This window comes from Blennius ocellaris (genome assembly GCF_963422515.1).
Source record: "Blennius ocellaris genome assembly, chromosome: 15".
In the NCBI taxonomy this organism is placed as follows: Eukaryota; Metazoa; Chordata; class Actinopteri; order Blenniiformes; family Blenniidae; genus Blennius; species Blennius ocellaris.
The window spans coordinates 4,670,624-4,741,164 of NC_137664.1; the positions used below are offsets into that span (position 1 = coordinate 4,670,624).

The window sequence follows — 70,541 nt, forward strand, 5'->3', positions numbered from 1 at the left end:
AAGAAGGGGAAGGTAATTCCTACTCAGCCAGTGAAGATAACATGTGTTCCTATGTCCTTTTTTTTAAGTGTTTTGTGTTTTGTCATTCAGAAAACTTGGACTGTCTCACCCCACATATAAACAACAATTCTCGAGCTCAAAAGTGCCATTGTGATGTTTATGGAAGAGAAAGTGAATCCTTTGAAATGGAGCAGGAAAGCAGCTGTTGCTGAAAGTTGCTCTTGTTATATGAACGTGTTAGCCTCAATATTCTATGATTGTCCTCCGCCTGACATTTACATTGTAAAAAAACATATTAAATATTGTAATTTCATTCAAATTTGATCGTAAGTAGCTTTGTGCAGCACGTTCCGAGATAACACAGTACAATGTTATTGCTGTGGGATGACAACAAGACTGAAGTGTTCGGATATCAGATCTATAAAGAAGCTCTTCGAACATAAAAGAGCACTTTAAAAGACTAAAGTGTGCTCCAAGATGTGTAAAACTGGCCGTAAATATACAGTTTTGGCTGCAGTTCACAAACCGGGTCCTGTGTTTTGCTTGACAACTGTGGAGTGAGGTCAAATGGCCGACCCTGATGTTTGAGAGCGTCATGGGCTTCAGACCTGGAGAGAAAGTCTCCCTTTGAAAAATGTCACATAGAAAGAAAGAAAAAAGAATAAAGGTTAACAAGTGGAAAATGCGCGTGGATTTAACAACCTCACAAAGACCTGCAGCCATGGCCTTGTCAGACTCCTACATCTGACCTGTTCAGAGGGGAAGGTTTTATTATATGAAGGTCGACAGAGTCAGGGTTATTATTATAATTTTTTTTTCTAGTATATTTCAAACAAAAATTAAACAACTCAATACCATACAGAGCAAAACTTTTCAAATACGTGAATGGAGAGGAGCAGAAAGAACATTAACTGAAATCATCGGCTTCTTTATCTCATATAATAATTTTCAATTGAAAGTTATAAGCAAACAGCAAATAACTAACAAACAAAATGACTATGCAGTCCAAGAGCCGACATTGCCAGTTTCACTTATATCAGAGTTCTATTTAAGAAAATAAACGACAACTAAAATGCTTTTGTAATTCAATAATAACCTGGTTTTAATCACTTCTTTAAATCCGATGTGGGTCATTTTTAATTGAAAAGGCATCAACTCTCCATAAATAAAACTAAAGGATTGTGACAAAGGATATTTTAGATTGATGATGGAGGAAAGTTTTACGACTCAACAAACTCAGATTTGCTGATATATTTTGATGCTTAAGTGTTCAATCAGAAGATACATGTGGTCTGATCTGACCTGTTCTGCCAACCGAGACAAAGAAGAATCGTCTCTTCTGGATTAATTGACTTTTCACCGGACGTGACACTCCAGTCTGTTCCGTCGGTAGCTGATATGTAACAGCTGGTGGAGCAGGTGGCTGTAAAACTAGCCTTGTGTTTGTTTGTCTCCCACCCCACCCCAAAAAAAAATCCTTCCGTCGCTTCCTCTGCTCATTTTATTTTGCCTTTTACTCATTTCATCCTTCAGCAGGTTGTTCCCAAGACCCCCACCACCGCCACCTCACAGCGGGGGGTCCACAGATGGTAGACGCTTAGTTCACAGGTCTCACTACTGTTTTAAATCCACGAGAAGATCGTCTTCTGCGGCGGCCATTCTGTGACAAACTCATCAACAGTCTACCTGAGATGAGCAAAGTTTAAGAATGTGGTTTTGTGGCTGGTGGGTTTTTTTCTCCAATGTATTTAAGAAAGAAATTTAGATTCAGCTCGAGGACACCTGTTCCAAGACTTTTTGTGACCCCCCAATTCAGTGTGTTTGTTTGGCTTTCAGACCAGGGACACACACACCTCCACCAAACAGGGGTGAAAAAAGAGGCCTGTTACCTTAAAGGTCACCATAGGTGTGTTTGTCTGCTTCTGTCCTTTTCACTGATGCAGTTCCTTAAAAACTGTTTTTTTGTTGTTGTTTTTTTACATTTCTCAGCTGTCACCTTAAATACTCTGCAGTCGCTGTTTGGTTTGTAAACTTTGGTCTCACAGTCTGTGGGCCTTAGAAGAAATCAAACAAATTCATAATCTGTTATATTTCCCTGCCCTGAAGCCATAAATGTAGCTATCAATCATGTTGTATTTGTCTTTTTCTGCACTGCTGTGGTTACAGCTGAAGGATTTTTTTAAGTCTAATTTCTCATGCATTCAGACATTTGGAAAATAATAAATAATACCAAAGTTAAGCTTCAGTGGTTCTGCAAACGTTGCCGGAGCGATTACCTCACACAAATCCAAGGCTTGTTTTGGAGTCGGGCCAAGCAGCGACAAGAAGACCAATTAATTTTCCTCCACAAACGCTACAGCAAATCTCAAAGATGTAAGACTGTCAAAGGGTATTTTTATAGGAGTTGCAACATATATAAAGTTAGAGAGTTTCGGTTGGTCAGTCATTTCTTCCAATGAAGCCATGAAAGATTTAACAGTTCGAAAGTAAATGATCAGAGTACACTTTTTTATATTATGCTTTTCCTAGCTTCTCTCTATCTCTTTTGCAGCTATAATTATTATAATAAATATATCTGTGTTTCAGCATTTTCAAGTAAGTTGGCTAAAGGGGCATTTTCTGTGTTTTAAGTCAGTCACCACACTGAAAATTATGTTTAAAAACATACTCAGCTTTCCTATGTGGTGCCGATCTAAAACTAACTAAGGTAAAAAGTCTAAATTAACACGATAAGATGTATAATGAAATAATAATTGCTCTCTATTAGAGCACACACTCCAGTTACAAGCATTAATTTGCACTCAAAAATTGTAGAAATCATTGTATACAGGACAAATATGTCTTGCATTGATTTTATTAGATAAAACTGAATGCACGACATGCATAAACAAACTATTATACAAGGAGAAATATAATAAATTCTTGTAGATTGAAATACATGGTCTAAAAATGAAACTTTACTATTAAGTACCTGATCACACTGCCGTGTAGATTATTGTTGTTAAGAAGTTTTTAAAGAATCGACCTTGTGAGAAAGAAGAAGAAATGTGGTGGCGCGGTCGACGGCGGGCCTCCGTCACCTCCTTCCTTGGTCTGGGGAGGTCGGCCGCCAGGAACGCCGACCACCTGAGAGAGGAAGACTGAGGCGGATGCCGGCGATGAAATCACTTCCCGCTCGAGGTCTGAATATAGTCGCGATTCGGTGCAGAGGGGATGTTTACACATCGGGCCGTTGGCCTGACACAATAGGGCACAGCGCAGAGCGTGTTTGTAGGATGACGGCAAGCATTGTACTGGAGCGACGTATTCTCTCTCTCCTTTGTTTCTCTGCATTGTCCTGTTGCATGCTGGAACATTTGTGTTCCTTATAAAAAAAAAATTTCCAAAAGTGCTCAGAGGGTTGCTTTAGCACAGCAGCAACACGGACAATGAATTGCTGTCTCTTGTAGCTTAAGTTCACCTCGAAGTAGCAAAATGGACTCACGCATGTGGTGTGAAAGTACTGACCCGAGAGCAGATGTTCCAGGTTATCTGTGTTAAAATGGCCTCTGCTCTTCTAAAGCTGAGAATAGACCCAAACACACGCACGCACACACACTCGGATACAGTTGGTTTGAATTGGAGTGTTTTCTGGTGCTTTGTCCCACATTCACAAAGGTTAACCGGCTCCCTCCTATGCATTGGTAAGCAAAACAAAACCTCACTATTACCTCAATCCATCACAGGCCCCAGACAAGAAACGCTTAATAACACATTTTCAGGAATGGTTTCTGATAATTTATGCGACTCTCTGCTTTGTTCTTGCTTTATGTTCCCCGGGGGGGAAATGTGTGGCTGTTTAGCTGCTCGGTGGTGCACAATGTGTGGTGCTGGAAAAAAACCAACAAAAAAAATCCTAATAATAATAATAAAATATGAGGGTTTATCTGGTTTTGTGAGAAAACAAAAATCTGAAGCTGTAAGCATCGCAGCAGTGAGGTGAAAGTAATAATGGAATTTGGAGTTATGACTTGTGACACCAAAACAAAGAAGTTAAAGACAACAAAAAAAAAAAAAGTATGTTCACTGATTTCTTGGAAAATATGTCATCACAAGCAGTTCCTTCAAAAGTAAGGTTCAATTTTTCACAGATATAACAACTTATTTTCAGGCTTTCCATTGTGAATATAAAGACATGTATTACTTATTAATTGTTTTAAAACGTGTATTCAGTAGGTAGGCCCTGGAAAGTTAACCAGTCCAGTTTTAGAATCAAAAATTGACCTCAAAGGCATGTTTTTGTACTGTGGGAATGAACTGGAGTAGCTGGAGTTAAAAAAGGCACACACTGAGGAAGAACATACAAACTCAACAGAGAAATATAGAATTACATGTATTCCCACTATGAGGGTAACAATTATTCCGGTTTTCTATACTAAAACTTTATTTATTTATTTATTTATTTATTTATTTATTTATTTATTTATTTATTTATTTATTTATTTATTTATCGGGAAAAAAGGGGTTGTCAAAATTGGGATAATTGGACACAGGAGAAATGTGACTTTGAAATTGTGAGTTAGCGTTGAACCACGAGTTGTGACTGCAGCTCAAAGCCCTGGTCACTGACCTGTAGAGGGCGCTGTAACCCACAAGTGGGCTCTTGGAATAACTCTCCCATCACCAGCAGGTTTGACAGCTTGCTCCTTTTCCTACAGCGCCATCGTGCGGAGGAACTCTCAACCTACATAGACTTCGTCTGCACTTCAACACTATTGTGACTGGGCTGTGAACTTGGGTGGGGGGAAAGGACTTTCCACATCCAAGTAAAATTAAGGAGTACAAGGCACGGGTTTTAATTTCACGAAAAACAGTGATTCGGGTTCTGTTTGACCAGGCTGTGCAATTTATAATTTGCTTCTGTTTCTTTTCATGGTTCAGTTACGGGCCTATATTGAAAGAAAATTGGCCAAATGTGAATGTAAATCCTGTACTCCATATTGCTTCAGAAATTAACATTTTATGTTTCTGTTGTTTGAAATTAAACCTAAAAAAAATAAAACAGATTGCTGTAAGAAATAAAGTGAAATTTATTAATTGGCTGCTTCATTTTTCTACAAAAGAACTGCAAAATTGAGACTATTTGATGAAAAATTATATTTTTCTTTTTTGAAAATGTGTTTTTTGTGTAGTTTAAAATTAGAATTGATATATTGAATCTTTACATGGACTGGTTAATGAAACAACTGGCCACCAGCACACGACCTTCCAAAAATAGTATCAGCTAAAATCTAAAGTATTAATAAAAAACATGTGTGTATATATATATATTTATTTATTTTTTTTTGGGGGGGGGGGGGGGGATTTTAAGTTTTTGCATGTTTAAAACTTTTTTACGCATGAGTGATAAAAATGTGTGTGTGTGTGTGTGTGTGTAAAAAGAAATTAGACTTTAGGATCACGCACAGTGACCTTTGACCTGACGTCATATCCATGACAACCACAGCGCCCCCTCCGTCAGGCGTTGGCTGTTTGTTTTGGCCAGGACTTTATCAACTTCATCACAGTTTGTCCTCCTCTTTTATCTGAAAATCGTCCCCGCGGTCGGTGTCGCAGGCGAGTCCCTGGGGAATGAAGCTGAGGAAGCGACACGCTTTCCCGCTATTCCTCCTGCTGCTCTGCTTCGGAGGCACCACCACCACGGAGGCTATCGAGCCCATTAGCACCACCATAGCAGTTGGTATGGCTGCAGCTCTCACCGGCTTTTTAGCCACCTACCAGAACATTTTCTACTCTTTCCACGAGTGCTGTCGGCCAGAGTGGATATCGTTCAACAAAACGGGTAAGACGCGTCTTGTTTTATTTGTTTTTAATTATAGGGGTTTTTTTTTTTTGTACAAAACAAATGAAGACGTACTCAATTTTTAGCTGAGACGCTGCAGTCGCAACGCGATAAACGAGACATGCAACTTAAATAGCTTGAATCTGTGGCTACAACTGTATATATTTTTTTTTTTTCATTTTGAGAATTTTAGAACGCATCTGAAACAAATCTCTAGTTTGCTGGTGCATGCTGTGTTTGTCACGTGACCGTGACGTTTGCGGAAGTTTCCCGTTGTAATAAAGAAGCTGGTGGGAAGGTGGCCGTTTACAGTTAGCGCCTTTTTCGTTTTGTTTTACCACCGTAGTATGACCGTTTTATTTCACCAAACTCGGTTTGCGTTGGCAATTGAGCCCTTGCGAAGATGAAAGTTGCACATGTGATTTTGCTGGTGCTCGCCTTTTCAACAAGCGGCGTGGTGGTTCACGCGTTTGATCCGATCACAACAACAGTGGTTGTCGGGATCGGTGCGACTCTCGGGCGGACAATCTACAATTATTTTCGGGAGAGTTGCGATCCAAAATGGATATCCTTCAACTCCACGGGTGAGCAAAGTGCACCGAGCAATATGAATGCGGATCGCATGTGTTGGTGTATTTTTAACGCAGGCAGGAAATTCTGCCAAGTGTTGACTGTTTTGAAAAATAAATAAATAAATCTACAAAATCACTCAAGTGTAAATGTTGGTAACCTTATCCAATCCTCCCCCGTACAGTAAAATATAATTTTTGGCTCCTAGCTGTCCTTATATCGTTTCATCTCCAGTTATGGATCATTAAACGTGACGTAATGTGGAGGTTAAACAATCAATTATGGAAACAAATCCACTCTTATTTGTCCATAGATTAACTATGTATGTACTTGAAGTGTTTTTCACAACCAATCTGTTTTGATAAGGTACTTCCTGTCCATTGGGAGCAAATTCACTTATTCACATCTCAACATGAACTGACAGAGATTAGACTGAAGAGCGATCCACAGATTAGAAAGATAACTACTATAACACCGCTGTCCATAAATGTATTTTGTCAAAGTGTCTGTGCCCAGGATGGATTGAGAAACAGATTTACTTAAAGTGTAGTTACATATTCACCTAGATTTATGTTCACAGCAAATTTAGATTCACAGTTATCTTGCAATCTATGCAAGGTATAAACCACTTGGATGAACCATTTTTTTTTAATGATTCAGCCAAACATACTCGCAAAGACTTACAAAAAAATGAAAAAAATGCGGTTGACTGGGAGTATAATTGAAGTTCTTCAGTGAGTGAATGAAGGAAGGTTTGTGCAAAGCATTTTGAGTCACATGTCTGCAGCGGCTAATCCAGCTGGCGTTCTTGCTGTGGCCTCCGCAGGTCTCCAGACCGACCTGGAGAATAAACTGTTTGGCCAGCACATTGCGTCCCGCATCATCTTCAAGGCTCTGAATGGATTCATGAACAACGAGAACCCAAAGAAGCCCCTGGTGCTCTCTCTGCACGGATGGACCGGCACCGGGAAGAACTTTGTCAGCCAGCTGATCGCCGAAAACGTTTACAGGGAGGGAATGGACAGCAACTTTGTGCACGTTTTCACATCCACGCTTCACTTCCCACATCTGAGCCACGTCGTAAACTACAAGGTACTTAGTTTTTTTATCTTCGAGTGAAACGCGCCGACTCGGCTCCGGGCCGGCCCCGTTGATCAGTGGAAGTTTCTGCCGTTTCTCGTCAGACTCAGCTGCAGCAGTGGATCAAAGGCAACGTGTCCAACTGTGAACGCTCCATGTTCATCTTCGACGAGATGGACAAGATGCAGCCCGGCTTGATTGACAGCATCAAGCCTTACCTGGACTACTACGACAAGCTGGACGGAGTTTCTTACAGGAAATCAATCTTCATCTTTCTCAGGTTAACAGTTTGATACATTTCTGAAAGGTTCTGAAACATTTTGTAACATTGAGACACTGGAATATTTTTTTTTGTCACCATCATGTTATGGCGAAAACACAATTAAAACTACTACGCCAATGTTAAAGAGGAAATGTCTGCACTCAAAAGATTGACATTTTCAATTGGTGTTAATTTCCACAAAACAAATTCAACAATGGATTGATCTCTTCAGTTGCTCGCTGAACGAACGTCGTAGTTTGTTGTCAGCTGCGTGTCCTAATACTGAGGTGGGGTATAATGGAGCGTAAATGCTGGCAAGTTGTGGTTTTTCCTTTATAAAGGCAGCAGCTGAATAGACGCCAAATTATGAAAAATCTCTTGAAATTGGACGTATAAAAAAAAAACCGTCACATTTTTCCCCCGAATTGATATACATCAAATTATAATACATGGAATTGCTGCATTATCTCAAAAATAAGGTTAATCTTGCATTAGTTTACATAAATACCAATGCAGGGCTGTTTCAGACTAAAACAAAAAAAGTCTTAGTTTAGAGCAACACTGCTGCAAAATAATTAAAAACTTTCGGGGATCCTGTGTTGTCCTGTGTTAGATCTATATCTTAACATTGTGAGTGAAGAGATTTTAAACAGAACCATAGTCTCATTCACATAGTCATAGGTGATGACGTTTCAATTGTAAATATTCTATAACTACAGTGAAAAATCAAAGATGAATTAAAGTGTTGATGAAATTAGTCGTAAAATTTCTATTTCCATGCTAATTTCTGTTTCTAACGCGTGAACCCTTCCTCTAATAGCAACGCCGGAGGGGAGAGCATCATTCAGACCACTTTAGATTTCTGGAAAGCCGGACGACGCCGCGAAGACATCGAGCTTAAAGATCTGGAAACGGCGCTCTCGCTGTCCGTGTTCAACAACGACCAAAGTGAGTGTCCCATCACACGCGTGCCGGCGGCGGCGGGGTCGTTTTTATATGATGAATTGTTCCTTCACCTCCTCCTCCTCCTCCTCCAGGTGGCTTTTTCCGCACCAGCTTGATCGACAAGAACCTGGTGGACTTCTTCGTGCCGTTCCTGCCCCTGGAGTACAAACACGTGATACAGTGCGTGACGGCTGGCATGGTCGACCGAGGCATGGACCCAGACCTGGACGTGGCGGATCAGGTGGCGCGGGATCTCATCTACTTCCCCAAGTCGGAGCGGGTGTTCTCCGTCAAAGGCTGCAAGACCATCGACAGCAAGTTGGACTACTACACATAATGTCCGCCTTCCGGAAACTTTCAGTCACTATGTGCACTTTTTTTTTTTTAATAATAAAGAAAAAAAAAACAAAAAAACACTCTCAGCCAAATGACTGAAGAGAGGAAGTGGAGCTGGCTGCCGAGGTTTCTCCGTCGGACATTTTAGCCGTGGGAATGATGTCGGGAAGCCTTGTCACTTTGTGACTGAAGGAGAGATTTAACAAAAACAAAAATCAAAAAGAAGGCAATCTGATTGCAGTGCTGCTCTTTGTAACTGCTCGAGGATCTTTTACTCTGAAGGCGTCTCAGAGATGGGTTTGTTTCCCCGAGGGGGAGACTGTGTATCAACATTGTGTTTATCCTTTACATCCTGGAAACACCAGCCTTAACAGTTTGTTTTACGTTTACTGTTTTTAAAAAAAACAACAAAAACCCCAATATTTTTGGGTGAGATGGGTGATCATAGCAAGGTCCGTACAATAAACTCCACACTTTTCCCAAATCTTTCTTACGGGTTTTTTTTTTTTTTTTGAATTTAAGTGAAGTGATTTATTAAATCTATTCTGTCATTTATGAGGAATATAAATGTGATTTTTATCTGACTGGACACTGGAGAGCATGAAGTCAAAACGTCTGTTTATTTTATTAAAATGTCAAGAAGCTTAAAATGTAGTCATTGCCCAATTGGTAGATTTTTAAAAAAGGAAAGGAAAGGAGATATGACTTCTTTATCACGGACAGTGATGTACCTGTTGGTGGCTTTGATAAAAGGCTGACAAGCTTATTGGCTGTAAATGACACCAGAAAAGAAAATTAAAAAAAATTCATGGTTGTCACCGACTGATTTCTAGTCCACATTTGTTTTTTTGTTTTTTTCAACGATTAGGCTACCATCACAAACATGTTCTTAGATTTTCTTATTCCTTCTGCTATTCCTGTGTCATGTTTCAAACTGGGTGAATACTTTTTTTTTTTTTTTTTGTATACAGAGAGGGGGAACTATCCGTTTTTGTAAAACCCCAGGTCTGTGTAAACGTGGCCTCGGTCTGTCCGGCGGGATGAGATGTGCCATTAACGAATCACCTAATGGAAAAGCCGAGACTGCAACAGAAGTTGCGCAATGATCAAATCGCTTGTTAAACACGACTGTGCGAAGTCCAAGGGCAAATAAAAAAAAAAAAAGTGTGAAACGGCTGTTAAATACCCACAGCTGTGCAAATGTTTTAAATGGAGTAAAACATAAAGAAAAAAAGGGTTTTGGACTGCTTTTAAAATTTGGCACAATCGCAGATGTTATGACATTTTTGACAAACAAAAATCATATCAAATGAATGTTTAGTAGTTCTGCTATTAACATGCAGTGGAGCTGCAATCGTAGCAGCCACGTTCCCCACAAGTCTTACACACTTGAGAGGGAATCGTGTCCCATTCTTCTTAAATTACCTGTTTTATTTCTTCTAAATTCTGTGAAGCAGATCATGTTCCGGTATTAAGCTGACCACTGGATACTGCAGCCAAGTTCTACTGGATGTGTGACAAGAGGCCATTATCTAGTTCAGAGGTCTGCAACCTGCAAACCTCTGGAGCCACATGTGGTCCACTATATCAGCTCCCAGAAGCTGTCAGAAAATATATGTTTAAAAAGTTATCGTCATTTGTTTGTACGCTGAACTTTTTTTCTTTTTTTTTAAGCCCTTTTATCTTTTGGCTTAAAATTGCTGAAAAAAAGGTAGAGCAGCCAAACTGGCTAAAATTACATTAAAAAATGTTCTAAAGTGCCTCTAATTCGTATCAAAAACTGGAAAACAGGCCATTTTTTGATTAAAATTTTTGTGAGTGAAAATGACAACTTAAAAAAGAAAGGACAAAAACAACAAAATGTGAAACATCTAAGATGTTAAATTACAAAATGAAAACAGTGAAAATAGCTTCAATTAAAATGGCTTTAAAAAGAAGAAAAGCTTTTGAAGAAGTTTTTTTTAAGTTAAACATTGCGGCACCAGACAGAACCTATTTGGCGGAAAGTTGCAGAAATGGCACTTTTTGGTCATGAAGGTTATGGACCCCTGATCTAGTTGAAAATTCCCGTAACGGCGCACGTGCAGACGGCAGCGTGTGGGTTTGGAGAACGCCACAATGCTGGGCAGAGGTCAATGATCCGTCACAGACGGTGAGATGAGCGACATCCCAGCAGGCGCTCGTGCATCGACCGTGAGGTGATGTCAGTTATCCCTGCATCTGGTTCCAAGCCGCCGCATTCCTGTCTGAGAAGCTGCATTTTTAGGCATTTCCTGAACTTTCAAATGGGCTTTCTTTATAGACACGAAGCACAGCAACGAGCATAGTGTCTTTTAATAAAAATGATCACCTTCATTAGTGGATCAATGGTACAAAAATGACTCATTACTATAAATGCCTTATGTGTTTTTGTTAAACCAATCAGTTATACATCTTTAATGGCTTTTTTTTTCAGAATTTGTTTAGTATTTTGACTGCGACTGTACTAAAATTAAATTGCAATTGAAGACAGAGGAGGGATTCTTGATGTAATTTTTCTCAAATGCATTAGGGTGTTTGAACTTTTTCCACCTCTTTATTTCAAAATTATCAAATATATAGATATATATATATACGTGTGTGTGTAAGTGATAATCACATAATTATCTGTGATTAATCAAATTTTTTCTACATAAGAATGAAGCTTGTTTTAGATAATTATAGAAAATCATGGAATTAATGTAGACTCACTCAACACACACTTATATATATATATATATATATATATGATCCAAAGAAATATTGCAGTCCAAAAACCCACGTAATATTTGTATATAGATGTAGAATGTTGCTTTTTCACATGAACCAAGGCTTCTTTAACATGTGGATTCGGCGATTCAGTGCAACAGAAGCCACTGGAGTCCTGCCAGCTGAATTATGGATTTGCTTGACATTTGTACAAATGTTTGTGTGCTCGTCTGTCTCAGCGTTCACCCCATGACGGACTTGTGTCCCAGAATAACTCTGTTCAGAAACTCGGTGACACTCCTGAGACCTTTCACCTGGAACGTGTAGTCTTGTGTAAAAGTACTTTTAAGATAAAGGCCTTTAACTCACAATCTGGAAAATGTTCAACAGGTTTGAATTAGTCGATCACCTATAGTATACTGGGTATATGGAAGCTTTTTCCCCAAATGTGTTATTTTACTCATACTCAATTAGAATTCACATGTAATCTATTAAAATACTCTACAGGAGGAAGTAACGGCATGTATAGTGGATCAAGTGAGACATTAACTTTACAATAGAGTGCAACTTCATTAATCATAGTTTTAATGTTCATGTATTTTTTTTCTGATTCCACAGGGTTTCAGTTATGGTAAAAAAAAACCCACAACAAATCACAATAATTGATGCCATTAAATTAATTTTCTGTTGAAAAGGTTAATGTAGAGAAACACTATTTTAATGAAGCAGCTTCATTTTGGGTACTTCATTCCAATGTTGCTATAATTGCAACACAACACTCAACAGTTAAGTAATAATCTGAATAGTTTGAGAAATACTTTGTTCGTACTTTGTTCTTTACTTTGGCACCTTGTGGTTGTTTCAAAATACTTTACAAATAAAGATGGATTGGTTTTATCTAATCATAACTGGGGGAAAGAAACTCACAATTTAAGTACTGTTACCATACTTGAATATAAACTTAACTTTTGTTTTTTAAACTTAAAATAGAATCCATTTACAAAACAGGAGCCATGCAGAGAAGTATAATACACAGAGTCCCATGAAAACTACCTTGCATTGATCTAACTTACTGGGTTATTTATTTCATCCAGTTTACCAGAAACAAACTGCATTTGAAAAGAGAAGTTTAATAACTTTATTCATCACAATTATCACCCCGTTTCCTTTCCACCGAGTTTCTTCTTTGTTACACAGAAATGTGGCGTCTGATCTTCCTGAAGGCCACGCTCGTCTCATCTTGGATAGAATATACACTCTTAAAAAAAAAAAATTAAGAGTCACTGGCGCCGTTATCCGACAGGTTTGAGTCTTATACAAGCAGGACTGCGTTGATGCAGCCGTCGTTCTCCGGGTTATTTGTCACCTGGGCGTATTTACCTGAGAAGCAGAAGATTTATTGGGTTACGGACTGAAGACGAGCGCGACAACGAAGGATTGGTGGAGAATCTGCGCTCACCCCAGATAACTTTTCCTCCCTGTGTGACCAGGCCCAGCTCGCTGACGTTGACTTCTACGACGGTTCCTTTCGTGATGACTCCCAGGGACGTGTAGAGGGGCGACGACGGGTTCTTCTTCACGCCGAGGATGGGGAGGCAGAATGTGGCTTTCAGCTCTGGATGCGTGACGTGGGCCTTTTTAAACCGCAAACCCTGAAAGGTAGAAGAGAGATTAGGAGATGCACGAGTTTTGGGGTTCAGATAAGTCTGCGGATGAGGAATAACACAGCTGCCTTACCATTGGTCTGATGAAACGTTCGTATTTTGGGGGTTTACGAGTGAAGCCGTCGCCGACAAAGCAAACTTTAGTGACCATTCTTTTCCAGGCTTTCTTCTGTCTCTTTCCAGTTCGAATGACTTTCAGCACTTCTGTCTCTCCTTGGGCGCGGACCTTTGGCAGCGGCACCTCCCATTTACCCTAAATAAAACACACGACGTTTAAATCTTCGACACTTTCCAGAGTTAAAATCAGCAAACGACAAGAACGTTTTGTCTGAACTTACAGCTTTCTCTTTCCTCTTCTGTTTGATCATATTAGAGAGGACCTTAGCGCGGGACTGCCCCTCCCTGTCGAGCAGGTAAGCTGGCACGGCTCCCTCGGGCGTCTTGTCGTCATTCTTCTGCTTGGTCTTCCTCTGTTCGTGCATTTTGATGCTGCAAAGACGCGGGTCGGAATTACAAAGCGTGCGCGGTTTATGTCGGCGCGTTTCAAAACCGGCCGGGATGAGTTACTCACGTCTTCTTCATCTGGATCTTCTCCGCATGTCTCTGCTTGTGGTACAGTTTGGCCTTCAAACCGATCAACTTCTTGGCCTTGTGGGAGCGCGCGTGGACCTCGCGGCTCTCCTTCTTCCTCTTCTTTTCATGGTGGTCCAAGCGGTAGCCGTGACGCTTACGGTGTAACTCGATGTGCTCGTTCTGGGGCTACAAACGAAGAAGAAAAAAAAAGCATAACATTTACTGAAACTTCACAATAAAGTACAAAAGGTTGAAGCAATGTAAAGATAGCTGAACATGTTGGGAGAAACACATTTAAGAGTTGCTGTAATCAAAAATTGATTTAAAAAAGCACTGTGATTCCGTAGTTTAAAAACATAATTGAAGAAAATTACAATGTTTACATTGATGCAGTAAAATGTCTTTCCAATAGGAACTATAGCTTAGTTTCAAATAGTGTATAATTATTTTATACGTTTTATAAATATGATATATAATTTGGAAACTACCCCAAGGGATAATAAAATATGATTATTATTATTGGACGACTAAACAACTAACTTTCAACTGATTATTCGTGATAGACATACTTTATATGAGGCCTGCAGAACTTCACAAGGTACTTTTTTGTTTAGTTTATAAATCTAAGTAGATTTACATCTGGCTCAAATCGTGTCACTGGTTTCCTAACTTCAAACAGCGTTCCAAGAAGTCAACAACCATTAAACCTGATCCAAATGCACTCCAGGTCACATTTGAGGACGAGTTCAATGTTAAAATGTGAACTTTTCCAAAGATTCAAGGACACTGAGATGACGACTAAATAATTACGTGTCCGTAGCAAGATGGCTAATTACTCATTCATGACATGAATGAAATGTATTGCCACAACAGCAAGAAATGTGATGATGTGAAGAGGCGTGAAAGCAAGATGTCGTGATTATAGACATATAAAGAAGTAAACAAAACTTGAAAAACAGTCGAGCAGCCACATGTGAACCAGCTAATGCTACATGCTAACGCGTTAAACTGACAGATTGAGCTCAAAATCGCCATTTGGATGACCGATGTCTCACCATTTCTGTTGTTTGGACGTTTACGGTTGTGGTGAATCTTTCTCAATTGGTTATCGTTGGTGAATTAAGTGAAATTTCTTTGTTTTTAGCTTCAGGCTCGGGATTTTCCGGTGTTGTTTTCCCCGTGGCCGATACTTAGAGGAAGTCCGTCACTTAAAGAGTCCGACTTTGGTTTAAGACAAATATTAACGTCACAGAGCTATATGTCAAATTAGAAAAGGGGATCTATAAAAAAAAATTTGATATATTTTTTGTGGATTGATAGTTCTTAAAAGTATATGAAAACAATACTTAGTAACCAGTTTTGATTGCATTAAACCAGTTCATTCAATACAGCGGAACTATGAGTAACGATGCTTGAAGTTTCCCTGGGATTTATTTTGACGATGTACTGTACAGCGTGACTTCAGACTGATATATGTGCTGTATTTCCATTTGTCCATTGATTCAGTTCAGGAGAAAACTCTAAATTGACCGCCTGGTTATAAATACTTGGACGTGTCTGTTGTTGTACATCGATATGTGTCTCCTCAGTATGAAGTCTTTGTCCACCAGGACGTGACTGACATTGCTCCTGACTCCTAACATGACACTGATGAAGGAGAGATGATACATAACAACATGATCTGGGTAAGTTAACCATCCGGTTCGTAATGAATGGAGGTATTTTTGCGGAGTTATTAACGCCTTTGTTGTTGACAGGGGAGGATTTTGTTGTCAGCTGGGCTGCAGAGCTGCAGGTGTGGAGTGAGATGTCCTGTAAAGAGACATTACAGCTTTCTTCCAGGTAGGTTGTCTTTGTTGCTCAGTTTAAAAAAAAAAGTATCTTCTAATGGAGTAACTGTGTTGTGAAACTTCAACAGGACATCCAATAAACAAGTATTTATTGTACCTTTTGTGAGTGTTTCATATGGCATGACATTTTGCCATCTGAATTATTACTTTGAATTATTTCTGTGATATGCTGGACAAGCAGCAATACCCATGCTCAATATGGCTTTATCCTGTGCCAATCTCTGGATCTCTGGAGCCAATCCCAGCTGAACCCACATCACCAGCCCATCACCGAGCAAACACAGAGACAACAGCACACACTCACATTTGCACCAATTTAGGGCGACTGATTAACATCACATGCATTCTTTTGGACCGGGAGGAAACTTACGCACACATGGGGAGAACATGCAGTACACAGAAAGGAGCAGCCGGTATTTGAACCCATGACAATCTCGTTGTGAGACAAGATCCCCAACCACTGCTCCTGAACAAGGAACTGATCTCTGGATTGTGATTCAGGATTCTGGAATCAGATTGAAAGTCTGATGCACATATGTAGGCCCCTGGCCAGCTCTGACAGGAAACAAAAAATGTAGATCCTTTTCTTGTTTAAAAATCATCTCATTTCTTTTCTTTCTTTACATGTTTGAAATAGAGATGTATCTGTCAATCTTTCACAATCACTGTCAATCATTTTACATATTATCATTATGTAGCTTGTATTATAAAGGATGCAAAGGAAAAAGATGATAAATTCTAGATAAAGTCCCAGCAAAATATTAAAAACACAGATACAATATATCTGTAATTACCAGCAATATTAACATTATGTTGCACCTCTCAAGAACCTAAAGAAAGAACTCTTAAGAAATACAGAAAAGGTTTACAAAGACATAGGAAATATATTGATGAAAAAAATACATTTTAAGGGAATACGTTTGATTAAATCATCATAATTGTTTTCCATCTTTACTGTCACAGATGATGTCAAATCTCTGCGGGCTGTTGTCAACCCAGATGTTTCCAAGTAAGTTACTAGATGATTTTTTTGTGTGTGTGTGTGTGTGTGTTTCAGATCTGTTTTGGGATCTGTGTTAAGTTGTGATCTCTATCTGCAGGATCCGAAACATCGGGATTATGGCCCACATTGATGCCGGGAAGACGACAACCACAGAGCGGATGCTTTACTACTCTGGCTACACGCGAGCACTGGGAGGTGGGCAGGAAAACAAGACGGATGCGTGATCAAATCTTCACAACTACAACCTGTTGGATGATTTTTTTTTTTTTTTAATCTTTTATCTTTTCTATCTTTCTCTGTTGGTTTCAGATGTGGACGACGGGGACACAGTCACAGATTTTATGGCTCAAGAGAGAGAGCGCGGCATCACCATCCAGTCGGCCGCAGTCACATTTGACTGGAAAAACCATAGAATAAATCTCATCGACACTCCAGGTCACATATTTCGCCGAGGTATCCCCGGGAAACATGAATCACGACAAGCAGCCAGTGAATTGGGAATTTGTGATTACAGGACACGTCGACTTCACTCTGGAGGTGGAGAGGGCGCTCCGCGTCCTCGACGGGGCCGTCGCAGTGTTTGATGCTTCCGCTGGCGTGGAGGTCAGTCCCAGTGCCTTTTAAACTGCTTCGTTCTTCACTGGAAAAAAATGACTTCAGAATTATAACGATTCGCCTCCGTTGCCTTCAAAATGCCGACAGGCTCAGACTCTGACCGTGTGGAGACAAGCAGAGAAGCATCACATCCCGTGTGTTTGTTTCCTGAATAAGATGGACAAGCCTACGGCGAAGTGAGTGACTCCACACCTGCTCACGCTCAACACGTTTTTACTTTTCTTCTACCAGACTCATCAGGAAAATGTTTTTATTTCCACAGTCTGGGTTTCTCCATTGACAGCATAAAACAGAAATTAAAAGCCAATCCAGTCCTCCTGCAGGTAGGCCTTTACTTACACTACCCAAAAGAAGGAAAATGTTTTCAACGACTATACTACATGTGACTACAGACTTGATAGTGATTGTGCTAAAGGTATTGTTTTTCAATTTATAGATTTTCAAAAGAAAAATAATACTTTTGAACCTTCATTTCATGTAGTGTTTAATATATTTCCGCTGCATTTGCATATCACACATTCCCTGTATGGTCAAAATGACTGAAACTGCAGGTTTGTAATGTGCAGATGCAGACGTGAGATTTAAAATTTTTTCAAATGAAATGATATTTTCCAGTAGAAAAAGTTGAACATTGGTGGAAAACATTTTTGTGGGTATTTAAACAGCTCAGTTTTACTCACAGCATAAGCAAAGGACCAGAAGTATTTTCTAATTAAAAAAAAGAACAAACTACATAGATCTACATGCGCACAATGTGAGCGTCACCATGTACTTTAAATGTCTCACAGATTCCTGTCGGCAGCGGGAAAACCTTCACAGGCGTGGTCGACTTGCTGACCAATCAGAAGCTGATCTGGAAGCCGAAATCTCTGCACGACGACGGACGAGGGTTTGAGGTCAAAGCTCTCGACCAGGCGGACGATCCGGAGCTGCTGCAGGTGGTCAGTGAGGCCAGAATGGCTCTAATTGAGCAGGTAAAACTCCCACCACAATTAATTCTAATGTTTTGTTTTTTTGCTTCAGTTTAAAAAAAAAAAAAAAAAAAAAGTATCTTGTTTATATTGGTGTATAAATGCACAGGTTGCTGATCTGGACGACGCCTTTGCGGAGCTCCTCCTCACCGATTTCAGCGAGAACTTCGATGCCGTTCCCTCCGTCAAAGTAGGTCTTCCACCACCTCACAATCAAAGCCTCGGTCACACAGACACAACCTGCACTGCTCATGCCCCCCCCCCCCCCCCCCCCCCAGCTGCGGGAGGCTGTGCGGCGCGTGACGTTGGCCCGTAAGGGCGTCCCGGTGCTCTGCGGGAGCTCCTTGAGGAACAAAGGCGTCCAGCCCCTTTTGGACGCCATCACTGCCTACCTGCCCGCCCCCAGCGAGCGACACCACGACCTGGTGTGAGTACACACTTTCGCTCACGATCAAATCACATAAGGGTTGTTGAGATGTAGGGAAAAAAATAGAAGGAATCAAGTCCATATGTTCCCCCCTTTCTTGTTTTATAAATTGGATTGTGCAGGAGTGTATTTATTTCAGAAGAAAATAGCATTTTTGTAAATCATTTATTAATATATATAAGAATTGTGAAACAACTTTTTGGACAAATAAGACCCATGTGAAAGTGTTGAAAAGCTGGATAATATGACCCCTTTAACTCCACAGGCGGTGGTACAAAGACGATTTGTGTGCGCTGGCCTTTAAGGTTCTCCACGATAAGCAGCGCGGTCCCCTGGTGTTTCTCCGGATCTACTCCGGTACTCTGAAGTCTCAGACGGCCGTCCACAACATCAACAGGAACAACACGTATGTGGGTTCCATTCCAGGTGCAGAAATCCCTGATGTCGCCAAAATAGCCACGATAACACACAAAGCTGAAGGGTTTTGTTTTTTTTGTGTGTGTGTGTGTGTTTGTAGTGAGCGGATGAGCCGGCTGCTGGTGCCGTTCGCTGACCAGCATGTAGAAATCCCCTCCATACCCGCGGGGAACATCGCGCTAACTGTCGGACTGAAGCAGGTCCAACTTAATTTTTTTTCTTTTGAAATTAAAACTGTCTGTTCGGTGTAAAATCGTTCACATTTTGAAGAAGCCCTTCTTGTTTTGTCGCTCTCCAGACGGTCACAGGCGACACCATCGTTTCATCCAAGGCTTCAGCAGCCGCTGCAGCCAGAAGAGCTCGGGACGACGGCGGGGCAGGAAGGACGCGTGGGGACGAGGTCAGCATCGTCCTCTCGGGAGTCGAAGTCCCCGATCCCGTTTTCTTCTGCACCATTGAGCCGCCCACCATGGCCAAACAGGCTGGTGAGTAACTGTAAACTAAACTGAACTGTAACTAAAGTGACTCTGGCAACTAGTTTTCTGCTGTGCTTTGATTATTATATCATTTTATGAAGCATTACATGGTCTTTTACTGAGATACACTTTATGTTTATGAACCTGGACGGACTCAGGACGGGATATCTTCATTTTAGCCATTATTTTTACGCTTGCCCAATTTCAAACACATTTTCATTGATAATAATTACCTTTATATTTAATTAATCTGTGTGCCTGTCACTTTAAGAGGCAAGGTGCAAAGATTGCTATCCTTAGCGCCACTTTAGTTTTCTTCATCATCTTTCTCTTCCGCCAGCTCTTTGGCTCAAAACTCGTCCCGCATTATTGACTTTTGTTAACAATTCGGCAAACTTCCGGAAAAAAAAGTAAAAAAAATTGTGAGAAATTTGCCAGTGAAAGCAGATGGGATTTTGGTCAAAATAAGAGCATGTTGCATTAAAAAAAATACATTAAAACATCCATAAAAAATTGAGACTATAATGCTGTGACTTATTATTTCTTTATTCTTCTCTTTCCTTTTCTGGACTTGTGTGTTTGTTTGTATTTATTCCATCTTGAGTATCAATTTATTTTGATGCTCTGAATTTACATCAACTGTCTGAGAGATGCTATTTACAGAAAGCTTCATTGAATGTTTATTTACACTTGCATATTGACATTTTTTCCCTGTTTATAAGATCTTGACAACGCACTCACGTGTCTCCAGAGAGAAGACCCCAGTCTTAAAGTCAGAGTTGACCCTGATTCTGGTCAGGTAAGTCAAGTCAAGTCCTTTATTTATCACAAATGCATAGTATAATTATAGCAGTATAATGCTTTAAGTAAATTTTTATAGGACAGAAGAATTTTTATATATTTTTTTTGTCATTTACTCATTTATTTTTAATGAACCCAACAATTAATGTACCCTTAGTTTATTTCTTTATCTATTTTTTATTTCTCTTTTTTTGCAAATGTGCAATGTGATGCAATGACATGATGTACAATTTTATGTTCTATTGTTTATTTGTGAAATCTCAAACACAATAAACTTGTTCAAAACATCTTATTCAAATTTAGAACACAAATAAAGAAAATAGCACACAATATTACAATATTATTAATGATAAAGGAAATTCAGGCAGACAAAAGACAAAAGATAAATATAGGTAGACTAGTGTCAGTAATATATACAAGCCAAATTGTCGAGCCTAATTTCTTGGTAACAGCTTCACTAGATCAGCCCTAGTTTTCCCTCATATCTGCCATATTGAGCCAATCTGAACGACCTTCACTCTCCGTCCTCAGACCGTTCTGTGTGGGATGGGAGAGCTGCACATCGAGATCATCCACGACCGGATCAGGAGAGAGTACGGCATCGAGACCCACCTCGGACCCCTGCAGGTGGCTTACAGAGAGACCATCCTCCAAGAGGTCCAGACCACCGGTACAACAAACGGCACCAGAGCCGTGTGCTCACACCTGAGAACACGCTGAGCTCAACACAATTAACATTGAGGCACAAAATCTAGGCAATACTTATTTTAACTAGGAAATTCATGTTTTATATATTTTCATTGTGAGTTTCATAGTATTTTGCTAATCACTGTGTATATTCAAATTCATGTACGTTTTAAAATCCAATTATAATATTCTATGTACCACTAGAGGGCGCACACATGCAACTAGTAGTGTCTGAAAGTGTTGAGAACCAGAAGAAGTTTTTGCACTGCAGTGGATTAAATAGATACATCTGATTGTTTATAAATGTGTTTTTGGTGCAGATACACTGGACCGCACTGTTGGTGAGAGGAGACACGTCGTGACGGTGGAGCTGGCCGTCAGGCCCGAGGACGGCTCGTCTGCCGGGGCTTCATGTGATGTCGCTTTCACAGACGAGCTGGAGGGGCAGCTGTCGCCGGACATGAAAGAGGCGGTGGAGAACGGCGTCCACAGCTCGTATCTTCAAGGTGATGGCACTCACACGGAACCCGATTCATCTCTTTCATAAAGCCCGACATGCTCACTTCTATTATCAAATATTAATTTCTAAGTAAATGATGACAAACGTTGAGTTTAAGGGGGAAAAAACTTAGTTACTTATTCCACTTTTGGAAATGTTATAAAATGAACATTAATCACACCGGCACTCTGGATATAAAAAAACACAGTTAGAGATACTAAAATCACACATAATTCATGATTTGTAGCTTTAAAAGCCAATGATTTGGTACATTTTCTGCACTATGACGTAAAACTACCCTAAAAGACTGCAAGGTGTATTTTCTGAAACAAAACAAAAAAACCCAGTAGTCAACAAAAGAGTATGTTTGCAAGTGAAAATATACTGTGTATCTGCAAGGCTGTCTTATTTTTCAGTTTCATGCATCAGAGATGTTGTGTTAAGGCAATGAAGCTAAATACAAAAGTGTGTTTCATGTTCTTCAACAGATTTAGATGCGGTTTAACAGGAAAAACATTGGAGCCATGCACTTTGTACAGCCAATAGTTTGATTGAGCAACGCAAATGTTACTGACACAACATTTTGGTTTTCGATCATGTGTTGATTGGCCACACCCGTGAGCTGGTATCTGTTGTGACATGTGACATGTTACCGTGTGACCCAGACGTCATCTTATCTGCTCTGAGTCTTTTTACACAGCGCTCTGTACAGACGCCGTAGGATGAGCTCGGTTAAAAAAAAAAACAACAAAAAACAAACAAAGCACCAGTTGTTTTCACATCAGGAGCAGCCAAGTGAGAATGTGAGTGTAGATAAATACTTGAATAGTCAGAACATGTGAAATGATAAAGTATGATAACAAGTGTAAAGTTCGAGTATGAATATGAACCAGAGTTATTATCTATATTAACTTAATGCAGTTTGTAATGGGGAGAATTAGCAGTTAGTAAATTTGCAACGTGTGCACATGCAATCGCTATCAAGAGCACTGTTAGGTTTCCTTCATTTGGAACGTATCGGCTTTTTCTAACTAAAAGAGATTATGATTATATTGTTTGGAAAATAAAGCATTGCACTTCTGCACAAATTGATCAAATAAGCAGTTTATCATTAATCCGCATCAAATTGTATGTTCTAAATTAAAGCTGTAAGGATCCGATTATTTTACGATATCTCTGTATTTTAAAGGATCCTCGAAAAAGTGCTCAATTAATTCCTGATTGGTAAAACGTCCTGAATCCCTGCTTCCCCTCTCAGGTCCTCTGCTGGGTTACCCCGTCCAAGGTGTGTCGACACTGATCCAGAGAGTCTCCACCGAAGCGGGGACGTCCCCCGCCATGGTTTCTGCCTGCGTGTCTCGCTGCATGCTGAAGGTGAGCAGTCAGTTTGCCGTTTGCCCGTCGCCGCGAGCGACGGCGGGTCTCACGGCTCCGCCCCTCCACGTGCAGGCCTTCAGGCTGGCGAGGGGGAAGCTGCTGGAGCCGCTCATGTCTCTGGAGGTCACCGTGACGGAGGACCACCTCAGCTCCGTGCTGAGCGACTTGGCCCAGAGACGGGGCACCGTCAGGGACATCCAGAGTCGCCATGACAACAAGGTGCTGCTCGCCACCGTGCCTCTGGCGGAGATGATGGTGAGATGACGCTCGAGTCCAAAATGGATTTGGTTGGTCTCTTCTATTAGACGTACTTATTAGATCTTGTCATGAAATTAAATGCTGCGACTCATTTGTTGTTGTTTTTTTAGATTTTCACAGTTATTGATGGACGTCCAAGATTTTTATTGAAAGATTGGATTGAAAAATAATAACCATTTAAGATATTGAATGAAGTTTGTATCTGCCACTGAAAATCTCATAATATATATCATTTTCAAGTTTTATCCAGCTGAATCCTCTCTTTTTCAAATTTTATTCCTCCCAGTCCAAAAAGGCTCTTATATTTTACATTCTTGTTTCATCACAATCATGGAAAATACAAAATAACCCAATATCATCTGGAACCATTTTATATACTTCTATACCACAAGACTTTGAACTCAGTATTCTGTACTACATTCTAATCATGCGATCTAATTTCTTGCAAAGTGTCTTATAATCTGAGTAAAATCACATTTCAACATTTCTAGTTAAAAGAAAGTACGATTGCATGTGCATTGTTGAGCTTACCTTTTAATACAGTGCAATATTTATCAAGACTTTAAATTACTAATTTAACTCAGTGTTCATTTTAAACCGGACATTGTACTTGCAGTACATTTGTGTGTACATTATGCTCAAGTAGCTTTATTTCCTTTTTTGCCTAATTTTTGAAATTGAATGAATCAATTCTGGATATTTAGTGGGAATAGACGTGTTGCTAAAAGTAAAAAGGCCCAACATTATGCAATTCATTCCATGAGAGTGGAAATGTTTTCAATTTTTCCTGCATTCATTCCAGCTACTAATATTTTAAATAAAGGCTATTTTTGGCTTGTATGTGCCTGAATTAATACATACTAGATTCTGAATAAGGAAAATGACTACCCTGGGAATATCTGCTGGTTCTTACAGACTGTGCCAACACATTGTAGAGATCATTCAATCAAACCTGTTTTTGCTCTCTAGGGTTATTCCACTGCTCTGCGCACGGTGACGTCGGGCAACGCCACCTTCTCCCTGGAGCTGGACACGTACGAGGCCATGAACCCCCAGGAGCAGAGCAGCCTCCTCAGAAGACGAGCTGGTCTGCTCTAATCGCTCGGGACCAAAGGCCCTTCCCAAAGATGGACTGCATTTTTCCAGACGTGGAGTTAAGATTCTATTTATCGAGTGAATGACTATAGTAAAAAAAAGAGGACAGTGTATTTAATGCACTGTGTGTTTTCCTGGATCAAAAATAAAAGACACCAAGCAGGATTTCAATCATCACCAGTTTATTGGTAAATCTCGTATAGAAACATTCATTTAAAAAAACAAGAAAGTAAAAAAAAAAAAAGTGCAATTTAAAATGTAGAAATGTCCGACATTAAAAGCAACTGAAGGTTTAGTTAAGTAGCGTTAAAAAGGACGATGCATTTCACTGCTGCAAAGTCCGCACAAAAAGCAGCTCAGCATTTGATTTTTCACCGCTTTCCAATGTAATCGTGTTTTTTTTTTTGATAGTGTGTGGATCGTCTTTCCCTTTTCACCTCCAGTCGCCTTGCAGTCGTTTTCACACAGCTTTGTACTCTCGTGGGCAGTGGCCGGAGAACAGCGGCTCCGCTGGAATCCCGCGCCTTGGAGGTGAACATTCACACGAGATGGGGTGAGATTTTAATCATCCGTATGTGCAGTTAGAAATCTATTAAGGATGAGTTTTCTAACGCCCCGTTTACACGACAAGGTTTCACGTGACCAAAAAGTGGAGAAAATTTTGTGGGCGCACTCAAAATTTGTCGTCGTGTGAACGGGGTCTAAATAAATAACTTGGTTTGAATGAAATGCGGGTATAAAAGAGGCCTCTGATACTCACTCCACCAAACGACAGCGATGCGCGAACAGCCGGTTGTAGGCGTCGCTGATGTCGGTCACTTTTTGATTGCTCCATAGCCGCTCGGCCACGGCGCTGGCACGGGGCCTAGAGACGACAACAGGCAGGATAAAGTGACGTGGCTGTGTTTTTAAAACAAAGTGAACAACATTACAAACGCATCTCTTCTTTATGATGAAGAAAATCTATATTAGAAATGGATTTAACACGTTCAGGCAGAAATCTCAAGACTTTCTATGGAGCTATGATGATGCTGGAGTCAAATGACAAGCACCAGGTACTGCATGCCGGGTTCTGTTGATAAAGGTTTCATTTGAAAAGACGTTTATAAAAGAGAAAAGCTCAGATGGCTTGTTTTCAGTGAGAGTTTAATTTTAACTGTGGCCAATGAAATGCATTAAAGAACACTGCATAAAATATGAGAGCCCCGATACAAAATATAAATGTAAAAGTTGAGAAAACAAGTTACTTAAACAAGCAAAATTATCCGTCCATGCAGCATGTAAAATCAGGATTTATTATACTGTAAAATGAAGGACTAAAAATAAGAAAGTGACTTTCACAATTAGATAAGAAAAATAAGATTTCAAATAGGTCGGCAAATGCCAAATAAAAAAAGAAAGAAAGGAAGTGAAAAAGAGCCTTACCAGAGTCTGGGTGTGATGTTGGTTGCGTCCACATATTCTCCCCACATACAGGCTTCTCCACCAATCACAAGCTTCTTCTGTTGCTCAGTTCCTGTTTGAAAGTGTGAGATTTGATGATGTCAGAATAATTTAACAGCCACATGAAATCTAATGCTACCCTGGACAAGAGTGATGAATAAAAATAACAACTAATCTGAAATCCAAACACGTGGTAATATGATAAAACAGGCAAGTCTATTCAGCAGGCTTACACATGATTCACTTCATTAAATTTCAAATGTAGGTTAAGAGGTGGATGATGTCGCAGACTAATAAAACTGAATTGCACCACAAGGCAAAGTCCCACACTTGTGTAAATACAGAGCAATAATGACCCGTTAAAAAAAAAAGGTCCTTTACAAATTTAAATGCAGACACGAACCATTGAAACTCTGCGGGTCGGCTTTGTAAGCGTCATGCCAGTCCTGGCCATAGGAGATACGGTTGAGGTACCAGGGAGTGGACAGCAGGGTCTGGTACCCTGAGGACGTTACTCTTGCCATCTCGTGCTGGTATTGCTGCTCGCTTCCTTTCCAAACGTGGATAAGTGTGTCTGCTTTCAGCTACGGGGCGCACACAAGCGCGTTAACGGGTGAGATACGAGAGAGAGAAAATGTCGGGGAAGGGGAAGGAACACAGACAATGTTACAACCTTTCACCTGAAAACCTTTTGTTTTGTTCCTCATTGTACATTTGCAGATACGCCCATGTTTACAGTTGCTTATCAAGAAATCTCTCCAGCCTTGAGGATGTGCGTGTAGTCTTGTCACGATGACACTTATTTGTATGTGTTAAGTCTCCAGGGCGAGAAAAAATAAATTGCTCAAACCACCAACCCCGCAGCCTCATGTCCACTTTAAATCTGCTTTATACTACATTTTATCAAAAGGGTAAGCCTGCTGAATAAAATCCACTTTTTTCCTTCAACAAATTTCAATTCAACCATTTCTTTTTTTTTTTTTTTAAAGTAGGAGAACTAACCGTTGAAGTTGAGCGGCTCAACCTTGTAGTACTTCTGCCAGTCCTGTCCGTAGCTAATATAATCTAGGTACCATGGGGCGGAGAGGATGGTGGTGTATCCCGAAGCCGTCACCTTGCTCAGCTCTTCATTACTCCCACCACCGATCCACACATGCACTACCGTGTCTGGCTTCAGCTGCAATTATTTAAAAAAAAAAAAAAAAGACAAGCTGCCATACACGGAGTTTAAATAGCACACAAGCTGTGAGATTCTAGGGAGTTTTTTTTTTTTTTTTTTTTTAAAGAGAAAGCAAAAGTGATTAGCTAAATGTGAAGCAGCTGAGCTGAGAAGTGAAACTTGTATCAGTCTGGTGCATGAATGTTATAAAAAAAACTTTTATAATGTGGACTGAAAAAAAACATGGTTGAATCAAATATTTTTTATGGAAAGTTAGAAATACGATTCTTCATAAGTAAAAGGTGTATTATCGCTTATCTGGTTCATGTACTTTTCAGATTTCCAGAAAAACTTTCCAGGATTCTGCCGTGGGCCCGTCAGACTGTTTTGCAGTAGTCCGGGGGCTTTGGCGAGGTCATGACCCTTCTGGGCCACCGTTAAAAATACCCACTTGAGCCTTTTAAAGTGTGACGCGCAGCAATACTCATTGGCTTGAGTTAGTATTGAGAGAAATGAGGAGGATCCCACCTTAACCCCGTTGTCAAAGACCTCCTGCCAGATCATGTATCCCTTCTTTGTCGTGGTAACAATATCCAAAAGTCTATCAGTTAAAAAAAAAAAGTTAAAACAACTTAAAACTGCATCATTTCATCTTTGAATAAGAGGAGCTCAATAAGAAACAAACCTCTGGATGTAGAAAGATTCTAGTTTGCTGTAGTCTTGTCCGAAGCCGTGGTCGACCATGAACTGCTGGATGTCCGGGTTGGATCTCCTGTGGAGCAAAACTAAGTTCAACTTCATCATCCACCACGTGGGCAATTAGTTTTGCGGCCAGGCAATGAATATCAAAGCAAAAGTGACAAATTAAAAAAAAAAAAAATCACACTGCAATTACTTTTTTTAATGAGTCTTTTTGTCCTGTGTCCAGTTTATAGTCAATCACAGGCTTCATTTCATGCAGGTCAACATTGTCACAGAAACTGAATCCACATAATAGCAGGACCTGTAATACCGGTTTTCTTGCCCCCCCACCAAGTTTGTCTTACCAGCATGTGAAGTCCACCTCGTCTCCTCCCAGGTGAACGTAGGCGTCGGGAAACACGGTGCTGATCTCCTGGAAGAACTGCGACATGAAGTCGTAGGTGGTGTTCAGGATGGGGTTCACCGGCCCGAACGAGCCGGAGGGTTGACTTCCAGAGTAACACGGTGTGAGTAGACCCGGCTGGCCTGGAAAGGAAAGGAAAGGAAAAAGAAATGTAGCCCATTAGAGATCGGCAACCCGACGGAAACAACTTTTTTAGATTTCATCAACTACCTTTCCCCCACGACTGCGTGTGTCCCGGAGTGTCGAACTCGGGGATGACGCGGATGCCTCGCAGACGAGCGAACTCGATTACCATCTTCACGTCGGCTGGTGTGTACACGTGCGTGTACGGGTGGTACGCTCCCTGTCGACAGGTTTTAAAGCACAAAATGGCATAAAAATGGTATAAAAGAAGGAGGGGGAAAAAAACTTAAGTTTGCATAGTTATGCTACGGACCTGCTGGCTCAGATTGGGGAACGTGCGACTTAGGTATGGGAACGATGGATCGTCGACGATGTGCCAGTGGAACACGTTGAATTTGTTCATGGCCATCGTTTCCTGGATAAAAAGAGTTTTTTTTTTTTTTTAAAGAATAGTAAAAACAGTAAAGACAAAATCATAAGAAAGTATTCTCCACGTACCAGAGTGGACAGGATGACTTTAATAGGGAGGTAATGTCGGGAGGTGTCCAGTAAAATGCCTCGATGTGCAAATCTGGGGAAGTCCTTGATTTTTGTGACATTGATGTTTTTCTGAAATGATAAAAGTGAAAGCAACAGTTGGAACGTAGCTCTACTCAAACACCACAATGAAACCCGGAGATGCAAAATGTCCTCACAGCTCCATATTCGTCTTCATACACCAACTGGCTGAAAGTTTCCAGACCTGCAAAAGTAAAAAAAAAACAAAACTTTGTGATATGATGATTTTATGACACAACAAAATTCATTTATTGTAATTGTGCAATGAGTGGTACCCAATATGAAAGTGGGTGTAATCTGTCATTACAGAAAAATAAACCCCGTGGGTTAAACTTTAGAGGAACATCCAACAGTAGAAGTGAAATGATTCACAAACGTATCTTTGTTTGCTTATTAACATTATGGTTGGATAATCTGACGTCACTCTACCTCGCAGGGCTCCCCAGACCTTCGGTGCCATCAGGACAGCGTACGGCTGATCCACCATCAGTTCATCTGCAAAATCATCATTGTCACTTTAATGGGCACAACATACATAAAGAAAAGGACAAACCAAGTCTCAAAGTAGTGTTTTGTGCTAAGCAAATTCAAATGGGCAGGTTTTTTTTAAATATGTAAGAAAATAGCATTTAATTCTGAAAACTTTTTCAATAACTAAATAATAAAAGTTATTGATGCATTTCAAATGGACTGTCATCCAAAATGATCTATTATAAACAACATCTGATTGTGCAGTTCTTGAATGAGCATCAATAGTTGAATATGGAGCTTTAAGCTTAAAAAAAAACCTGTATATAACAGACTTTACCTTGAAATATAGTGTTATGAAGTTTAAAAACACAAAATCAAATCTCAACTCGCGTGGCACTCTGCGCATGCGCACTCAACAGTGGCGATTATTTTATCAATGAGGAAGAAGGCAGACTCACATGACTCGTCAGAAGTGATACTCGGGTGGCCGTCACACTCCGAGTCAGGTGATGTGATCCACACCTGCAGCTCTGTCAGCTCCGAGGGGCCCGATCGCCCGTTTTTGCCCACCCCTTGTTTTCTGGCCACACCAAACATGTATTCAAAATACCTGCAGAGAGAGAAAGAGACAAAGTAGTGCCGGTCCGTGAACGCGTCACGAAAGTGTGTCTCCGTATAAACAAGCGGAAAAGGTGGAAAACCAAATTATGTGAACAAACTATGAATAAAACCTCACCTCCTGTACGCATTCTGCAGGATGTTGCAGCTCGGACCAGCCGAAGACTGTTTGGAGTCGACAATTTTAAAACTGGAGCTGCTCAACTTGAACGAGGACTGTATGATGCTCAGTTCCTGCGGCAGAGGCCACAGGGAGCCGTATTTTGACGGCTGCGCCAGCGGCTGGGCCTCCTCTCTGTCGTCGTTAAACTGCAGCCCCTGGCCGAGGCCGAGAGACAGCCACAGGGCTGCAAACTTCAGGACGAGGACCATGTTTACGGAGGCGCGGACAGTCACAAGGCTAATCGGTAGGCGGACGAGCTTGACAGGTCTAGGGGCAGCGGGGCGGGGGCGGGGCTTAGCAGGCGTAGGGATTTAAAGGGGCCGCGCCATTTTGTTCAACGAGTGAGGTGAATCAGGTGAGCGAGACGAGAAATACTTCGCACATTTCTTTTAAAACATACTGAACATTTGCATATTGTCATCTAATATAACAGGGGTGTTAATCATTCCAAGCCAATGATTTCATTGTACATGTTCTTAACCCTATCGTACTGTATGTATGTCCCCAACTCATGATATCGAGTATTTTGTTATTGTGTCCTATATAAATATATATATATTAATCTTTTTGATGACATGTAAAAAGAAAACAACCAAGGATGACACAAAACATGCATAGATATCTTTTCCTCAATATGACGACTGCAACATGATGAGTTTCCATTTTTGTTTTGTAAATATATTCAAAATAGAAGCACGTACGTGTCATAATTTTTTTTTGATTAGATTATTGGCCCGACCCACGATGGGTAAAGTCAGTTCAACATGACTGGGAATGTTGTATTTGGAGTAGCTGTGATGCAGTGGTTAAAGCTCTCATCTCACATTAAGAAATCCACGGGTTCAAAATCTAGCTGGGCCCTTTGTGAAGTTTGTGTGTTGTGAGTTTTCACAGGGTTCTCTGGTTTCCTCTCACAGTCCAAATAAATCTGAGTTTGATTGGTGACTCTAATTTGCCCCTGTGGATAAAATAAATAAAGTACATCATAGATAGAACATTACAGAGGTACTTACTTCAGTTATTTTTGGACTGCAGGAGGAAATGAGAGGAGCGACAAGGGGAAAATCCACATACACACAGGAAGTACATCCACAATGCTCATTCAGTCTGAATGTCCCTGAGACATTCTTGATATAAAAATGAGAGGGCTCACTACTTTACCGGAAAACGAACCAAGGCTGCCTGCAGACGTGCGCCCATAAAAAGATCTGTTGAATGTCTTCAGCTAATATCTGCCACGACTCGTCTTCACTGCCAAATTCTGTGTGCGCAACTTGAACCGAAGGGTCAAAGATGGAGAACGCCAGAGAACAGCAAAAAAAAAAAAAAACTGCATACATTGACAGAGAAGATTTGGTAAATCTTTCACGCAAACACGTACAGTAAATTCTTAAAAAAAAAAAAAGAAAAGTGAATCCACCATTTAAAAGGGAAATAGAGAAGCTTTCCAATAGTATAGGATTTATTACCAAGAAGCATTTTTACAAAAACATTTGCCAAACATACATTTTGATGCTTTTTGTATGTTGCTAATGTGCAAATATGTTTCATATCTAAGTATTCAATGTATATAATCCATATTACTTCCATGCATTTGGTGCTGTAATTGTTCCTCCACTGTGAAATTCGGTTGATGAATAAATAAAGGCATACGTTTTACAAATGGATTAAGCATTGAACTCAGTGGCTCGCTTTCCAAAGTTTCACACAAACATTAGCGATAGTTGTTTGCATGAGTTCATGTTATTGAGGATGCATATTTTCCTGCTGAAGACGATACATGAGGCAAATTGAAGTTTAAATGATATCTCCGAAAAGATGCTAAGTTTATTTTTCATTGCTGTTCAGTGGTTAAATGTCTGCAAGAGGAAATCTGCTCAAAACAACGAACCATCTGATATTACTTTCCCAGGTCTGCTGAAGCCGTCAAATAAAATCCAGGCATTGTTCAATGACAGTTATGTCCACGAGGGGTCACTCGTGTCACATATAAAGGCTTTTGGGTTGACTCCCATTACAGCCATCCACCTTCTATGAACTAGAACAGGTGAACGCCAAACAGCACGCAGACTGGAACTGGACACTTTCTCATAATGAGATAGGTTTATTATGATTGTTAAAACTAACTATGAAAAATGTGGATTAAATGCATCCCAGTGGATCAATAGAATATCAATTTGTCGAACCTGTCAGCTGAAAAATGAGCACATCATTAAGAATAACACATTGATCCATACATACATTTGACAACGGGTTATTTCTGAAAACAAATCCCTTTCATTAGTGCTCGTTGGTGAGAAGCAAATGGTTTCATAGATGTGAGGGAAAAAGAAAATCCATAATTGAAGAAAACACCCTTTAAAGGTACCACAGGGATAGTTCACCTTGTTTAGCCTCTGTGACTGGTTTCAGTTCCAACATTTTCTCCAGTAGATGTCCCTCCTGTTGTAGATTAAAACAAACAAAAAAAGAGCATCAGCTCACACTAATGCATCTCTCTAATGAGCAATGCTGTATTGTCCTGAATTTGAAGCTACAGTAAAATCATTACCGTCCCCTTATTAATAGTTGACGGGAAAAGAAACGGTGTGAGTCAGTAGCAGCTCTGTAATCACCACAGCACATTAAAAACAAACCAAACAATTCCATTATGGCCTCGGCGGGTCTGGTGAGGAGTTCAGTCACAGCCAAATGTACCATCACCAAGCACCACAAAATGTGACTCACACAAGATGTCCGGGGATAAAATTGGACTTCCCGTCCCCGGCTACCCCGACCAGAAACCACAATGCCTTTATAATCCTATAGGGCTTCACGCTGGGCCACTGTGACTCAACCTGGCTTTATGGTATTTCCTCAAAATGTTTTTGTTGTAAAATATGTCCCTGTTGTTTTTTTTAAGTCACAAAGAATGACACAAACATCACCTTTAATTTCCCCCTGAGCTCCAGTCACAATGCTGGCTGGGTCTTATTTCATTATTTTGCCAAAGACCTTGTTTACTCCTGAGATTATTACATTTTGTTCTTTAAGTACTTCCTGAACACGCAGTTTATTTGACAGAGCAGTATTACATACAGTGCATATTATCATATTATTCTATTTGAGGTAACTTCTTTTGAGTTTGAGGTGCCTGGCAAAAGTTTTTTCAACAGGTGAGAAAGTAAAAATCACACACAATTTCACAAACTGCTGATATTTGTTTAACGCATGAACAAGTTGAACCAACAAACTGAATGTGTCACCTCACTGCCTCAAAATGCAAAGTAAAATAGACTTTGTAGAAGTAAATTACACTTCTGAGTTACTTAAACTTAGAATAATTGGGTGAATATGTCAAGTGTTAAGTGAATAAATAAGTGAAAGTAATGGTTAGTGGGTTGGTTTATTATTTAAATAGTCAGTTAATTACTGAGTGAGTTAATTTGTGAGTTAGTTTGATGTGATTTAGTTATTTTTTTATTGAAAAGTGGGTGATTCATTGATTAGTTTCTTAGTTAATCAGTAAAGTGTATAGTTGGTTCATCAGCAAGAGAGTAAGTTAATAAGGGAGCTAGTTACTAATTCAACCAGCGACTTACTTTGTCACTTAATGAATGAGTGAGTTTATTAGTGACTTTCTTGGTTAACTAGTAAATTATTGATTTAATCAGAGAGTGAGTGAGGTCACTAGTGACTAACTAATTAACTTATCAATGAATAAGTGAGTCACCTAGTAATGTGAATTTCTTTGAATAATAATCTGTCATTGAGCTTACATTACATAAAATGAGCATGAAATTGGGTTTAAATTCTATTTCAAAGTTTTGTGTGAAAACAAAAATGATTTAAAACGTTTTAAAAGTAATTCCTGGTGCTGCTCATATCTTACACTGACAATTTGAACGCAGGTTCAGGGCCACAGTTGTTTTTATTCTTATTAATATATGTTGTTGTTGATATATAGCAATATTGTTGTTGTTTTTTTTCTTTTCCATTGTGAAAGAAACAGCTGTCTAAATGTGTTATACATGTATAATTACAATAAAGACTTCAATTCAATTCTATTCCATGTAATGAATTGCGATGGTCTAGCGTTTTTTTTTTTTTTTTTTAATTCAAACATTACCAATGTTTTTATAAGGGGGCGTTTTGACTTCTGCCATGAAAGACCAACTCCTCTCCTCCAACATCCTCATGCATGCTCCTCTTTGTTTCTCTCTGGGTTTTCCTCCTCCCTCCCTCCCCTTTCTGGCTGTAAACACACCCATCGATCTGTGTGAGAGAGAGAGGGCGAGAGAGAGAGAGAGAGAGAGAGAGAGGGTTAGGAGCGCAACGCAGGCGGAGGACCATCACACAGGAACAGAGCGCCAGTGCAGAAGGAGCGTCTCCAAAAACGCATCAATCTCGTGTGTTCAACTCGACTCCAACCTCTTTGAAATCTTTCGGGGGGAATCGTGCGGACAGTCCGGTACCTGTGGAGACAAAAAAAAAAAAAAAAAACCGGCCTCGTCCTGACAGAGTATCCAGCAGCATTTTTGTCGGACATAACCGCGGAGTTTCTCTCTTCTGAGCGCAAACGGCTTGCATCGTGGCTCTTCCAGAAGTGGCATGTTCGAGGGAAACTGCGGGCGCAATTGAACTCCTACTTTCACCCAAAGAGGTAAAAACGTTTCTTTTAAAAATGCTTCACATTTGCCATCAATTGTTTTTCCACATTGCAGCGGCGGATGCGTCTCCCCATTCAGAGGTGATGGAAAACTCCTGGATTCTCGCAGAGAAAAAGCGCAACAGCGAGCCAAGAAAACTGTTGACATTCACTGAAAATGAAGGGGAATACATAATCCACACGATTATGTGTTGCTCTGATAACGTATCAGTTCTTGGCTTTTCTTTTTAGACCACAGCCTCGTGCTGGCGCGTGCGCGCTCAGGGTGTTTTATGGTTGTTTTATTTATTTATTTATTTTTTTTGAACCGACATCAGGTGCAACACGCGCTCCTCTTGCTGCCATAATGTGATTTTATTTTTCACCCTCAGTGTGCCACAGTTTGTTTGCGGACAGCTGGTTTCACTCTATAAATGTTGGAGATCCAAGATTAATGCAGGCGCGCGGATCGATATTCTGCCATCTCTTTGTTTTGCATTCTATTAAGTGTCCCTCCTTCCTCCACGCTCCAGATGTAACGCAGTAGCGTCCACATAGGATCCGGTGTTTACTTTTGAAGTGTCTCCCTCCCATCCTTCTTCTCCTTCAGTGCATGGCTGACTGTGAACACCTGGCAATGATTTCAAGTAGACTTGCAGCCCAGCCAGGGCTCAGATCGAGTCCAGAAGCTGGCTGCATGTGCATGCCTCTCCTCTTTCCTTTTTTTTTTTTTTTTTTTTTTTTTTTACTGGGTGCTGGGTGAGTGTGGCATGTAGTGCTGTGTGCGTTCTGGTTGTGTGCCTGCGGATCTGGTTTGTGCGCTGGGATGAGAGGATAACAACTTTCGCAGCCATCCAGCAACCACACTCTGGCACTGCTGGCATCGTTTTTCCCTCCTCTTCTTCTTCTCAGTCCACACTGGAGAGATTTGAGGCTGCAGGGGAAGGAATCAGAATAAAATGTTATGATTCCCTTCTTAAATATGGCACAACCCCCCCCCCAATAAAAAAAAAGAAAAAAGAAAATCTCCTTTCAGATGCAAAACAAGGCTTTCAAGGCCAAACTTAACTTCCTAATCACTTTTCCTTGAACTAGTACATATAACATATTTATCTTCATATAATAAAGGGAAGTATTTTTTTTCCCATGAAATAAAGTTGTCAGGAATTCTGAGCGTTTACTGGACGAGCTCAAAGTGAAGCTGATGTCACGCAATTATCAAATCGGCTCAATCTTCTATGCTTTTAATAATATTTAAGTCCAAGTTCAAGTCAAAGATGAGTGAATGCCTACTTATTGGATTGTACTGACATGCGACAATGGAACAGATCTCCACAGGAGCACATTGGCAACAATGGATAACTTTTAATTCTAGCGATACTTACAGAGATTTCTCAGCAGCTGCATTCTTAGTCGGTGATCCATGCTTTATCCTGTAATGAGCAAATGGTTTAAGTGTCTGGTTTGTCTGCTCCTCTCTTTGTTTACCTCTGCCTTCAGTCTTTGTGTGCATGTGCAGCCCAACAGGCCTCATTCATTTGATATATAAAAAAAAAAATGCAAATTACACAGAGGACTTCAAAATACTTGTACACAGCAAGATGTAGTTTAAAGAGACGGTGGCGTGGAGATTAAAGCGCAACTGCAGTGTTCGTGATCGTCTTCTTTTCGTGCATGGAGGAAACTTAAGGTCACATTTGAAGTTATTACAAAAGATTAAATGGTTGAGTAGGTGAGTGAGTGCTGGCTTTGAAATTCTTCATCCAAGTTGCCATTTGTGAGGCTGTGTCATGCCCTGCCATTATAAAGATGACAGATGGGGCATGACATGGCCATAAAAGATATAAAATGATTACTTCAGAAGTTAAGACAATGTATGCTTGAAGTGCAGATTGTCTGAATGAAAGGAGCGTGACAGTGAGACTTATCTTTCCTCATGCCTTCGGTTTAAGTGTCTCTTGCCAAAGCACATTTGTTTTTATTGTCATTCGCATTCTCGTTTCGTATTCCTATAAGTTCCCACGGGACTTACTGGAGTGCTTGTCAGCTGTGAGCCTCTGACACAAACTACTGAAGGTTACTGCTAATTATCGGCATTTGCCAAAAAAAAAAAAAAACCCTCTTCAGTTTAGTGGCAGACTTAATAGAGGTACTTATTCAAATCAAGTCACTTACAACTTCCAATTAGAAAAATCTGAGCTGGTGTGTGTGTGTGTGTGTGTGTGTGTGTGTGTGTGTGTGTGTGTGTGTGTATGTGTGTGTAGGAGGTGGCATGTGCAGGTGAGAGACGAGGCAAGGGTATTCTCATTATAGCTGAGCCAGAGGCCAGTAGATGACGAGTTGCCAGTTTCGTCGCTGCTGGAATGCAATAAATCCTGTCGAGCCAAGGTTGCCGCTTGGCTCGGTGCTTCTTTAAGTTACGATAAATCATATTCCATCTCTTGTTATTCTAATGTGATGACTCATGTATTTGAAAAAGGATCGTTTTCTTACATTTTAAAGAGACAGCTCAGGCTTTGTGCATTTGCTTTTATGTGACATGAGTTTACTTGGAAGTACTGCTGCAACATCCTAATTATGCGTGTTTTTGTTTCAAAGGTAGAAAGCAAAATAGCACGACTGTGCAACAGTGGCAGTCCTAATTGAAGGTGGCATCGGTCGTTCAGGCGTGTTGTAATGTAAACATGAATTTAATTAGCTGGTGACAAACACAGCACTGTATTGTCATGATTTAGGAAAAGTCATTATCCAGTGGGCATTATGAACACCTGTCCAAAAATAAATACAATTCTGAGCATTTTATTCAATCTCCCTCGAGGTGTGAAGGTGGAGGTATGAGTGACACAACAGACAAGAAATCCCCAGTGGACCTACATTTGTACCTGCAGGGTTTCCTGCTCCATTGCCTATTCATGAGACCGCATTCTGAGGGTTTTGGGAGCAGCTGATGCAACATAAGGGAAATGGAAACTGTCCCTCTCTCCTCTCTGCAGCTCAGATAGAGACGAATCATTCCTGACACCCGGGGAACTTCTGAACTCGATTGGTCTTGAAGTTTTGTCTGTCTTTTGAATAGCAAACACACACCAACTTTCAGTTTGTAAAACACTTTCTCACTGGCGGCCTAACCTCCGTCGTTGACTATGGATTATATTATTATCAGAGATGCTTTTAATGTTAAAAAAAAAAAAAACTCAGTGTGCCGCCGCTCCACAGTTACTTTCAGCATGTCACTGGGTCCGCGGCGTCCTGAGCAAACATAAATTGAGGGCAGAGGAAGAGGTCACGCTGCTGGAAAAAAGATTTTATAGATGGTTTTGCTGCACTCATTTTACCCACCAAACTTTGGAATCATTGGAATTTATGGACACTGGCAGGTTGCAAGCTCACCGTGGTGCAGCTGTTTGCTGTCAGTAAGGAAAGCAACAAACAAGCTTCAACTACTGCCTGTCTGTGTCAGTACCTGCTGCAGGTTGTTTTATACAGGAAAAATGTTTCAGGATTGTGGTTACGGCTGCACAGGTGGATGTGTGATAATCTTGTCGAGTGTCTGATGACATGATTTGAAATACAAACACTTCCGTAGTTGTTTTGAAAGTTTTTTTGACTTTGAGATTTGTTCTTCCAAATAACTGCTCTTTTTTTCTAGCCCCCTCAATTGATTTTTGACGTGGACAGCACGAATGTAGAGTCATTGAAAACACAATTTATTGCAGTTCAGTCACTTCTTTGCAACACATATATGTCGATACTGCTATGAGAATACATCAATTTATTGTGCTGCCAATATATTGCGCTTTGGGGGAAAGATCCTTGTTAAATTGTGGGCTTGGTTTTTTTTTTTGTCTTGCCTACTGTCTCTAATGCTTCCATATGATTTTGACAAGATATTATCACACTTTGATGACTTTGATTTAGCAGCTTAAAAGTAGTTTCTGCAGCAAAGGAAAATATCACAAGATAAGTTAAGAAGATAGCATCAACGCAAGTCAGAATATTTTCAATTGAATGGTTTTCAATTTCAAAGAATCATATTACAAGTTGGAAATGACACAATTTAGCAAATCTTTATTTGATACGAAACAATGATAGGGTTTCTGTATGTATTTTGATACCAGACTTCTATTGAAATATTTGCAGGGAGCTACAGCTCTGGAGCAGGTTACGTACTTGGGGGGGGGGGGGGGTCTGCTCAAACAATCAGTCAGCTGTGAATTCACAAGGTCAGAAAGGAACTTCATGCCTCTGTAAATAGACCGCGGGAGGCTCTTGACATGTCTAGAAATTGGGTGGAATGAAAGTGACTTCTGAGCGAGGACAAAGTGAGGACAGTGAGGATGGGAGCTGTGATTTGCTGCGAGGGGAGTGGCGTTAACTCTGTGCATTTCTCAGCGGCTTTGAAGAGCCCCGCTGTCTCTTTCTCTCCTCTTTCTCAAGGAGTTTTGCAAGGGGACATTTGCTTGTAAATCACGGTATCTGTGAAAGAGGGGGATTAGCACTGCTCCGAGCTGAAAGTGGAAGAGCCCTCTGACAATTGTTATCACTTGACCTTCATAAATCCCAAATGTCTGCTGTTTTCTTTCTTTTTTTTTAAATTTATAAACATTTGATCTCCTTATAAATGCCTTTGTCTTGGGGAGAAATGCAATTCTTTCTTCTGAACACACGCATTATTAATGTTATTATGGATGTCAAGAGTTATTACTACCTCATGAACATCACAACACTTTCATATGCAATAATTACAGCCAGGGGTTTGGATTTGATATGCATTAGTCTGATTCACAGTAATTACGTGCTGCTTCCACATTCAACTTGGATCTAACTTTAGAACTCAACGAATGTCTTTGAAGGGCAAACAAGAAAATCTTCATGCTATGATAGTACTGCACAGCACTGTACCGTATTGGCTTTGAATATAAGTAGTGTTCAAATGTGTTGTTTTCTTCTCCTTTACAGGATTCAATGAAAATGTCCGTGTGCGTCCATGAGAACCGGAAGTCACGAGCCAGCACTGGCTCGATGAACATCTACCTTTTTCATAAGTCTTCCTACGCTGACAGCGTCCTCATGCACCTGAATTCGCTGCGGCAGCAGAGGCTTTTCACAGATGTCCTCCTTCACGCCGGTAGCCGCTCTTTCCCCTGCCATCGCGCTGTCCTGGCTGCCTGTAGCCGCTACTTCGAGGCCATGTTCAGTGGGGGGTTGAGGGAGAGCCAGGCCAGCGAGGTCGACTTCCGTGACTCCATCCACCCAGAGGTCTTAGAGCTCCTGCTGGATTATGCCTACTCATCACGTGTTGTCATCAACGAGGAGAATGCCGAGTCTCTACTGGAGGCTGGGGACATGCTAGAGTTTCAGGACATTCGGGATGCTTGTGCTGAATTCCTGGAGAGAAACCTTCACCCATCCAATTGTCTCGGTATGCTGCTTCTGTCTGATGCCCATCAGTGTACCAAGCTGTCCGAGCTCTCCTGGGGGATGTGCCTCAGCAACTTCCCTGCTATCTGCAAGACAGAAGACTTCCTCCAACTCCCCAAAGATATGGTGGTGCAACTTTTATCACATGAGGAACTAGAAACAGAAGATGAAAGACTGGTTTATGATGCTGCCCTTAATTGGATCAACTACGACCTGGAAAGGAGGCACTGTCATCTTCCTGAGCTCTTGAGAACAGTCCGCCTCGCCTTGCTGCCTGCCATCTTTTTAATGGAAAACGTCTCGACAGAAGAGCTCATCAATGACCAGGCCAAGAGCAAAGAGCTGGTGGATGAAGCCATCCGCTGTAAGCTGAAGATCCTGCAGAACGATGGAGTCGTAAACAGTCCTTGTGCTCGACCAAGAAAAACCAGCCACGCCCTCTTTCTTCTGGGTGGGCAGACTTTCATGTGTGACAAGTTGTACCTGGTTGACCAGAAGGCCAAAGAGATCATCCCGAAAGCTGACATCCCCAGCCCAAGGAAGGAGTTCAGTGCTTGTGCCATTGGCTGCAAGGTGTACATCACAGGTGGGCGGGGCTCTGAGAACGGCGTGTCCAAAGATGTATGGGTCTATGACACTGTCCACGAGGAATGGTCAAAGGCTGCACCAATGCTCATCGCCAGGTTCGGCCACGGATCGGCAGAGCTTAAGCACTGTCTCTACGTTGTAGGTGGTCACACCGCCGCAACCGGTTGCCTCCCGGCTTCTCCATCAGTGTCGCTCAAACAGGTCGAGCAGTTTGACCCAGTGGCAAACAAGTGGACCATGGTTGCTCCTCTCCGAGAGGGCGTGAGCAATGCGGCGGTGGTCAGCGTCAAGCTCAAGCTGTTTGCCTTCGGAGGAACCAGCGTCACCCATGATAAGCTCCCCAAGGTGCAGTGCTACGACCCGCAGGAGAACCGATGGACTGTGCCCGCTTCCTGCCCGCAGCCATGGCGCTACACGGCCGCCGCCGTGCTGGGGAACCAGATCTTCGTCATGGGCGGGGATACGGAATTCTCAGCGTGCTCTGCATACAAGTTCAGCAGCGAGAATTACCAGTGGACTAAAGTGGGCGACGTGACGGCCAAGCGCATGAGCTGCCAGGCGGTGGCATCGGGAAACAAACTGTACGTGGTGGGTGGGTACTTTGGCACGCAGCGGTGTAAAACGCTGGACTGCTACGACCCCACGCTGGACGCGTGGAACAGCATCACTACTGTGCCATACTCGCTCATTCCTACGGCTTTCGTCAGCACCTGGAAACATCTGCCTGCCTGAGCTCCGAATCCTGTCTACTTGTGCGCTCTCCCACCAGGTGAGTTCAAGCTCTTGTGTTGCTGATTTTCCATGCCTTGAGGAGTTCTGTGGTATAGGTGAGAAAAGTTGTGAGGAATCTATTCTGGCACCACTGGGAGCTGCACGACACTCGACAAAAATGCCTCAAGTGAATAAAAACCATGAAAAACGTAATACGTACAAAAGATATGGAGGTGTGGAGTCAGCCACGAGTTTAGCCCACTCTTCACCTTTTTGCTCAAGGAAAACATGACACACCTGAGTCTCCGACCCGGCCGCCAGCATGTAAGCACCGAGTTTTGACAAGGGGAATATATATCTCTGGTTTTACAGCATCGATTTTTATTGCTTTTTCTTCAAAACTCAACATCAAGAGTCTGACAGCGTTACACAAGGCCAGTGCTAAGCTGTTGCAGATCCTCTTTGAAGGATTTGATGGGGGTTTTTTTCTTGGGAAATATGGGGTCAGTGAGGATATTCAAAAGAAATTTCACTTGGAATGATGAAGGAACTTTGAAGTATCAAGCTAATGGAAAACAAACATAATGAAGAAACATACTGATGTATTACATTTAGAGATGAACAATAAGCTCTACTATCATGGATGATAGGTTTAGAAAATTTGCAAAGAATGAAAGAGACACAAAGGAACATCTTTATAAATGCTAGCCATGAATAATAAACTTAAACATGTAGAGAAAGCCAACAGATGATATTTGTAAACAGTTTATCATCCAACTGTCCACACAGTTGTAGCCAGGATTGTTCAGAATTTAAAATTCAGAATTACATGGAATTGCACAGGCCAAAATATATCGTAGCATTTGTTATAAGTTTCACTTGGATAAATGACATTTCGTTAGGGTTTAGAGCAGGGGGCCAAAACTGACCGGCAAGAGGCTCCAATCCGGTCCACTATGGTTGTTATTATGGTACTATTTCACCTGTCTGGACCACTCAAGATGAAATTGGGCCGTATGTGGCCCCTGAACTGAAACGTGTTTGACGCCCCTGGTCTACTGGCTCATTTTAAGTGTTTATATCTTGAATTTCAACAGCAATTTTCACTTGATCCATCAGCAAATTGCTTTTTTACTTGCAAAAAGAATAAAGTTATGACTGAAAGAGCATTTTCACAGTGCAGGCTTCTCAGACTTTCAAACACAGAAGGTAGGTGGAGTTCGATCCAGAGGTGGGAGGGCTGGACCAGAGGGGGGGGGGATGATAGGGGCTTGTGTGCGTTAGTTAAGTGAGTTATGTTGCTGTGGGGATGGGCCGAAGGACAGAGAGGGTAATTGAAAGAGAATAGGATACTTTTATTGCTCCTGTGGGGGAAATCTCTCTAAGAGGGGAAAGGGGGTCTGCCAATTAGACAAGCTTCGCACCAGCAGGCTACAACACCCCGGCGAGGCTAATCCACTCTCAGTCGCCTTGCTTTGATGAGGTTATGGTCTTAGCGCTGGGTGTGAGGGAGGCGGCCCGCGACTCACGCGCTGTCGGAAGCCATTCATCATCAGCTACAAGCGGAGGTGACTGCAAGAAGTGGCACCAGGAGAAGCGAGGAGGGAAGAATTGTAGCGTGGCAAGACAGCATCCGCCCTTCCCCTCTAAGGGAATCCAGAGACGTATCGCCCTCTGTAGTAGTGGCCCGAGAATTTACTGTCAGGCTCGCGACAGTCTCCTCTGCTCCCGCCTGTGTCTTCTTGGCCTCATTCTAACTCTGCTCTGCAGCTCTGACGGTAAACAGGCCAGACGTATGTAGAGCATGGGTAGTCAGCTGGGAAACCTGATCTGTCTGCGCATACAGGCTGCAGGGCCAAGATCACATCGCATCAGACAATTCCTGAAGCCTTCACCGAGGCCCTCACACAGAGCCACACAGGCAATGTGTGGCTCTTTTTTTGGGGGAAAACTGGCTCCTGAGGATTGCAAAGGAGCGAAGCAGAGCGAAGCAGAGCGACTCCCCAGCTGTCCAGCTCTGCACAGTCTCCCGTTTGATAATGCCAGGAAACAGCTCACAGAGGCTTCCACTCCTGCAATGCATTGATGTCCCTCCTCTTTACAGGATGAAATATTTTTTTTTATTATGTTCTTTCTTTCTGGTGACTCATCCCTGAAAAGGAGAGAGTAGACTGAAGGTTTGAACTATCTCTTAAGCGAGTGCAACACAGTGCTCGGTGAAGTGAATAATCCTGCCTCTAATTTAATACAGAATTTGTTTTTTGTGCACCCGCCTGTCATGGCAACTGACAGTCTACTCACTGAACGCGTTGAAAAGACAAAATGTGGAGGAATGGCAAAGAAGGCTGACTATTTAGCACTGAAAGGGAAAGGAAGTATGTTAGACCTCACAGAAGGATCTCAAAGCTGCGAGAGAAAAAGAAGTTCTTTCAGTTTTCCCAGAGGAACAATTCAGACTCGTCTGAGATTTTCCTTTTTAGATTTTGTTTCTTGAAAAAGAAAAAGAAAGAAACAAAAATCAAAGAATAGCACAATGTCAGTTTCTTTTATGTGGTTGTGGAGGCTGTATATGCAGGAGTCTTTCAGAGATTATCTTGATCAGAGACACGGTCAGTCACTTTTAAAGCTAAATTACGGGGAAAAATGTGATTGAAATCTAACTTTCAGATCAAAGACATAACAGTATACCCCCATGTCATGCAGTTAATCAGAGAGCATGACTAAATGCACTATCACGACAAATGAGTCAGCTCCTGGAAACACTAGACTGAAGTAACCTGATCAGCTTCATGTGGATTCCAGTTCCCATAACAGTGTTTAAATGGTTTTCCATGATGTCAGACGTGTGCACAATGTTAAAGGAATTGTTTGACATTATGGGAAGTTTGCATGTTTGCTTACTGAACTATTAACTTAGCTTTTATTCATATGGAATTGCAGCCAGCAGCTAAACAGTGCTGCAGGGAAAATGTCTTTTTGTAGACCAACACTGAAGTTGTTGTCAGTTATTATTCATTAGTCCTTTGTTTTGGGAATTTTGCAGTTGGTGACAAACGTTTGTGATTGTTGTATTTTTAGTTTACTGATGTATACCCTGGCCAATGAGTGCAATTTTCAAATCTACATTTTTAAGTCACTTATTAAGTAAAAGGTTGCATGATATCAATATTAATACCACTAAGAGTGACTGGTAAACGACAGGCCTGACCTCATTTCCCAAATTCTCCACTCAAATCTAACACCGAGAGACACATCTAAAGGTTTTAGTAAACACATTTTGCAAGATCATGTCTGTAAAGGTGGAGTGTCTTTGTTTTAGAGGCATATTTGACCAAAGGTTTCATGTTAGAGAATACAACATTAAAACCCATTCAAGCCTGAAAAACCTGTTTAGCTTTTGTATGAAAGGGCTTAAAGTGCAAAAACACAAATTCATTTCTGACAGTTGTGGCACTCGAAACTTAAAATTCCACAAAGCGACAACCAAAAAGGGTTTAGCATAAATAAACTGTGAAAACGCTCGTTTGATTTTGTTATTCCTTTGGGTTTCTTCTAGATTAAATCCACATGTAAACGTAATCAATGAGTTTGGCAGACTCAGATATTCTATTTTTCCTCAGTTGTCGCCAGGCTAAAAAGCAAACGTCCTGGCTCTAACGCTGCAATTAGAAAAAATAGGTTATTTGGGGGGGTTTTTTGGTGATAAGAATCGGAGGCAAATTTAGTTATAGTCTTGTTTTGTTTGCAACAGGAAGTACCTCTGTTGTCAACTCTCACCACATCTACAGTGCAAGCTGTAATGACATACCTGGACAACCGCTGCAAAAGGGAGCAGACAAATAAGACGCTGCTACTTTCAAAATTACACCTCTGCAAACGCAACTTAAATGATGTTGATTTAGTACTTGATGGATTTGAAGCAAGTTTACATGAGATAATCATTCTAACCTCCACTACAAGAAGCAACTGAATGAGAAAAGTCTGTTTACACATAAAGAGAGCTGATGATAAAACACCCACATTAGGAGGTTCGAGGTCGGCCAAGGCTCCATCCAGATGGGCTGCCAGGTACTTATTATTCGAACGCATTAAAAATGGAAAGGTCAAAGTGAAACTCTTCAGTGTAAAATGCACTCAGAAGTGAAAAGTGTAGTCGGCAGAAGGGGAAGATAAGAAGCTGGATGGAGGCCAGATTGAACTGAAGGAACAGAGTTGGCGAATTTACCGAATTGCATAGGAGACAGAATGGAGACATCATCAAGGCCTGTGTAGTGTAATGCAATATACTAACTCTGCAATAAGCCACAGTGTTGACAGGCTGTTTTTAGAGTCTGTATGTGAGATGTCTGCTTATTTCTAAGTTGATTATTTAGGTTTCAGTTTATGTGAGATCATAATGAATGAATAAAATGTAATTTAGGAGTATATCAAGTAGATTTGTGTAACAGTTCACAGATGTTTCATTTATTTCATTCCCTCTGTAAAAAAAAATTCAAAAAAAAAATATCAGGATGATCCAGGAGCTGTTTTCCCCATATATGTGTTATGGTTTTTTTTTTTTTACTGTTCTTTTTCTCCTTCTGAATAATTAAAAGTCACCTTTAAACTGCTCTGCCTTGTTTGCTCATGCATCTCATTAACGATTCATTGTTTTCTCCTCCTCAGATTTCCCTGTTTTGCATCATCTACTGGTCTCTGCCCCTGTGAAGAAGCACGCATTGCTCTTCCTATGAAACAAGAAGAAAAAAAAGAGAGAGAGAGAGACTCTGAGCAGTGATGTACAGACGCCCGTGTTCAGATTTTGATGTTGCGGCTGGACAACGCTTCGCCGGAGTGACGTCATCTCTGGTTTCTGAGACGGGAGGGGGGGAAAAAAACAACAACATTTCACGCAAACCGAAACCAAACAAAACTGCTGCTTGTTATACGAGGCACAAAACTCCGACCTTGTGTGGCACATCAGACTCGTGCTTTCATGCTGCCGTAGGAGTCCCGCAAACATATCACACAACCTGTATTTTTGCCCATTTAAGTCATGGCAGGCTTGTGAGGATCTACATTGCTGTTTTTCTCTACGATTAAAAAAAATAAAATAAATAAAAGACAAAAAAAATTATGTATAGCATGACGGACGTTCTGTTGAAGATTGAGGGAGGGGGAACGCAATGATAGGAGTGCCGAAGAACAAAGGGGACTCAGTTTTATTATATAAAAAAGGCACAATGAAGGAGCAACTCCCCCCCCCCTTTTGTCGATGAATAAGCTCTTCTGTTCGTTTCTCTTTCGCTTATTTCAAACTTCTATAAGCTCAAAAAAACAAAACAAAACAAAACTGGAGTGTAACTATTAATTTCAAAGCTCTGACAGATTTGCTGTCGCTTCTAGTCTTGGAGGTGATCGACGACCAGCACCAGCTGACGTTGAGGACGGAGGGTGATCTCAAGATCGTGACCTCAAGCCGCACGTCGCTTTGCAGATACGCGTTGATGCCCGTAACCACCCCACCGTGCAACATAATGCTGTAAAAGACCAACTGTGCTAACTGTTATTGTGATTAAAAAAGCGGTGACCTGCTCGCTGAGTCATCAAGTTGTTCTAGAGCATGCCCACTCATAGGGAAGCAGTCAAACCGGCATGAACTCGTCCCTGCGGTCAACCGAGATCCCGTCGCCTCAACGCAAAACTGAGAATTCGTCAGCTTCTCCTTGAATTCTGCTGCAATGTAGTCTTAATTTATATGGCAAATGAATACTACTCTTGTTATGTTGATATGTTTAATCCTATTTATTTCCTCCTCTGCTTGCATTCATTTGTGAATGTATGTTAGGGTTGTGTCGTGCATGGCCAGGTGTTGTGTTTTTATTGGATCTCAGTGGGGCTGCGTGTTGCACAGTTCTCTCTCTCTCTCTCTCTCTCTCTCTCTCTCTCTCTCTCTCTCTCTGTCTTTTATTTCTCCCACGAGGAACTTCTCAAAAGACACAGAAGTGCATCTCTCCCCGTGTTTTCAGCTATTTCTGATGGACCAGGCAGAATGGCTCACATTACTGACGACGTGAAGCAGTTATGAATAAAGCCAAAAGACTGAAAATGGCATTTTTACTTCCAATATATCCTCTTCAAGCTCTAACCTGGGTCCAAACTTGCCTTAAAATTGGCCCAAAGCGCAGAAATCAAAAACAGACTGCTAGAATGGCGCAGTATGTGACCCATTAACTACCGGGGGACATCACAGAGCGACCCTGACACGCTCGAGAATGCGACCGTCTCTGCAGCTGTCTCAAGGACAGCTGCAGAGACGGTCGCGTGTGCTAACTTGGCTAACCCACAGTCTTCTCTAACATGAAGGTTAGAAGAGAGTTCAATCCAGTAAAGCTGTGCATTGTTAAGGGCAGACACCGCAGTGCTTTTCACCATAGTGTCATTGATACACATTTAAAAAAACAAAAAAAAATAAAAAATTGCAAGGTCCTGATGACCAAAAAAAGCAGTGAATGTCTTGATCACTTGCATCTGAAGAAAAACAAAAAAGAAACAAAAAAACATGGCAACTCGAATCAGTGTTTTTGTCTGTGTGTCCGTCTAAGTGAACATTGACATTCTGCAATTGAATATTAATGGATTCATTGACTTTCAATGTAAGAAGTGATGTTTTATATGTTTTTTCAGCTCAATATGTGCGGGGGTGGCGGGGTAATACAGCCCCCATAAATCCTGAGTCGAGCTCCTCGAGCCACCCAAAAAGTTCCCTTTTATTGGCAGTTTGGACACTTCTGCAGGGACCATTGTGGCTCCATAATGTTGACCCCATCCAACCACTGAGCTTAAAGCTTCAGGCTCCACCAATCGGACAGGAACGTTTCAGCCACCCCTCCACCCCTCCAATACAACACAAGCTTCCCTGGCAACAGCAAAGTAATGAATGCCCCCTTCAATTTGCACCTAATTGCTGAATGGCATTTCCACCATTTCTGCTCCTGCCCTGTTTTATCCGGAAATCCAGCTGGCTCATGTTTTGAGCTCAGCGTCTTGCTCTGCATAAATGATGTAAATTAGACAGAAAAAGAAAGAAGAAGAAAAAAAAAACCCAAAACAAAACACTGTCAGCTTGCATCAGTTTTTTCTTTTTCCTCTCGTCATGTAAGAGTTTAATTTCTATTTTTTATGACATTATTTTGTACATGTGATTTTTTTCACAATGTGAAATTCATGGCTAATAAACATAAGAGTTTTTTCCTCTTGACTGTAAAGCGTTGCCTCTTTTTTTTTTCTCTTTCATTATTTCGTTCTCCCTCAGAACAATGTGGACATAATTTGTGTGTCCACATGTATTGATGTCATGGTGCAGATTTGGGAGGGGAAAAAAACACAGTCGGGTAGCAGGATATATAGGGTGCGTTCTCATTAGTGCATGTTTCACATATTTAGGCAGTTTTGGAGTGAATACAGCACCCAAAGTGTCCTGAGGTATTTAAGGCAGTATATCATGCGTACAGCTTTTGTTCTGTGGAGGAGGGACTGAAATCATCTTATCTATGCCGCTGGCTTCTGAGCTTCCTGCACAAGAACAGGCGAAACGCAGCCAGATACTTTCCCTTTCTCTGTCAAGTCACCTTGGCAACGGCAACCTTTATCTGCAAACTGTGGGGGCTGGAGGACAACATGAAATCTTAAAAAGCACCTCTCTCTCCCTCCCTCACTCTCTTTCTCTCTCTATTCCCCCCCAACACACCCTCTTCCTTGGCCTGCCTCCCCTCTCACTTCCTACACCCCCCCACTCTCTCTCTCTCTCTCGGGCTCGGTGAAATGTATTCGCAAAATCGGCTCACCAGCGGTGGAGCTTTCCTGCCTGTGCCTCCCTGGTTTGTAACAAGTCTAACAACCCATTAGTGAGTGACTGTGCAGTTACACAGCCACTCGCTGCATTCCTGCAGCTCCACCGGGTCCGGCTCTCCTCACTGTTTACATTCTTCGCCCCGACAAGACTCCTGACCGGTGACATGTGGTTGAGAAACACCAGTTCCACTGGATCTGCACCCTCACGCATTCACACACAAGATGCATGCACACACACACACACACACACACACACACACACACACACACACACACACACACACACACACACACACACACACACACACACACACACACACACACACACACACACACACACACACAGGCCAGGGGGGAGTGGGAGATAAACAAAAAATCTTCACGTGTTGGTATAAGCGTCTCAGTTATCGGAAGGAAAATTTGAAAGTTAAATTCAAGCAAAAAAAAAAGCTAATATTGACACACTCACAATGTCAATGTTAACATTCTGCAGGTTTTAATGTTTACTATGTCGACGGTTTTAGGCGGCGCTCCACCTTGTGGTGCAGCTCCCAGCTCCAGGGTCCAGTTGAAAAAAGAAAAAGAAAAAGAAAAGCATTAGCATTCTTTGTCACACTGGCTCACAATCACACTGGCATTTCAACATCAGAACAAAAGGTGTAAACAATATGAAGCTAGACAGCTGTTGTGACCTACATTCTGGAGTTTGACGTCCACAATGAAGCCACATGCTCAGCAAAAAGCAAGACAATGCCTGATGTGTTGGTATTTGTACCAGCACAAACCACACTAACAGCTTATCAATTGTATGAAAGCATCACAACAGGGCCAGGAATTACCGGAATGTTTTTGACAAACAGTGTGTCTTCCTACCGTCAGAACTCAGTTAAAAATCCCTCTGTGCATTATGCAGGACAAATATATATCACTGTATACAACTGTCATCTTGCACAAGTTGGTATATTTTTGGAAGCAATACAATAATATAAGCCTTCTAATCTTAACTGCTGGGTTATAATAGCCAAAAGCTGCATTTACGTCAACAAACTGATTTGTTTTCAACCCCTTATACCTGTATCTCTGTTATTGCTGGAATTGATTTATTGTGATTTTATAGCTTCAGATCAGAACACATTTGAGTTAACTGGCCACATACAGACCAATTTCATCCTGAGTGGGCGAGACTGGTACAATAGTGCCACAATTACCTTTTCTCTGCAGAATGTATGTGATAAACATGTCTATATGTATTTCCCAAAAAACACAAATATCATTACAGAAAATTACTATGATCACAATGTAAAGCCAATTTTAATGATACTTTCTGGTGTATAATACAGTGAAATGTCCAAAAACCACATTCCTTTGAGAGTTTTACAATGTTCTCGGCCATATTGAAGTTTCAAGTGGGCTGGTTCTGACATCCCTGCTTTAGATCTTTGAAAAACTCAAATTGTCTGTTGTCTATATCTGCATAATCACTGTTATGAAAATACTGGACAGGATGTTATGTCTTTTTAATGACATCATCTATTATCTATGTTCTATATTTTCCCATTTTACTCTTGGATTATGACAGCTCCTGTCAGTATCATTCCTTCTTTTCCCAGAAGTAACTCAAATGGAGTTTCTTTCTAACCTTTAACATTTTTCACAAGAATCACTTTAGGTTTAACTTTCTGTTGCATTTTTAAGGAATTAATATTTGTTTATATAATTGCATGACTGCCTAACAACAAAAACGATTTCCCCCTGAATGAGAAAGCAATAATACATGGACAACACAATCTCCTTGTGTGTAGGTCAGTCATTTTTTTGTGTAACAGATGCAAAGATACAAAATGACATACAAGATGTTACTCGACAGAACAGAAAAGGAAGAAGATTTGCCCACAGAGAAAATGCACCCGATGATTTTGGCATTTGTGACAAGGAGGAGCAATAAGACATTCACCAGGCATGGTCTTGTGTAAGAAAAAATGTTGACAGCATAATAAAAAAACAGACATGAAACTATTGGATCCTGACCTTTCGGTGTCAAGGAAGATAATTTGAGCAATAAACAAATGGTCTTCTGACTCCTTCAACCGAACTGTTCAAGTCTTATCTTGACCATTTCACAGACGAGAATGTTTTTTTTCTCAGGCGCTCCGAGAAACAGGAAACGGAGAAGGGTTGATGTTGAAGGTGAAATGTGGGGGCTCTGTGTGTGGGAGGCCCCTCGCTGCCTCTGTGAAATCTAACAGTCTCCCCATTAATCAAGACAGGATGCTGGGACTTCCTGTCCGCCAGGAAGTAGGTCTTATCCCCCTCCCCATCTCGGCCCCCCTCTGATCGCGCCGCCGGGAGCCCAACCCGTCAACGCTGCGAATCCTTTGGGTGCTGTTAGAATCATGCAGCGCTCGGCTGAGCAGACCAAAGTCGAGAGTTTTTGTGTGGGCAGTTGGTATGTGTGCCTGAGTGTGATAAAAAAACACTGTACCTACATGTCACTGTCGCCTGGCAACCGTAGGCATTAGCCTCAGTCATGCACACGCACGCACGCACGCACGCACGCACGCGCGCACACGCACACACGCACACACACACACACACACACACACACACACACACACACACACACACACACACACACACTTTTCCAGACGTTTTCTTCCTAAGTCTACATCTGCACATTAAATTGCACATGTCTTTACTTTCAACATCAACAAACCTCTCGCCACAGTTATTTACTATACACAGATTTAGAGGAAGTGGAAATGTACAGAAATAAAGTCGTCTTTGAATCAATTGCTACGCTTATTAAAATGAATGATTCCCCTTCTCTGCTGGGGAATGTAGTTTATGGCTGAATTTAAAGCATCTACCATTCCTCTGTGAATTAGTATGTGAGGCACACCGGTGAGTAAATCCAGCAGCATGGCTGTGTATGTGTGGCTGAGTCAAAATGTGTGTGTTTGTTCCCGGTAATAAAGGTAATAAAAGGGCACAACAGGGACCCATAGAGCTAATTGATGTGTTTTTAATCGTCTTTGTGAAACAATAGAGCTCTAAGGCATAGTGATAAGTCACGTCAGGCTTCTGACTGCAACAGAGAATTACAGTCGCATCCGAGAGTCTAAAGAAGTAACATATTAGGCTTTGTGCTGCCATGTACGAAACACTAGAGACTTAATATATATAACAAAATGGAATAAAAACATCAAATCGTGGGATCAGAGCTCTAGTACTCTAATACAAATGATCAAACATGTTTCTTTCCTTGATAGCTCACGTTTGAATCAAATTTGAAAGAAAAAAAAAGAAGTTTAGTCACAAATTCTCTGCAACAAACAGCAGGAATTTTGTAACCAATGGAAAATACCTGTAAAATTGGCAATACTCCCCTTTCATCCTTCAACACATCCAAACACGTTAAGAAAACAAAGCATAGCAATAAAGAGTCGCTGTTGGCTACACTAGATCACACTGGTATCCATTTAGTCAATATTAGCCCTGTAGACAGAGAGTAAATTACTGGATTTATAAGTAATATGGAAAATCTTGCTGCCTTTTTACAATTCATAAAGAATCACCCACGGTTTCTTTAATTAAACTATAGAATAAACACTTCTACAGAAATAGCATTTCAAATCCGTCAATTCTTAGCCTAAAGCACCATTTAATAGTTGTTCTTGCATGTATTACCACATATTGAATATATTCTAACTGTAGCACCTTGAAACATTATGGAAACTTATGGTCACAATGTATTTGTAATAATGTATTTTTTATCATTCTACAATCAAAACGCAAAAGGTGAGAATGACAGTATGCTGACGATTACCTGCTTCTACTAACAAGCCATGGCATTTGCTTTGCCTTCAAATTCATCAAGGTTGGACGTGTTTAGCCACGAGAGTCTTGTGTCGACCTGCATATGAAACCTCACACAAGTCACACAGGTGCAAAATCTGACCCTGTTCCAGAGGAATTCATGTGCTGAGGTAGTGGTAGGTGGACACAAAGCTGCACAGCCCTATGCTTTTCGCCCACCCACTAAAGGCATTCATGCCATGCAGGGTGGGGCCGTTCCCGGTGCGCACACAGACACTGCGATCATGTCAGGGGATGTTTTCAAAATGAGACAGTCATCCACTGGGCTGGGCTCGCACTGACCTCTGAGTTACATCAGCATTCAGGCAGGCAGCCGAAGCGCCGGCCGCCTCAGGCAAGGGGATCGTGTCAGGGGGCCAGCGTGTTGTCATCAGATGTCGTGAAAAGGAATTCAGGAGAGAGACTTCCTCATGGCAAAGTTGACACTACTTGTTCACAAAGTTTTCAAGACGCTTCACAAATTCCAAGCGGCTGAATAGAAGCCCTCTTATATAAATTACAATGTCTGGATGCCTGAGCTCGTACAGGAGTCTGAAGTCTTGGGGAGTTTTCGCATTCATTATAAAGTGTTGTTGTTGTTGCATGTGCTCAAAGAAAGTTTAATGTACTTTCAAAAGCCCTTCAGCTCACTCGCTTATCTGGACCATGAGGCAGACTTGGGAGATAACATATTGGGGGGAGAAATAGCATCTGGTGGACTGCTACAGAAGGGGTTATGCAAGGCTCAGATCACACAAGATTTTCAAACTCTTCCCTTATCAGAGCTTCCTTAAAACCAGCGGCACAACAAAGTGATGCGGCCATGGAACCTCCTGGTCTTTGGAAGGTGACATTATTTACGGATGTTTGTCTCCAGGGGCTTAAACTTCTGTTGTCTCTTTTAAAGGATTCTTCTTTTGAGTTAATTTGATCGATGACTAACAGCTTTAGTAGCCCTCTGTTTACCCTCCACAGCATGCCCTCTTCCTCCTTCGTTATCATGAGAGGCCTGAATGAAAATGGATGAGCGGTAATTAAGTCAGAGGAAGTCTGCTCCGATGCACAATGGCTCAGATGTTCTTCGCCTTTTCATTTTTTCTCCCCCCTCATGGCTTTGTCTCTCACTTTTGTCATTACTGTACCTTCCCCCCTTCTTCGATAATCCCGCTTGACAGTGTTCTTAAAACTTGTGGCTATTATCGGAGAGATGCCCCACTGATTGGGGTGGATTGCGAGCCCCAAGCTAATTTACTGCTTGAACATCACCTGAAGTGATTTTCAATCAGATAAGGACATTCACAAAAGTGCAGTAATTAACTGAACACAGGGGAACAACAGATACGTGACTGACCTTGACTGTTTGCATTTCAATTTGCTTCACAGAGAACTTTGCAGACTTGGAGGGGGGGGGGCTTTCACATAGTCCGGTACTCAGTTCACCTTGGAGGGAGGGTAGCTGAGATTTTTCACCCCTTCATTTGGTTTGGGTGGCGTTCACGTTCCACTGACCAGAGAGGAAGTAAAGAAGAAACACGGCTCACTGATTGGTCCGGACATAAAACGGAAGTCCCACTGCTTTAGCCCGGCAACCATGCTATATATCCTTCACACCAGATATCAATGGGCGCCTTTCTCACTACTTCTTCCTCACTACTTCACGTCTGCCCGCAATATATTTTCCAACTTTTTCTTTCTACGTCTGCTTCTTATGATTCACGCGGTTACCTTTGTTTGATACCCAGCATGCATTGCGCTCTCCCCATCCTCTCACCCTGCCTGCTAGAAAGATCAAACTGAGACCGAGTTTTTGTTCCTCGTCGCTCAAACAAAATAGTTTTTCCCCAAAGAGAATTCCTGTCTGGATCAAACAGGGGAATGTGAACACGCCCTTACATTTTGTGAAATATCTACTTTCCTGCTGAGCGATGAGATGACAGATACCACTCTTGTGTTTTCATTGCAAATATGAAACTATAATTAAGTGTGCTCATTGGCAAACTTTAGCATCGCTGTAGGTGTTTTTGTTAATTCATTGCAGGATGGAACTTCATATTTCTACTGGCTTTGTGTAGCTATAACCTCAAGTGGCTAAAATGCATAGTTTTTAAAACTATGGATATATATCAACAAAGATTTGTGTTTACATTAAATGTGACCCAAGAAAAAAATGTGAGCAGAATTTTTGAGCAAGTTCTTTTTGGGATTTCTTAAAACTATAAAATATACATTTCTCTTGAGAGCCACATGTTGATGCAGTGGATACTGATCTCGCCTCACAGCAAGAATTTTCTCTTTGTGAGTCTGGTTAGGGTCCTTCTTATTGTTCTCCCTGTGTGGGTTATTTTTTTCCTCCTTGTACTCTGGTTTCCTCCAGTCCAAACACATGTTTTTAAGACTCTGTTCCTAAAATTGCCCATAGCTGTGAATGTGTGTGTGTGGTTGTCTCTCTGTTTCCCTCCCCTTTGATGGACTGGTGACCTGTAGAGAACATACCCGGCCTTATTCTCATAATCAGCAGGGATTGGCTCCAGCCCTGCCGCCCTACCCTGAGCCTGCAAGACAGCAATGCTGGTGTCAAATTACAAGCAGTAAATGCCGTTTGCTGGCAGGCTCGGCACAGTTAAATAAGTAGCTAGCCATGAATAGACGGATGAAGAGATACAAGCAAGAAAATAGCTTGTTTCAGACACGTGCTGAATTAATGGGCTGCATTAAAGGTCAAAGAGGGATAATGAGCTTGATCAGTCTTCTTTGAGCAGAATTCTCTGACTGAGTTGTTCACAGTGACAATGCCAACATGTAGCAGGTATAGTCTACATTTACTGTTTGCAATTGGCATTAAACATGACTTGTCGCTGAGGCTAAATCAAGAATCATGACTGAATTTGTCACTTGTGTTATAAAAGTTTCATCCCAGTCTCCCATACTGTACGTGACAAGGAGGCGGAAGGACACTGAGGGAGTTTAGGGTCCTTATGGCTTAAGGGAAGAAGCGGTTGTAGAGTCTTATAGACCTTGCACAGATGCTCTGGAGATTTCTTCCAGATGGCAACACTGCAAAATGACGGTTAGAGGGGTTAAAAGGGTCAAGGGGATCAGCAATTATATAAGAGGCCTTTTTTAACACACCGGAACGGGACTACTGCACAATACAGCCACAATTTGTTTAGCAGGCATTGGTGAATAAACTATTTACCTCATAATTATAATCATTTATTCTCTTGCTAGTTATTGACAGGTTGGGAATAACTATGTACTGTAAGCCTACAGAAATCGAATTATTGTAATTAGGAAGAGTTAAGGCACTTCACTTGAGAACTTTTACATAACTGAAACCTCATATTTGCGCTCTACCCATAGACTCACGCAGATAAAATAAAATATCTTTATTATGGCAGCTATTAGTGAGCAGGAAGTATTAGGCAGTGAACAGCTTTTCCTCAAAGTTGAAAAAATTAGAAAATGTGAGGATGTGAGTGGGTTTGTCAAAATGTGATGACTCGATAACAGGTTCAGCAGTGTTCCTGTTCTAGATCTAGCTACTAAGATATGTTCATTTCAAGAATATTTGTTGAATTTTATTTAATTTGACTACATTTCAACTACACACCTTTTTAAAGGATTTGTGTTTTTAAATGTGTTTTCTAACATAAATACCTTTATTTATTAGCAATACACAGGCAACAGTGTGTATTCTTAAACACCGCTGCATTGCATCAACACAGCAAATGTCAACTTCATCGTGATGCCTGATAATATGTCAGGCGATCCCCAAACGAACAATAAATGTCTTCATAAAGTCTAAATTCTAATTATTTTTTTTTTGGAAGGGCCAAAGTGTTTGACAGAACATCTAACTGACGAGCAAAGCCACTCATTTGTCATTTCAGTAACCTATATATCCCACTTTACAGCTGCTCCTTTTCCAATAGCATGAGAAAAAATTGTTTTTTAGGCCGGTGTAAATCATAGGATGAGTCATAGTAACGCCATACACCTCAGTGCAGTTCATGGGAGCTTTAGTATAACAGGAAAGAGTAAACAGGATGGAAGTGGAGCCACAAATCTTTCTGAATCTTATCTTAGCCAGAGCTGAAACACCTTATCTCTTGACAAGAAGCATCAGGTATCCTTCTTAATCCTCCTCTGCAGGATCCCAGTCACGCAGCTCCAAAGCTGAAGGCCTTACATGAGACAAAACCAATTCCAACGACACAGACGGAGAAAACACTGGCTTCTTAAAATGGCATTTAATGGTTTTAGAAAGGGTGTGATTGAGAGATGAAGTTGTGCTTGGGTAAGACAGGAGATAAGAGGACTGTTGTGTGTTATTAAACGGTTCTCTCGATTCCTGCATTTTGCGACAGTCTTGGGAGCTTTTCTCTCTCTCTCTCTTTTTTTTCTTACAGCTGCAGGTTTATGAGCCTCTGAATCAAAACTCCACTTCACCCTTTGGATATGCTGCTGCTTTATCGGGGTTTTTCCACGTTGATAAGATGTGTTTGGGAGTCATTAGTACATACTTATTAACCGCTGGGAGATGCTTTTAAGGCCACTTAGCTTACCTCAGCTATCTGAGGCTTATCTCATTGCTGAAAACCGCAGAAAGATGAAACGTTGCACGGCCCCAAAAGATGTAATAACAGTTTGGGGTGAGTCACTGCAGGCAGTATGTGCTCATAACATTGTTTACGTTCTCTTTGAAACGGGGTTGGTGGGTCTTTTAATCAGCGTGGCTCAAAGGCATTTGCCCTGCAATTTCTGCTGTTATATGGATTTTCACTCGGGTGTGGTTTGAGGTTAGTTGAGGAGAAGGGGAGGTGGGTAGGTGGAGGATGGCTCTGTGGTTTAGGTGGGTTGTCGGGGGTAAACTCGCCTCGCTTTAAAGTCACATAACTCGAGTGAAGCCAGTAAATACGAGCAAACATAATTCTCCTCTGACGTGAGCGCGAAGCCAAAACAATCAATTAAAGACCGCCTTCTAATTAAGGGAAGGGAATTCACAGGTGGGGCAAGGGCGCATTGTTATCCACCTCCATTCCTTGTCAGATGCCCTTTTCAAGCAGACAACAGAAAGAACTAGTTTCATAGTATGTCAACATTGACCTATATCAAGCTGACAAGATGTATGCTTTAGGAAATCCTTCAAAGTAATCAGCTGTGGGGGCGTTAGGTGGCCCGATAGCAAAAGGCACAATCCACATGACTTCAATTTCCATTTCAAGCCAACAGTTTGGGCTCAGAAAGGCTCCAATCCTTAAAGTTGTTTATATTATTTTCTTGCAGGTGCGTATGGATGAAATTGAGCTCAACTCCAAAAACAAAACCCACAGTTGGTGCAAATCGGCTGGAATTAGTCATTTCTGAGCTCACACTGGCTAATGGATGCACATACTCAAACCTTGGCCGGGTCTATCTGTCATTATGGAGCTGACTCACTTTTCGTAAGAAACAATGGAGCCAAATGCACCATCTCAGCTCATTAATTGTCCCAATCCAACAGCCAAGTCATTTCTTTCTTTGTTTTTTTTTTTTTTTTATCTACATAATCACTGTTAATACTGACGCCATCTATCTGTCTTTCTTCTCTGATTGCCCGATCCAAGTGTGGATCACAGTTAGCAAGAGCACATTTCATCTGAAAAGGACATTCAACAGCATCGATGTCATCCTGGCAAGTATGTCACTGGACTATGGAAAGAAGTCAAAATTCACAGGCGCACAGAAAACTATGCAAAACGATCCTCTGGCTTGGATCAAACTTGGTCATCTTGTTGTGATTTGACAGTTCAGGCCTATTCTAATAGTGTGGAGGAGATTAGGCCGTATGTTTCTGCAAGTTTAGACGAAAACTATCTCCATGAGGTGAACTGCTCGTCAGGCATCACACTCCAAAACAATTTGAGAGCCACTGACTTCCTGTTTCTTTTCAACCTCTGGAGTAGTTAAACAAGAGCTGGAATTAATATGCGCTGACCACATTGTTAATGAACAAAAGCAAGCAGATGGCCACAATCCTGTGAAAGAGGTGATTTTCTACCCCTTTATTACCCATCATGCTCGGCGGACTGGCCCTCCCTGATCTCCTGAAGGTACCTGTCACGTAAAGGTCAGCCCGGCTCTCAGCCTGACAGGCATGTCTGCACAAACAACTCTCGGCTAACCCCTTAATCTGCAAAGCAAAACAAGCTCGCTGCGAACAAGAGAAAATAAAACTCAGAAAACAATAATAAAAGAAAAACACTTGAAAGTATGGGGGGGGGGGGGGGGGGGGGGGGGGGTTGGAAAAGCAGTGTTTACAGAGGCACACTCACAATGAGGTTGATAAATGAATGTGTGCTGAGGCGAGGTGGACGAGTTGCAGCTAATGAATGAGCACGAGGGGGGTGTGCAGGATTTTCTGCAGGCATTTTTATGGGCACTTGAAGTCAGACTGTGGTTTTGAAGTTGCATTTCTCACACCCTTTCATCAATTAGGAGAGTCTCCTTAATTAAACACCGGGCTTGCAGATGGAGCAGAGGTGAGGCTTGGAGGGCGGGGGGTGGGAGGACGGGGGTCGGGAAACCCACTGAGTTTGTAATTGGCAGTGTATTGCAGGATGCCTGACAGCTGGTTAGGATCTTGCCTGGTTTATCCGTTGCTTGCCCCCCCCCCCCGGGCAGGTTGTTATCTGTGCCTTTGGGAGCTTTTATTAGCCTCCGCTGACCCCCTGATGGGGCCTCTGAAGCTCTATCCTGGGGCCCGCCAGCAGGGGACCCCTAAACTTTTAGTATTAATCACACAAAAAGATTCCTCTTCGCTCAACTCTGGCATGTGGTCCCCATCAGGGTCTCAGTGAGCACGGACGAAGAAGATGAAAGCCTTCCCCTCCCCGCGCTATCTAACGCGCTCTGCACACGCCAACGCCGCTGATGAGTGTCCGCTTTTGTTCTGCGCCGGACCACACAGGCACACCGCTCGCACATAAACACTGCAAACCACACATGTGCTCCAGCGCACTTCCAAAACACCCACAGACACACTTCAAGTTGGCCGCAGTCACTCAGACACCAGGTCCCCAATGTGCTGTGAAAAGTTTTTCACCAAAAAAACCCCCCAAAAAAAACACCCAAGAAGGCTCTGCGTCAGAAATGATGAAAAGTGGCTGGCATTTTCGGCGGAGCTTTATCACGCGGATTTACTGATGGCTTTAGTGGCCACATCAAGCTCTGGGTTTCAGGCAGGGGGGGCTCTTTAAAGATGTTTTCCTCTCCTGCCATTTTCACTCCGTTTGGGCCAAATAAAGAAGACGGAGTGCTGCTGAAAGAGGACCTTTTCACAAGAGCGTAAAGCTGTCACTTCTCCCTCACCACAGAAATGTAAACGTTTAAAGTGATCACGACCGGACCGTATTTCATTCTAATTTCTGACACATTTCTGTAAATGTCCTCAAATATATCACGGGGGAGATGATGTGTGCTCCAACAAAGTTTATACACATATGGAAAATGTTAGGAGAAATTACTGGCCGACCAAACCAAGCTACTAGTTACAAGCAACCTGTGTGTAGTCTAGAAGTGTGCCCACAACAATGCAAGTGGTGAACAGCCACAATAAGAATCTTTATTCTTGCAATTCTACAGATACCTCAAGTGTACAAAGAAAACATGACAAAAAAAGAAGAAAAGTTTCAAATGAAAATATAAAAAGAACAAAACATTCATGAAACTGTCACAAGAAACACTAGTCAATAAATGAAAACTGCAACATGTTTGCACTATAGTGAGGAGACGCTGTTCTTACAGCCCATTGGTTAAAGTAACAGTGTTTACCTGACTCACTTTTGATTGTGTCCATGTTTAATTTGAATAATTATGGTCCACGTTAATGCAGCTAGTGTTTCTTCACAGTACCCTGCAAATTATTTGGCATTTGCCAAGATTTAAAATCTTATTTTTTAGACATGATAGATAATTTGCCTTGTTTGAATTTACTTATTTGTATTCCTTGATTTTAGAGTAGGTTCCTTAATCTAGATTTAAAAATGTTATTTGAAGATTTCTTATCAAGAAGACTTTATTTGCTGCACGGAAATACAATTTCACTGGTTTTAAGCATTTTGATTTTTTAGATGTTGTATATGGCTACCCCTTTCTTTGCAGTTTTTGATGCATGGATTGATCAAATATCTGATTACTTCCTATGCAAAATTTGTCTTTTTTTGTTAAGATATCATGTTAAATGATCAATAATTACAATGTAGTGAGCTCTCTGAGGGAACTAGTCTACACTTGTTGAACTTTTCACCCTTCTTCCCATTGGGATGTTCAATATATCGATGCTCATCACAGGCCAAGATACACTTGGAAAAGATATTGTGGCAAAATAATTGCCTTTTTAAACACAATGTATGGTTTATATCAGTGGTGTCACTCAATATACGTGGACAATAATCAAGTCAAAATGTTTGGGTTTTGTCAGTAAAAACTCTAAACTACACAAGAACCAACCACACACACACATCAACTGTGTGTGTGAGCATTTTCAACAAATCACCAGACTCTAATTGATAAATAAACATATTGAGTGAGGCCTCTGCAACTCCCCTGCCATGTTGTTTCAACGGAGAGCAGTATGAGAACAACAAATGTAGATTTGCATCAGTTAAAATAGATGTGCTGAAAATTTTAATCTCAGTTAACTCCTGTCCACAAATATTTAACTGTGCCACTTGCCGTTGTTAAACCTGGCGATTTGGGCGGCCAGCAGTAACAACACATGTGGCCACTGCACGCACAATACCAAGTCACGTGTCTCGTTTAAGGTACAGTTGCTGGCAAAAGTATTAGCTAAATAACAGTTCGGGAGCAGAACAGATCCAAACACAAGCCCTTGAGGGATTAGACACAGTCCACTTTTTTTGTTGGAGCAGTAATTATAATTGGCCTATGCCAGCTACTTCTCAATCCTCAGACCTTGTCATCTTAATCTCCGCTAATCCTCCTTTGTGTTTGCAGAAATTAGTTTGTGAAGTGGGCTCAATCTAGGTCAATCCTTTGGGCACTTTGGAGTCTGAGGACGCTTCTGGATATATATGTGTGTGTGTGTGTGTGTGTGCGTGTGTGTGAGGCGGCGGACGCCCCTGTGATAGATTTGACGGGTTTTTATTGAGAGGGGAGGATGGAGCACAAGGGCGCAGTGGTGGGCACCGAGTTGGGCAAACACCTATTATCACTATTTTAATTGGAGATTAGTGGGAGGATTTAGCTGCAGAGAGTCTGCAGGGAGGCAGACAGCAAAGGGTGCTGGCAGCCCTCTCTGTGGGCATGACTTTGTGTACCCTGCATAAGCCTGCAAATCTGTTTTTGCTCAGTGTAGATTTAAAAAAGCTCTTTTGGGGTTGGAATGCTGAGGAGACTTCATTTCCTTATTCTGTGCAGGGGGGGGGGGGGGGGGGGGGGTCGGTCTAAACATGATGGAGTGAAATGACAGACAATTACAATTACGGCGCAAAATGAGTTTGCCCTTTGACAAAGTGAGAGGCAATATTCTTCGACTGGACTCCCGAGGCGGTGACAGAAATGGGTCAGATCATGAGCAGACAAATGATACTCAGTATGAAGAAGGCCGCACAAAGAGGTGGGAATCATTTCTGATATCAACAAGAAGAGAGAGAAACAGAGAGAGGGAGAGACAGAATTAAAGGCACTCATACATAGCCAAGCATACATTCCCAACTCTGAAAGTAATAAAGCCTCATGTCAACAGCACAAAAAAACAAGACTCCAAATTATGAAGGTTGACTTGAACTGGATGATCTCATCCTAAGAAGTAGACTGGTGAGAGCTTAGCGGTAAAGACAGCAACAGCTTAGTCTTCCCTCATCTTAAGTCGAGCTCTCTGCACATTCAGGGGCTTTATCATGCAGAGCCTGATGGTAAGCAGGAAAAAAGGGCCAACGCGACAGCGGCGTGCTCACTGGGCTTTGTCCTTGTAAGAAGGCGAGCTGCAGTGTTTTGAACCAGCAGGACATCGGCTGCAGATTCTTGTTTTTTTTTGTTTTGTTTTTTTTTGCTCACAGAATTTCTTAAAGTAAATTATGATGGATTTCTACAGATGGACTCTCCTTCTTGTTTAATTCTATAAATATTGTGTTAGTCTGGATAGTGTGTGTTGCCTTTTATTGTGTAAAATATGCTATTCAAAAACAATAGGATTGATTGATGATAACTGTGTTGCAGACATGGTGCAATTTGTGACAAAGTCAGAGAGAGGAAGGGTCATGATGAAGGGGAACGGATTAACCCTATCCCATGCATGCTATGCTTTTTGTAGTTCCTGAGCATAAATCATGATAAAGAACAAGAAACAGTAATATGCAATTTACTTCATTAAAATATATATTTAGAAGTTGATGAAATGTAAAAGCAGAGAAATTAAATGATAAATAACATGATTGTAACAGGTTGGATATGTGCATGAAAGAGTCAGAAAATAAAATGGAATCCTTGCATGGAATTAAATCTTGATATGTTGAATTTTTAAACATCTTTTTGTTGAGGATTTTATTTCAACCTGATGGTGATGCGCATGAGGGCAGGGAGAGATTTTACCTCCGTGACTTCAGCTTTGACTGGAAGCGAAGCAGCAACATCAAGGTTTTATCCATCCGACCACACCCAGTCAATCGCTCACTGTGGACTTCGGATGTAATTTTACAGTCACTTTAACTTTTCTTCTTTGATCCTATAAATATAACCAATGTCGTCACTCAGCAAGGACATTCACTGGCATTAATAATGTGTGTGATGAAAAGCCAACACAGGATTCATATACGAATATGACATTTTTAACTAGTGAAAGTCTTATTTTCAATTCACACTTTTGGTTACATTTTCTTCTCTCAAATGCCAAGTGGAGGCAAAATAGTCCCAAGAAACTATTAAGGTAAGAAGTTATAGAGGATGAGTTTTGCACTACCACATATAAGACTCTCAAAGAGCGAGTTAACACGACGGCATTTCAAATTAAATAGCACCATTTTTGTGTTTTTGTTACACAAAATGTTTTGCGTTTACACGGCAACGTTTTGATAATAACGTCCGTATACAAGGAAAATTATGTAGTTAAATTGATTCTTCATTTATACAGTGATAAATATTGACTTGATCTTTTGAATTGTTGACCATAACAAACTTTTAACACAGAAATTACTTTTTTCAGATTAGACTTTCTGCTACGGTGGCAGGCAGCACAGCATTAATTTGCAAGAGTAAATTTTAAAAAAACGATTTTTTTTTATAGGACCACGTGAGAAACTGGGAACTCCATAATGAGACAAGCCACACATTTTATAAATGAATGAAGAATTTATTATATATTTTATGTACCAGACGGATTGGATAAGCTACTTGTCTGAAGTGCTTTTCTAACCAATATATTGAAGATGAGTATGCTACAACTAGAAGTCAGATTTTCTTTTTTACAGTGAAAAAAAATCAAGCCAGCTTACTATAACATAAAAGCAAAGCTGTCATGTTCATGCACACAAATCTTCCTTTAATGCATTTTTTTTTCTCATTGACCTCACACAGGCCAGTCAGAAACTATTTAAAAAGACACATTTTCGTCAATTCAGACTTGCACATGCATTAAATTCAACACATTTCTGCTGCACTATGATCTTCTCACATTAAGTTACATCAAAACTACATTTCAATATTTTATTCCACCGGGGATTCCAGCCACTGAGGTGACGGTCAGGACTGAATTAACTGTGAGCACACAGAAAAGTGCTGTCTATCTGAAGACCAAGCACACTCTGAATCAGGAACCATAGCGCCAATTGATAATTGATAAGAGCTTTATACTCCTGTTATCTCACAAGCACAGCACCTTCAGGTGTTACTTTGTGACTGCTGTCATATGCCCCACCCCCGGCAGAAAAGTGGACTCTGTTTAATCTTGCATGTTTAAATTGCTGAAAAGTGCAGCGCCATAAACACAGAGCAATATAACCTTGACTACAGTGTGTTTGAGGGCGATAACGCTCATGGCCCCCAGTGCTAATACCTAATAGGGAGGAGAGCTGACGGGGATTTTAGCATGATATACTGGAGCCGGACAGGGTTAATGCGCTTGAAAAAATGTCTTTATCTTGCTTACTTTGCTTGTTTCCCACACGTTTCTTTTACAGAGCTCTTTTTTTTTTTTTTTTTTTTTTTAAACCTCCCTGCTGCTCATTTCTCACTGTCCTCCCAATGATGTTTTTCTCAACGCTGGTATTTTTTTCTTCATATTTTGATAAATTTAAGCTTGGTGAAAGCCTGAGAATGAATGTTCGACTACTGGTGGACGCAGCTCAAAATGTGTTTGATCAGTACAACTTATATCTGTTGTGGGTTTCAATCAGCAAAATGGACACTGAGTGGGAAACAAGTAGCCTGTTTGAACACAGCTAAATCTACCTAGCAGCACATAGTATAAATCTATAAATGTATTTTGATACACTCAGTGATGGTTGGGTATTTTGCGAGGCTTACATTCTGTGTTTATCCTAGTTGTTCTCATTTCTCCGGTGGTGCCCCACAGCTCAATATGACTTAAAATAGGAGGAACTGCTTGTGGTATTTTTTTTTCTCATCTTGTTTTGGGGAAAAAATAAGATCTCGATCCTGCTTCCTTAAGTGCAATTATTCGAATAAAAACACAAGGCAATGTCAGATGTAGTTCAAATAAGAAAAACACTTTACATTTTCACCCCTCATGAATGTATATCCCAACATGTCAATATACTGCTTTAGATATATAAGTGACTTTGCATTAATCCCTCCCTGTAAGGAAGGCCATTGTCTTCACAGCTTCTTATGCAAAGATGAAAGCATTTTAAGTCCTTCTGTAGGTGGCTGCAGTGAAGAAATCCCCTGTATAACACCTTACCCTGCAGTCTCATCCCCCCTAAAAGCTTCATACCCATTAATCCTTTGCTGTTGAAAACTGGAGCATCTTATATGAAACGACGCTGAGCTGGAAGGCAGTAGAAATGTGTAAACCACATGTGAAAATCCTCCTTAGTGGTTATTAAACGTGCAGGCTCATTTGCAAATCGTCTCTGTGTCAGGTTGTGGTTGTTTTTTTTGCATTTTATCTCAAGAAGAAAAATATGGATCAGAAATAAGATGCAACTATCTTCAATTTACTCCATCTCACACCTACACGCGGTCCTTTCTTTCTTTCTTTCTTTCTTTCTCCTCCTGCAGTTGCAGACCACCAGACACTGACCCAGTTTTCAACTTTCAACTCTCCCTGACTTTTGTGTGCGAGCAGCACCAGCAGCAGCTTCGGCAGCCGCAGCAGCAAGTCTCCATCTATCAGATCACATGCAGGGAGAACATACAACCCCATTCCTCCCTCATGACTAATCAGCTGGAACGAGTTGTCCTCCTGCGCACCACCCTCTCCCACAAAGACGGTGAACTCTTGACTTCACCTCACATCATCTGCAGAAAACCCCCCCCAAAAAACCCCAAACCTAAACTGAAGGTCCCAGTGCAATCCAGCATAATAACTTTGATGCGTTACTTGAGTAATCACAAAGAAATGGTTCCATTAAAATAATGTTGCATTACAAAATTAAACCACACAAAGCTAAAGCCCAAACCTAACAGAGGGAGATAATTAAAAAGACAGCATCACAACTTTGAAATATAGTTTTTGCTTAAACATTTTCCTTTGTATGACTGAGAAAAAGAGGCATAAATATACTAAGGTTAACATTTACTTTATTGTATATGCGCAAAGCCTGAACCAGATAAAATTTCAACATGATGCCATTTTTTAATGATGGTTCCCAGTACAAAATACACTTCATACATGCTTTTCTATAGTCACCCTAACTAGGATGATGAGTTTATCTAAATTTTGTTTTATGGCAATAAGCTTTCCTCTGCTGAATTTTGCATTATGTCCAATAATAAAGTTGCACTATAGCGTTAAAATCCATGTAGAAAAAGAAACAGCAGTTACTTTTACTGAAAAATTCCAGTCAATATTTTGTCTTTTCACGCTTTACAAAGTCAGGTTGCTTTACGGTCGAATGTTTGATTCGTTAACCTGTACAGGATGTGGCCTTCGACGGGTTCCAGCACCCCATGAGCCGGACTTGGATAAAGTACAGATATAGGGGAACGAGAGATCTGAAAAATGTAACTGTGAAGCTGCTTCGACTCTGAAATCTTCCTGCTGTTGGATTAATCAAGTCTTATTTAATCATCATTCATGGATTTACAGAAATAGCCTCCAAACAAGTATTATTAGTAAGTCTTTAATTAAAATGGCTCCTCTCCTGACATCTCCATTTGGCAGCTCTGAGTCACACCGACGTACTGACGAAGTTGCCACTTTGGCTCAAGTCCAGCCCACCTTGATGCTCTCTGGCTCTGGCGTAGATCCACTTGTGATGGAGAAAGCTTTGTCCTCTTCCAAATCATCAATCTCGATCACATTTCTGCTTCCTCGGGTAAGTCACGTCCTATTTTTTTTTTTTTTTTATCATAGAGAAGACATTTGAAATCACTACTGCAGCTAGTAAACATCCACTCAGTGCAACAACTGAGAACAGATTACAATATATCACCATGACAACAATACAACCAGTGCTGGGATGAATGAAGGCTCTTGTAAAACTATTGTCCTAGTACAAGATTACTTGGAATAAAAAAAAATTAAAAAAAATATCTATATGTATTACCGAGTCAAAACAGTCAGGGATTTCTATTCCATCGTTCTGCTGCCTGATGCATCTAATTACACATGTCAACAAATGCATTGTAAATGGTCTCCCACTACAGCATTTCACCCAGCTATCCATATACTGCCTGACACAAGGTTGATACAGACTTTTAATGTTTAAAGTTAATTTTGGACTTTCCATACAGTATGTTTGACACCCTTGGTTTAGACCATTAAGGGAATTCTAGAGTTAGAATTTATCCTCAAAAGCTCATTTTTAGAACGCTGGAGGAAACCGGAGAAATACCAAAAACAGAACATGCTAAACTAAACTCCCTAATCTGGAGCTCGATCCAGGGATTTTCTCGCTGCTCACCACGACATCACTATTGCCTTGATATGTCCGCCAAGGACATAATAAAAATCATTGGCATATATTTGTATGTCTGTTAGCAGGATTACGTCAAAACTACTGTAGGGATTTTGTCGACATTTTCACCACTGATAGATATTAGGCCATGGAAGGGTCGATTAAAGTTTGGAGGTGATTGGATTTCATTATATAGACTTTAAAAGATTACTTCAAAAATACATGATATATTTTCACCCAATTTTAACCACTAGCCAGCATAAACCCCTTTAAAAGTTCGAGGTGAGCTCTTTGATTGCTCTTGTTTAATATCTATATCACCTTTTTTTTTTGCAAAATGCTTACAAAATGTTGAAAAACTGCAGTAAATTCAACATAGATTTATCTCATGAAGCAGTAGTAGTGGTGCCAGTGCTCTTATTGCATTTGGTTGGTTGTTGTTGTTGTTGTTGATGCCTGCTGTGATGATAGGTCACAGTTTGACCATTCCAGTTTCGTGTTTTCCTCTACTTGAATGATGCGCACCGGGGCTGGTATGACAACATTCATATACTTCCACGAAAGAATCGCACTGACAGACGATCCAAAGACGAAGACGTTTGTTTCCACCACACCAAACAAGCATGAACACAACCCCGACCGTCCAGGAGCGGATGACATTTTGTGGATTCAGGTTGTGAATTCAGTGTGAGGACAATATGGCCGCGGAGCGTCGAGAGCATCTGCTATCCCAGAACACCACTGGGGCTCTTGCAGTCACTTCCTGTGAAATGACTCCAGGTTTTGAACTGACCTAGAAATCATGCTGGGGAGAGGTTCAGAGCAAAAAAATGCAATTTACACAGTACTCATTAATTTGATGGTAATCGGCCAAAAAAAAAAAAAAAAAAAATCTAAATTAAAGTTACATGAAGATACAATATCCTGCAAACAATCAACACTGTCTGTCTCATATTGTCAAATGTAGAAATGATAGAAAATAATTCAAATTCAAATTGTTGCATTCAAAGATAAAATTGTTAAATTCAAATCTAATTGAGGGCATCAAAATGAGAGAATAGAATAGAATAGAATAGAATAGAAATACTAATCCCAGAATGAAATTCTTTGTAGCATTGCTCCACTCAGAAAAAACCCCACTGAATAAATAGAATAGAAGTTAAAATATCAATAAGACAGAAAGTAATGAAATAGAATAGAAACTTCTTCATCCTGTTTTTGTTTTTATTTCTCCAATACTCCTCAAAGTTTTTTTTTTTTAGTTTTCCTCCTTTTATTAATGTTGGGGGGGGGGATTCCTCAAGAAGTCATTCGTGCGTAGTGTTTTTGTTTTTTTTCCAGTTTTAAAACTTTCTGTGCTGTTTGTAAATGCAAGAAAATTAACACAAATTACAATATAATACAAACACGACAACAAAGGATAGAGCAGAATCGAATTACTCGTGACTGTTTCAAAAGGCATGAGATCATGTGTAAAACTGCAAAAATGATTGAAAGAATCAAACACACACACACACATTTTTTTTCTGAGAAACTCCATAAAAAAAAATAAAAATGAAATACTCTGCAATATCTGACACCTCCGCACTGAAAACCACAAATCAATACAACCTTTCACTTTGTGTCCGTCAATCTTTTGCTGTGTGCGTGAACGTATTTCTTATCTTGATGTGTTGATGCTATAATAGTTTTTTTTTTTTTGCGGCTGCAGTGTGGTGGTTGGATGGACTGATGGCGGTATGAGGTGTCGCTGTCATTACCCAGGCTCTCAGACTGTATTTATACAAAGCTTATTGCCAGACTTGTGATGCACTTATCTTTCTGCAATTGTGCTCTGTTCTGCTCCTGAACGCACCATATGCCTTGACGGGATGCGTAAAAAGGAATGTGAACTGATCTAATAATAATCAATCGACGTTCGGACACATTCAGACACCTGCCAATGCGGCTCTCGCTAAACCAGCGTGTCCGATGATGGAAATTCCAGCAGTCACATCTGATGCAAATCAGCTTGCTGAGCTGCTGCTGAGGGTCACAGCAGACCACAGGTTACAGTTTAACCCCGCTTGTTGAGGCACTCGGGTAGTGGCGGGACTGTTAACCGCCCCCCCCCCCCCTCCTCCCCCTCCTCCTCCACCCCGTGCTACATTTCCACACTAAAATCCTAACAAGCCTATTGCGATTCAGGAGAAGGCGTTTAATTTGCCCCGCAGCCAACATTTTTTTCCAGCATGTGTACACTGTAATGAGATTTCCACTGCATTTCCCCGAGCTTTGAAAACCATCCCCACCACATTTGAATACAGAGGAACTGCTGCAATTCCCCAGAAAT

At 41.1% G+C, this 70,541-nt stretch overlaps 5 protein-coding genes across 9 annotated transcripts; 3 read left to right on the forward strand and 2 right to left on the reverse strand.

Moving 5' to 3' along the window:
• The first annotated feature begins 6,126 nt into the window (after positions 1–6,126).
• tor1 (torsin family 1) lies at positions 6,127–9,823 on the forward strand. The gene is made up of 5 exons (XM_080510163.1): positions 6,127–6,405; positions 7,218–7,483; positions 7,576–7,751; positions 8,554–8,681; positions 8,771–9,823. Exons 1-5 carry the CDS (start codon positions 6,225–6,227, stop codon positions 9,013–9,015), a joined length of 996 nt encoding a protein of 331 aa, XP_080366289.1. The 5' UTR covers positions 6,127–6,224; the 3' UTR covers positions 9,016–9,823.
• A 3,042-nt stretch (positions 9,824–12,865) lies between these two features.
• On the reverse strand, positions 12,866–15,171 carry nsa2 (NSA2 ribosome biogenesis homolog). Its single transcript, XM_080509695.1, has 6 exons — positions 15,034–15,171; positions 13,977–14,164; positions 13,744–13,894; positions 13,479–13,658; positions 13,201–13,393; positions 12,866–13,121 (listed from the first exon to the last, which is right to left on the reverse strand). The coding sequence occupies exons 1-6, from the start codon at positions 15,034–15,036 to the stop codon at positions 13,054–13,056; spliced, it is 783 nt and encodes a 260-aa protein (XP_080365821.1). The 5' UTR covers positions 15,037–15,171; the 3' UTR covers positions 12,866–13,053.
• Positions 15,172–15,481: 310 nt separating this feature from the next.
• Positions 15,482–24,524, forward strand: gfm2 (GTP dependent ribosome recycling factor mitochondrial 2). 2 transcript variants are annotated; one of them, XM_080509573.1, is made up of 20 exons: positions 15,482–15,663; positions 15,736–15,820; positions 16,792–16,837; positions 16,929–17,026; positions 17,141–17,266; positions 17,346–17,434; positions 17,534–17,622; positions 17,709–17,769; positions 18,235–18,420; positions 18,527–18,607; positions 18,696–18,844; positions 19,110–19,250; positions 19,362–19,461; positions 19,560–19,746; positions 20,460–20,536; positions 21,070–21,208; positions 21,546–21,731; positions 22,983–23,098; positions 23,174–23,356; positions 24,329–24,524. In XM_080509573.1, exons 1-20 carry the CDS (start codon positions 15,640–15,642, stop codon positions 24,455–24,457), a joined length of 2,292 nt encoding a protein of 763 aa, XP_080365699.1. In that variant the 5' UTR covers positions 15,482–15,639; the 3' UTR covers positions 24,458–24,524. The 2 variants fall into 2 exon arrangements, with proteins under 2 accessions (XP_080365699.1, XP_080365700.1); XM_080509574.1 differs by having other exon boundaries at positions 23,174–23,320.
• Positions 24,525–24,619: 95 nt separating this feature from the next.
• On the reverse strand, positions 24,620–30,335 carry hexb (hexosaminidase B (beta polypeptide)). Of its 4 annotated transcripts, XM_080510511.1 has the most exons (15): positions 30,050–30,335; positions 29,772–29,923; positions 29,272–29,337; positions 28,980–29,026; positions 28,783–28,893; positions 28,598–28,699; positions 28,372–28,504; positions 28,103–28,283; positions 27,742–27,828; positions 27,585–27,657; positions 27,012–27,074; positions 26,301–26,481; positions 25,880–25,970; positions 25,215–25,319; positions 24,620–24,978 (listed from the first exon to the last, which is right to left on the reverse strand). In XM_080510511.1, the coding sequence occupies exons 1-15, from the start codon at positions 30,301–30,303 to the stop codon at positions 24,915–24,917; spliced, it is 1,710 nt and encodes a 569-aa protein (XP_080366637.1). In that variant the 5' UTR covers positions 30,304–30,335; the 3' UTR covers positions 24,620–24,914. The 4 variants fall into 4 exon arrangements, with proteins under 4 accessions (XP_080366637.1, XP_080366638.1, XP_080366639.1 ...); XM_080510512.1 differs by lacking the exon at positions 27,012–27,074; XM_080510513.1 differs by lacking the exon at positions 26,301–26,481 and having other exon boundaries at positions 26,900–27,074.
• Positions 30,336–34,564: 4,229 nt separating this feature from the next.
• Positions 34,565–48,675, forward strand: enc1 (ectodermal-neural cortex 1). Its single transcript, XM_080510023.1, has 3 exons — positions 34,565–34,736; positions 39,681–41,499; positions 46,107–48,675. The coding sequence occupies exon 2, from the start codon at positions 39,687–39,689 to the stop codon at positions 41,460–41,462; it is 1,776 nt and encodes a 591-aa protein (XP_080366149.1). The 5' UTR covers positions 34,565–34,736; positions 39,681–39,686; the 3' UTR covers positions 41,463–41,499; positions 46,107–48,675.
• The last annotated feature ends 21,866 nt before the right edge of the window (positions 48,676–70,541 follow it).

Bases quoted from the DNA above. Each gene is read 5' to 3' on its own strand.
- tor1 (XM_080510163.1), top strand. From the start codon at position 6,225: ATGAAAGTTGCACATGTGATTTTGCTGGTGCTCGCCTTTTCAACAAGC. The intron at 6,406-7,217 runs GTGAGCAAAGTG...TGGCCTCCGCAG, and splicing joins GATATCCTTCAACTCCACGG to GTCTCCAGACCGACCTGGAG. The intron at 8,682-8,770 runs GTGAGTGTCCCA...CTCCTCCTCCAG, and splicing joins CGTGTTCAACAACGACCAAA to GTGGCTTTTTCCGCACCAGC.
- nsa2 (XM_080509695.1), bottom strand. The intron at 13,659-13,743 runs GTAAGTTCAGAC...TGTTTTATTTAG, and splicing joins AGAAGAGGAAAGAGAAAGCT to GGTAAATGGGAGGTGCCGCT. The intron at 13,122-13,200 runs GTGAGCGCAGAT...TCTGCTTCTCAG, and splicing joins GGGAGGAAAAGTTATCTGGG to GTAAATACGCCCAGGTGACA.
- gfm2 (XM_080509573.1), top strand. From the start codon at position 15,640: ATGATACATAACAACATGATCTGG. The intron at 21,209-21,545 runs GTACAACAAACG...TTTTTGGTGCAG, and splicing joins CCAAGAGGTCCAGACCACCG to ATACACTGGACCGCACTGTT. The intron at 23,357-24,328 runs GTGAGATGACGC...TTTGCTCTCTAG, and splicing joins TGCCTCTGGCGGAGATGATG to GGTTATTCCACTGCTCTGCG.
- hexb (XM_080510511.1), bottom strand. From the start codon at position 30,303: ATGGTCCTCGTCCTGAAGTTTGCAGCCCTGTGGCTGTCTCTCGGCCTC. The intron at 29,338-29,771 runs GTGAGTCTGCCT...ATGATTTTGCAG, and splicing joins TATCACTTCTGACGAGTCAT to ATGAACTGATGGTGGATCAG. The intron at 25,971-26,300 runs GTTCGTGTCTGC...ACTTTCAAACAG, and splicing joins CGACCCGCAGAGTTTCAATG to GAACTGAGCAACAGAAGAAG.
- enc1 (XM_080510023.1), top strand. From the start codon at position 39,687: ATGAAAATGTCCGTGTGCGTCCATGAGAACCGGAAGTCACGAGCCAGC.